This window comes from Salvelinus sp. IW2-2015, linkage group LG11, assembly GCF_002910315.2.
Source record: "Salvelinus sp. IW2-2015 linkage group LG11, ASM291031v2, whole genome shotgun sequence".
In the NCBI taxonomy this organism is placed as follows: Eukaryota; Metazoa; Chordata; class Actinopteri; order Salmoniformes; family Salmonidae; genus Salvelinus; species Salvelinus sp. IW2-2015.
The window spans coordinates 15,957,565-16,029,653 of record NC_036851.1 but is presented as its reverse complement, the minus strand read 5'-3'; the positions used below and the strand labels follow the sequence as shown (position 1 = coordinate 16,029,653).

Below are 72,089 nucleotides of genomic sequence, written 5' to 3'. Positions count from 1 at the left end.
CGATAGAACCAGTAGCCCAGTCGATCAGAGGATTGTGCTTCTGGCTGTGAATATCCCAAAACCGGGGTGGTATGGAGAGGGGTACGAGTAATGGGAGATTGGAAAATCCCCCAAAATGCTCACCAGAGTACTCGTACCTACACGTGAGCCTGGTCTTTTTAATGGACAGGTAGAAATAAAATGTTGTGTAGTCCCGCAATACAGACAGCTCCTAGTGCTCAACCTGTGTAAACGTTCATCCGGAGACAATCTAGCCCTTCCCAGTAGCTTGGGTTCTGGAGGAGGCGAGTCGACCACCCTCTGTGATTCCTGTGGGCACTCGGGTGACCTCGGATTCTCTCGGGAAGGTAGACATCAGGAACTTCCGGGATTCCTTGATATGTGAGGGGTGAGCAGTGAACGAGCGAGTGTGACCGGGAACAGACCTCCTCTCCCTCCTACGTTCCCGTAGCCGCCCATCGATCCATACGGTCAAGGCGATGAGGGAGTCAAGGTCCATGGGAAGCTCCCGGGCTGCGAGCTCATCGAATCCGTGAAGGAACGTGTTGAAAGCGGCTTCTGGGTGTCTGGCACTCTCAGCCGCCAACGTGCGAAAATCCACTGCTTAGTCTGCCACACTACGGGAGTCTTGACATAGTTGGAGCAGCTTACGAGCAGCCTCTCTCCCGGACAAAGGAGAATCGAACACTTTTCGTACCTCTGCCACTAACTCCTCGAGACTGAGGCAAACGGTGGACTGTTGCTCCCACAGCACCGTATCCCAGGCATGTGCCCTCCCGGACATCAGCATTATGCGGTACGCTATCTTCGAGTGGTATGAGGGGAATGAAGAAGGCTGCATCTCGAAGATGAGGGAGCACTGGGAGAGAAACGCCCGGCAGGTTCCAGAATCTCCAGCGTAGCTCTCCGGAGGAGGTAAGCGAGGTTCTTGGGACACCGGGGTAGGCTGGGAAGAAGCGCCGCTTGTTTGGCGGGGTGGCTGAGAGTCTGGGGGATTACTGTTGTGGCTTGCTGCCTAGTAGGGAATCCACGGGAATTGCTCAAGCAATGTATTGAATGCATGGTCATGGCGTTCTGCCAGGGTATGGAGTCCCTCCCTAAGGCTTTGCAGTAATTCCTCGTCTTCCAATGATGGCTCCTTGGGAGGAGACAGCGTTGTGGAGCTGGTCCAAGTCTGCTGAGCCAGTTCGTACTATCAAGTCTCAGGCTAAGACCCAGATGCAGACACAGGAGGCGGAAAGTACGAGGCTCAGAGTTTATTAAAGTACAAGGGGCAGGCAAAAGGTAAGTCAAGCCACGCAAAGAGTCATCGTTTTTTCTTAAGTCCGCAATCTGGATCCCTGCACATTGAAGATCTTGATCACTTTTCTAGCCTCTTTGTACTAAAACCTAATTATGACAAATATACCATATTACGTATTGGATCGTTAAAAAACACAGTGTTTACACTACCTTGTAGTTTACCAATAAAATGGGCGGATGGTGAAGTAGACATACTTCCAAATCAAATCAGACTTTATTTGTCACATGTGCAGAATACAACAAGTGTAGACCTTACCTTGAAATACTTACTTGCAAGCCCTTAACCAACAGTGCAGTTCAAGAAGAGTTAATAAAATATTTACCAAATAAACTAAAGTAAAAAATAATAAGAAGTAACACAATAAAATAACAATAACAAGGCTATATACAGGGGGTACCGGTACCGAGTCAGTGTGCGGGGTACAGGTTAGTTAAGGTAATTTGTACATGTAGGTAGGGGTGAAGTGACTACGCATAGATAATAAACAGCGAGTAGCAGCAGTGCACAAAACAAATGGAGGGGGGTGTAAATGTAAATAGGTGGCCATTTGATTAATTGTTCAGCAGTCTTATGGCTTGGGGGTAGAAGCTGTTAAGGAGCCTTTTGGTCCTAGACTTGGCGCTCCGGTACCATTTGCCGTGCGGTAGCAGAAAAAACAGTCTATGACTTGGGTGACTGGAGTCTCTGACAGTTTTATGGGCTTTCCTCTGTCACCGCCTATTATATAGGTCCTGGAAGGCAGGAAGCTTGGTCCCAGTGATGTACTGGGCTGTACGCACTATCCTCTGTAGCACCTTACGGTCAGATGCCGAGCAGTTGCTATACCAGGCGGTGATGCAACCGGTTAGGATGCTCTCGATGGTGCAGCTGTATAACTTTTTGAGGATCTGGGGACCCTTGCCAAATCTTTTCAGTCTCCTGAGGGGGAAAAGGTTTTGTCGTGCTCTCTTTACGAATGTCTTGGTTGGTGTGTTTGGACCATGATAGTTCGTTGGTGATGTAGACACCAAGGAACTTTAAACTCTCGACCCGCTCCACTACAGCCCTGTCGATGTTAATGAGGGCTTGTTCGGCCCGCAGTTTCCTGTAGTCCACGATCAGCTCCTTTGTCTTGCTCACATTGAGGGAGAGGTTGTTGTCCTGGCACCACACTGCCAGTTCTCTGACCTCCTTGTAGGCTGTCTTGTCGTTGTTGGTGATCAGTCCTACCACTGTTGTGTCGTCAGCAATCTTAATGATGGTGTTGGAGTCGTGTTTGGCCATGCAGTCGTGGGTGAACAGGGAGTACAGGAGGGGACTAAGTACACACCCCTGAGGGGCCAATGCTTGGTATTCACATCTCAAAAAATATAAATGAACTTACCACAATCAATTTCAAAAGAAAGTTAGCAAAAATAGATAAGATACTGCAACCATGGAGAGGTAAATACTTGTCTATTTATGGAAGAATCGCATTGATTAACTATTTGATCCTATTACAGTTTATTTACTTTCTAATGGCACTGCCTACTCAAGACGACTCGTTTTTTAAATCATATGAGCAAAAAATATATATGGAATGCTAAGCCAGACAAAATTAAACGTGTCTATTTATATAATGAATATGAGTTTGGGGGGTAAAAATGATTAAATATTAAAGCTTTAAACCTCTCACTAAAAGCTTCACTCATACATAAAGTATACTTAAACCCGAAATGGCTCTCCAGTAGATTATTAATAAAGGCTCATCCTTTGTTAAAAAATTGCCTTTTTGCCTTTATACGGGGTCGTGTCTTTGGCATCATTAAAACTGAAGACTTATCTTTATCAAAAATTCACTGTAATTATTATTACGTGATTAAACTAACTTAATCATGTAACTGTAATTAACTAGGAAGTCGGGGCACCAAGGAAAATATTCAGATTACAAAGTTATAATTTTCCTAATATAACTTTCAGATATTTTAATATCTGATCACTTAGTCTTCTGATTAATGAATTATTATTTACCTCACTTTAGTCTCATTCCAAAACGTCGTAAATTGTTGGTTATCTGCACGAACCCAGTCTTCACTATGAGTCATCCATACATCAATTGTCTTAAAATCATTTKTTTACTAACTAAGTAATTCACAGAAATGCATCACACAAACAAACAAAATAGATATGTTTACAAAGAAATGATAGGGGGATGTGCCCTAGTGGGCTAAACCGGTATGGCGGCTTGATAATTATAAACCGGTATGGCGGAGTGATAATTATAACAATTGAAATGCTAATCCTTTGCACATGAACGCTCACTCATTCGGGAACAATTGCAATCAATATATATATTTACGCTCAGTGTGTCGTCGGGATCTCTGTTGAAAAGTTCATTTCTGTTGGAGAGTCTGTCCTCCCTCTCTCTCTCTCTCTCTGTCGTGGTTAGAATGGATAGTTCAGAGTGACATTCATTCATGTCGTTATAGAATAGATGTTTCGGCAGTTGTCGGTCTTCGCGTTCAATGATACCGAATTCCTAGCTGCAGACTAGTAATTAATATCAAAGACTTGTTCTTATTCTGTCGGTATCGATAGTCTAAGTTTAACCACGTGGTATGGTTAAAAGATTCAGCCATCTCCGTAATTGAGGTAAGCTCGGTCTTCTCTCAAACCTTGGCCCTCTCGTTATCGAGGTAAGCTGGTCTGGTGATAGAAAACCCGGGTGGGGGTTTTATTCGGAAGAGCAGAAAATGGCCTGTCCCATGGCGCCAGACCATAACTGTGCTCATGGGCGGTCCTCTGATTTAGTTAAACTCCAAAGGGAATTGGAGTTTCCTTCATTAAACAGTCCAAAATCACATTACACAATTTCACAAACAGTATCATCCTCACTCATTCATCTTATACAACAATTAGATGTAAGTCTCATAGCTTAGGCTATTGTATAAACAGCGTTATGGTAATGTGGCCTTATTGTTTCTAATGAGTTTCACAAAATTGTACCAAACGGACCCGTTCGGAGCTGGATTCTTCACCGATCTTTTATACATTCTCCAGAACATAAATATTGTTCGGACCTCAAGTTCTGTGAAGTGGAAGAAATTCCTTTGTTCTCTCTATGAAAACTCACTCTCTCTATATACTGTGGCCATGAGGAGATAATCTCCTCCASGAATTTATAACCTCTCTGACCACAGCAGCAAGGGTGTAGGAGACAGGGAGGTAGGGGGATGGTGCATAGAAAAGGGCTGGTGCAGAGGGAGGGGGAGTAGTGCTCGCTGTATCCAAAGAGGGCAACGTCATGACAACAGATTACGACTTCTCATTTCCGACCAATTGAAAAATAAATGTTGTTTAACCTCTTGGCGCACGGATCCCTTTCGCGGGATAATTTTCATCAACAACCGCTGAATTGCAGAGCGCCAAATTCAAAGAAATTGCAAAAAATATTTATATTCATAAAATCACAAGTGCAATATAGKAAAACACAGCTTAGCTTGTTGTTAATCCACCTGTCGTGTCAGATTTTGAAAATATGCTTTACAGCGAAAGCAATCCAAACGTTTGTGTGAGTTTATCGATCACTAGACAAAACATTACGAACAGCTAGCAGCAATGTAGATTGGTCACGAAAGTCAGAAAAGCAATAAAATGAATCGCTTACCTTTGATGATCTTCGGATGTTTGCACTCACGAGACTCCCAGTTACACAATAAATGTTCCTTTTGTTCGATAAAGATGATTTTTATATRCAAAAACCTCCATTTGGTTTGCGCGTTATGTTCAGTAATCCACAGGCTCGTGCCGGTCATGAAGGGCAGATGAAAATTCCAAATAGTATCCGTAAAGTTCGTAGGAACATGTCAAAGTTTTTTATAATCAATCCTCAGGTTGTTTTTAACATAAATAATCGATAATATTTCAACCGGAGGGTAAACTATGCAATACAAGACAGAAATAAAATGTTGAGCTACCACTTTCGCGCGCAAMAACTAATCAAGGACACTGACGCGATTTGATAAATCTCGCTCATTTTTCAGAATAAAAGCTTGAAACTATGTCTAAAGACTGTTCACAKCCTGAGGAAGCCATWGAAAAAGGAAGCTGGTTGATATCCCTTTAAATGAAGGAAAGGTAGGCAATGGAACAGGGATTTTTCAAAATAAGAGGCACTTCAGGGTTGGATTTCCTCAGGTTTTGTCCTGCAAAATCAGTTCTGTTATTCTCACAGACAATATTTTGACKGTTTTGGAAACTTTAGAGTGTTTTCTATCCTAATCTGTCAATTATATGCGTATTCTAGCATATAATTGGGTGGGACGCTAACGTCCCACCAYGCCAACATCCGSTGAAACTGCAGAGAGCTAACATTCTAAATACACCATTCGTTATATTAAACATTCTTGTAAATACATGTATCTTACATCATTTAAAAAARGAACGTCTTATTAATCCAGCCGCTGTGTCAGATTTCAAAAAGGCTTTACTGCGAAAGCAAACCATGCGATTTTCTGAGGACGGCGCCTCGCAAACACAAGTATTACTAGAATTTTCCAACCAAGCATTAGCGTCATGAAAGTCAGAAATAACAATAAAATAAATCGCTTACCTTTGAAGATCTTCCTCTGGTGGCAATGCCAAGTGTCCTACCTACACAGTGAATGTTCGTTTTGTTTGATAAAATACATTTTATAGCCTAACACGAAACATTTGTAAACCACTTGCGTCGTGATTTCCGTCTCATTCAACTTTGGACGAAGCGTTCGTGGTAATTACACACACTAAACAAARGTTTATCCAGTCATGGTTAGTTTCATTGCAATCCTCTGGTTGTTACTAACACAACCATACTTGATGGTTCTTTTCCCGGGACGTATTGACCWAAACAAACCGATTTGAAGACACCAATCAATGACCTCATTGCGCACCAATGGTAGGACCGGTCTATCGTTGATTGACTGTATTTTGGCCCAATGACCACTGATCATCTTGAAATCTATCTTGGAAGATAGCCAATGAGCTGAGGTAAACGGCAATATGTAATGGGTATACGTTCGAAGACCAGCCTTTGTCGTAAACTCTGGCGTAAAAGAGGTTCATTCGCCATTGCAAATCCTACTTGACGGAGCCACGAGTGTTATGCATAGCAGTACATAGTCAATAGCATTTTCAACAAGTATATATTTAAATGATGGTGAATAAATCAGGAAAAGCTAAAACAAAGTCTAGGTATACAGATTTAACCCAAATTATAGAGGAAATTGATAGAGACAGCGAGACCGAGTTGCTTCAGGAAGATTAATCTTTCAGCGAAGCTAGTTTTGACTCCCAGGCGGAAGACATGTTTCTGCACGGCGAGGATGCCATGCTGGATTGGTGAGTTCTAATGCTAATGTCATTGTTTGAAATAAATAATATCAAATATTATTCATTTGAGATTTTTGTTGTTGATTTTCTTATTTTATTTGCAATATATAAAAATATAATCTGTAATGAAATGTGTAAAGTACACATTGGTCTATATCGTGTGTGTGTGTGTGTGTGTGTGTGTGTGTGGTGTGTGTGTGTGTGTGTGTGTGTGTGTGTGTGTGTGTGGTGTTGTTGTGTGTGGTGTGGGTGTGTGTGTGTGTGTGTGTGTGTGGTGTGTGTGTGTGTGTGTGTGTGTGTGATATATTTTTTTAATTTATTTTACATAAACTGGAATGGAACAGCACTTCACCATAGTGATTATGTTCCCTTTACTCTATATATATGTTTATTTACGTGTTGATACAGGGCTCATACGTGAAAGTATTGGCCCTGTATCACTGTAAAAGATTTTTAAAATCTTTCACAGTGGCAGTGATTCTGATTATGAGCCGCCATGTCTAGGTGTCCATCTCCCTCTGAAGCTGGTTCATCCAGCGGACCCCGCTGTCTCCGGCTCCACACCTACCCGGCCATCTAGAGGTGTGAAGTCAGTGACAAAGAAGCGGAGGTGGGAAAGAGAGAAACCTGCAGACAGAGGGCCAGAGGGTCGTTGGCACTCTGTGTTAGAAGATGATGTGGAACCAAATCCACCAGTTTTTAGCCAAAAGGCAGCCAGGACCTCAACTAGACATGACTGCAAAGTACAGCCCCTTCAACTTTTTCAACTGTTTTTCACCTCGTCAGTTGTTGATTCCCTGGTGTCGAACACCAATAAGTACGGGCTAAGAAGCAGGCAGAAAGAAAGAGGCATGGAAGACCATTTCCATGTCAGACCTTTTCTGCTACTTTTCAATGGTCATTTACATGGGGCTGGTAAGTTGAAAACTCTAAGGGACTACTGGAAATCGTCAGCTCTCTATCAACTGCCTTTCCCCATGACTGTCATGTCTTGTAAAATGTTTGACTATCTCACGGGCGCTTCACATCAGTGACCCAGAAGTTGATGGGGAGAATGACAAGAAGAGAGGCACACCAAGGTTTGATAGGCTCTGCAAAATCAAACCTCTCTACTCCAACATCGTTGAGGCCTGCAATACCTATTTTCAGCCTGCCAGAACCTGTCCATCGATGAGAGGATGGTAGCCTCAAAGGCCAGAATCAGCCTCAAACAATACATGCGTAACAAACCAACCAAATGGGGTTACAAAGTGTTTGTTTTGGCTGATTCTGTGTGTGCCTACACTTGCAATTTTTTTGTTTATGAGGGGAAAAACAGTTTTGCTACCGGTAATGGACTGAGTTATGATTCCATTATGGAGTTATTGGATTTTCAACTGCTGGGGAAGGGTACAAACTGTTTGTGGACAACTTCTACACAAGCACTAGCCTGTTTGCAGACCGTAGGAAGCGGGATGTGTGGGCTTGTGGCACCATTCGGACCAACAGAGTGGGCTTTCCAAAAACAAAGGTGAACGACAAGCCTAAGCGGGCTGAGCAGGTACATGCGATGGATTCGTGAAGATGGCCTGCTTTTGTAAAGTGGATGGATACCAGAGAGTGGTCATGTGCACAACTATCCCCAAGTCCTTCAGTGCCGATCACGTCGTCAGGCGTGTGAAGGACGGGCCGGGGCATGGACCACAAAACATTTCGCCATTCAGCTGCCTGTGAAGGACTACAACAAGGGATGGGAGGTGTGGACCTGTCAGATGCGCTGATAGGATACTACAATGTTCTCCACAAGACCAGAAATGGTACAAGACATTTTTCTATCATTTCATTGACATTGCTGTGGTGAATTCCTTCATCCTCCAGAAGGAAATGGCCAAGAGCTGTGGACAGCCCCCCATCTCACAGCTAGCCTTCAGGGAGCTGCTCATCCAGGAGCTTGCTAGCTACAGCAAGTCCACTGCATCACCTTCTGTCCTTCTGCTCCAACCAGTGGTTTTCACTTGTAATTATCATTGGGTAACATTTGTGTGGGACACTGGTGACTTCATGCTCAATGTCATGTAGCTCGCTCATTTTTTAAGTTATCTGTCTAAAACTTTGCTCAGCTTTTGTTGCCATCTCATGTTCTTCATTCAAATCATCCACAGCATCCTATCTGTATGTGTCACGCCCTGGCCTTAGTTATCTTTGTTTTTCTTATTATTTTAGTTAGGTCAGGGGTGACATGGGGGATGTTTGTGTGTTTTTGTCTAGTCAAGGGTGTTTGTATTGTCTAGGTGGTTTTGGTAGAGTTGATGGGGTTGTGTTCAGTGTAGGTGTTTAGGTATGTCTATGGTTGCCTGAGTGGTTCTCAATCAGAGACAGCTGTCTATCGTTGTCTCTGATTGGGAGCCATATTTAAGGCAGCCATAGGCATTAGGCAGGTTTGTGGGTAATTGTCTACGTCTAAACGTTAGTAGCTTGTGTCTGCACTTTCGTTTGTAGCTTCACGGTCGTTTGTTGTTTTTGTTAGTTTGTAAAAGTGTTTCGTTTCGTGTTTTCATCTTCTCACAATAAAAAGGAAGATGTATTCGTATCACGCTGCGCCTTGGTCCTCTCTTCCACATAAAGACGATCGTGACAGAATTACCCAACACAAAAAGGACCAAGCAGCGTGTTAAGCAGCAGCAGGAGCAACATACACAGGATTCATGGACTTGGGAGGAAATACTGGACGGTAAGGGACCTTGGGCACAACCGGGAGAATATCGCCTCCCTCGTGAAGAGCTGGGGCAGCTAAAGCCCGAGAGGAGGCGATATGAGGAGGAAGCACGGAAGCGAGACTGGAAGCCTGAGAGTCAAACCCAAACATTTCTTGGGGGAGGTACAAGGGAGTGTGGCGAAGTCAGGTAGGAGACCTGCGCCAACTCCCCGTGCTTACCGTGGGAAGCGAGAGTACGGGCAGACACCGTGTTATGCGGTAGAGCGCACGTGTCTCCGTACGTGTGCATAGCCGGGTGCGGTACATTCCAGCTCCTCGTATCGGCCGGGCTAGATTGGGCATTGAGCCAGGTGCCATGAAGCCGGCTCAACGCGTCTGGTTCCAGTACGTCTCCTCGGGCCGGCATGCATGCACCAGCCTTACGCATGGTGTCCCCGGTTCGCCAACACAGCCCAGTGCGGGTTATTCCACCCTTCCCGCACTGGTCGCGGCTACGCCGGGGAGCATTCACCAGGTAAGGTTGGGCAAGCTCGGTCCAAGGGAGCCAGTACGCCTGGCACGGTCCGGTATATCCGGCGCCACCTCCCCACCCCAGCCCAGTACACCAGTGCCTACACCACGCACCAGGCTTTCAGTGCGTCTCCAGAGCCCTGTTCCTCCTCCACGCACTCGCCCTATGGTGCGTGTCTCCAGCCCAGGTACCACCAGTTCCGGCACCACGCACCAAGCCTCCTGTGCGTCTCCAGAGCCCTGTGCGTCCTGTTGCTGCTCCCCGCACTAGCCTTGAGGTACGTGTCTTAGGCCCGTACCACCAGTTCCGGCACCACGCACCAGGCCTACTGTGCGCCTCAGCCGCCAGAGTCTGCCGTCTGCGCTGTCCGTCTGCCCAGCGTCGCCTGCACGCCCGTCTGCCCAACGCCGTCTGAGCCGTCGTCTGCCAAGCGCCGCCTGAGCCGCCCGTCTGTCCTGAGCCGTCATAGCCGCCCGTCTCCTGAGCCGTCAAAGCCGCCGTCTGTCCTGAGCCTTCAAAGCCGCCCGTCGTCCTGAGCCTTCAGAGCCGTCCGTCAGTCAGGAGCCGCTAGAGCCGTCCGCCAGTCAGGAGCAGCCAGAAGCCGTCCGCCAGTCAGGAGCAGCGCAGAGCCCGCCCGCCAGTCAGGAGCAGCCAGAGCGCCCGCCAGTCAGGAGCAGCCAGAGCCGCCCGCCAGTCAGGAGCAGCCAGAGCCGCCCGCCAGTCAGGAGGCAGCCAAGAGCCGCCCGCCAGTCAGAGCAGCCAGAGCCGCCGCCAGTCAGGAGCAGCCAGAGCCGCCCGCAGCCAGGAGCAGCAGAGCCGCGCCGCCAGCCAGGATCTGCCAGAGCCGCCCGCCAGCCCGGATCTGCCAGAGCCGCCCGCCTGCCAGGATCTGCCAGAGCCGCCCGCCAGCCAGGATCTCCCAGAGCCGCCCGCAGCCAGGATCTGCCAGAGCCGCCCGCCAGTCATGAGCTGCCCTCAGTCCGGAGCTTGCCCCTCAGTCCGGAGCTGCCCCTCAGGCCGGAGCTGCCCTCCGTCCAGTGGCGCCCTCTGGGAGGTATCAGTCCAGGACTCGCTGAAAGGGTCGCCGCTCCAGAGGCGCCACCAAAGCGGGTAGTGACTATGGTGAAGTGGGGTCACGTCCCGCACCCGAGCCGCCGCCATAAGAAGGCCCACCGGACCCTCCCTTCTGTGTCAGGTTTGCCGGCTGAGTCCGCACCTTTTGGGGGGGGGTACTGTCACGCCCTGGCCTTAGTTATCTTTGTTTTTCTTTATTATTTTAGTTAGTCAGGTGTGACATGGGGAATGTTTGTGTTGTTTTTGTCTAGCAAGGGTGTTTTTATTGTTCGGGGTTTTGATAGAGTTGATGGGGTTGTGTTCAGGGTAGGTTTAGTATGTCTTATGGTTGCCTGAGTGGTTCTCAATCAGAGACAGCTGTCTATCGTTGTTCTGATTGGGAGCCATATTTAAGGCAGCTATAGGCATTAGGCAGGTTGTGGGTAATTGTCTACGTTCTAAACGTTAGTAGCTTGTGTCTGCACTTTCGTTTTGTAGCTTCAACGGTCGTTTTTTTGTTAGTTTGTAAAAAGTGTTTCGTTTCGTGTTCATCTCTCACATAAAAAGGAAGATGTATTCGTATCACGCTGCGCCTTGGTCCTCTCTTCCACATAAGACGATCGTGACAGTATGTTTGGCTGTCTTGGTCTTTGAAAGATGAATGCCAGCAACAATAAAAAACAGAAAAACGTATGTTTATTTCCTTGTATTTTCTTCTACCAGATCTATTGTGTTATATTCTCCGACATTCATTCACAATTTCCACAAATTCAGAGTGTTTCCTTTCACATGATACTAAGAATATGCATATCCTTGCTTCTGAGCGACAGGTAATTAGATTAGGGTATGTCTTTAGACGGAAGTTGAGAAGAAGGGGGGTACCCCAAAGAAGTTTTAAACAAGCCATACAAAACTGGATACAATTACAGTTTATCCTCCAGAAAAGATAGAACAAATATTACAACAATGTTATGTTTAAACTCAAATATACTGATTAATAAAAAAACATCTTTATGTATAAAAAAAAGGTATTATATGTATAATGATAATATGAATAGAAACGGATTTGCAACTATCGAAAATATGTCAATTATGTGCTCAATCCAAACTTACAACCAACTGATTGCAGCATAACCACAAAATTGGAGAGGCAAGCGGAAAAGGGAGAAATAGGGAACATGTTTTCCTGCCACATATTAAAGATACAATTGGCTGCAAAAGGAATTGCAAATATACCAGTTTCATTTGAGGACAAAAATGTTGACAGCTGCGCTGGGAAGAGATTTTCGAATGTACGATTCCCATGCACCCATGGTTTATGAACTGTTAAAAAACAACACTTGATTCAATACATATAGTTTTTCTATTTAAATTATTGTATACAATTCTTGCCACCAACAGAATGCTATATATATGGGGCATACAACCAATTCAGCTCTGTAGATTTTGCTGCGGAGACAGAATCAACAGATCATTTATTCTGGTATTGCCCCTATGTAGCTTGTTTCTAGTCACAGGTTCAGGAAAGGTTAAAAAAAATCACAACATACGCTTAAAATTAACCTTACAAATAGCAATATTGGGCGATTTGGAAAGCCATAGTCAGTCAATAAATAATATAATACTGGTAGGAAAGGTTTTCATCTTTAATCAAATCAAATTGAAATCAAATTTTATTGGTCACATACACATGGTTAACAGATGTTAATGCGAGTGTAGCGAAATGCTTGTGCTTCTAGTCCGCAGTAATATCTAACAAGTAATCTAACAAATTCACAACGACTACCTTATACACACAATGTAAGGGGATGGAATAAGAATTTGTACATATAAATATATGGATGCGTAGGAAAGATGCATAGGAAAGATGCAATAGATGGTATAAAATACAGTATATACATATGAGATGAGTAATGTAGGATGTGTAAACATTTTTAAAGTGGCATTATTTAAAGTGACTAGTGATACCATTATTAAATCCATTAATTAAAGTGGCCAGTGATTTGAGTCTGTATGTTGTCAGCAGCCTCTCTATGTTAGTGATTGCTGTTTAACAGTCTGATGGCATTGAGAAAGAAGCTGTTTTTCAGTCTCTCAGTCCCAGCTTTGATGCACCTGTACTGACCTCGCCTTCTGGATGATAGCGGGGTGAACAGGCAGTGGCTCGGGTGGTTGTTGTCCTTGATGATCTTTTTGGCCTTCCTGTGACATCGAGTGCTTGTGTCCTGGAGGGCAGGTAGTTTGCCCCCGGTGATACGTTGTGCAGACCGCACTACCCTCTGGTTGAGGGCGGTGCAGTTGCCGTACCAGGCGGTGATACAGCCCGACAGGATGCTCTCGATTGTGCATCTGTAGAAGTTTGTGAGGGTTTTGGTGACAAGCCGAATTTCTTCAGCCTCCTGAGGTTGAGTAGGCACTGTTGTGCCTTCTTCACCACGCTGTCTGTGTGGTTGGACCATTTCAGTTTGTCCATGATGTGTACGCCGAGGAACTTAAAACTTTCCACCTTCTCCTCTACTGTCCCGTCAATGTGGATAGGAGGGTGCTCCCTCTGCTATTTCCTGAAGTCCACGACCATCTCCTTTGTTTTGTTGATGTTGAGTGAGAGGTTATTTTCCTGACACCACACTCCGAGGGCCCTCACCTCCTCCCTGTAGGCTGTTTCGTTGTTGTTGGTAATCAAGCCTACCACTGTAGTGTTGTCTGCAAACTTGATGATTGAGTTTGGGTGAACAGGGAGTACAGGAGAGGGCTGAGAATGCACCCTTGTGGGGCCCCAGTGTTGAGGATCAGCAGGTGGGGATGTTGTTTTCTACCTTCACCACCTGGGGGTGGCCCGTCAGAAAGTCCAGGACCCAGTTGCACAGGGCGGGGTCGAGACCCAGGGTCTCAAGCTTAATGACGAGTTTGAAGGGTACTATGGTGTTGAATGCTGTAGTCAATGAACAGCATTCTTACATAGGGATTCCTCTTATCCAGTTGGGATAGGGCAGTGTGCAGTGTGATGGCAATTGCATCGTCTGTGGACCTATTGGGCCGGTAAGCAAATTGGAGTGGTCTTTGACTAGTCTCTCAAAGCACTTCATGATGACAGAAGTGAGTGCTACGGGGCGATAGTCATTTAGTTCAGTTACCTTAGCTTTCTTGGAAACAGGAACAATGGTGGCCATCTTGAAGCATGTGGGGACAGCAGACTGGGATAGGAATTGATTGAATATGTCCGTAAACACACCAGCCAGCTGGTAAGCGCATGCTCTGAGGACGCGGCCAGGGATGCCGTCTGGGCCGGTAGCCTTGCGAGGGTATAAATTGTCTTTGAGCGAGACTTCGATGTTCGCGACAGGGCTGGTTTTCTTTTTGTAATCTGTGATTGTCTGTAGACCCTGCCACATACGTCTCGTGTTTGAGCCGTTGAATTTGACTCCTAATTTGTCTCTCTATACTGACGCTTTGCTTGTTTGATTGCCTTGCGGAGGGAAATAGCTCACTTTTTGTATCCGGTCATGTTTCAGTCGCCTTGCCATGATTAATGCCGTGTGTTCGCGCTTCAGTTCTTGCACGAGTGCTGCCATCAATCCACGGTTTCTGGTTAGGGAAGGTTTTTAATAGTACAGCTGGGTTGCAACATCTCCAATGCACTTCCTAATAAACTCACTCACCGAGTCAATGTATACGTCCGATGTTTTAGTCTGAGGCTACCCGGAAAACATATCCCAGCCACGTGACGAGCAATCTTGAAGCATGGAATCGATTGGTCAGACCAGCATTGGATTAACCTAAGCAGGGTTTTGTTTCTGCCTATAGAAGGGGAGCAACAAGATGGAGTCATGGTCAGATTTGCGAAGGAGAGGCGGGGAGAGCCTTGTATTGCATTAGCGGAAGTGGAGTAGCAGTGGTCCAATGTTTCGGCTCGAGCGGGTGCAACAATCAATGTACTGGTAGAATTTGGGTAACCTTGTTCTCAAATTAGTCATGTATCTGCTTGGGGGGAATATACACGGCTTGTGACTATAAACGAAGAGAATTACAACTACAAGATCCATTCCGAATACCTCTTTCTCCGCCGCGGTGGTTGTATCAGCCTCTGGAATCAATTCAATTGCCCGGTACGAACGCAAAGGATCCAATTCCGAAAGTCGTATTCCCGGTCGTAATGCTTGGTGAGTTACCACAGCTCTGATATCCAAAACTTATTTCCGGCTGTACGTAATAACACAAAAAATCCTGGCAATAATGTAAGAAATAACACACACAAAAAAAAATACTACAAAGTTGCTTAGGAGCTAGAACGCAGAGCTGCCCTATCTGTCCAGCCCATCGTTGTCTGTGCAACAGTTGGGGAAGGCCATTTCCTGTTTCAGTTTGAGAATCCCACCGTGCACAAAGCACAAGGTCCATACAGAAATGGTTTGTTGAGGTTGTGTGGAATAACTTGACAGAGCCCTGACTCAACCCAACGAAACACCTCTCGGGATGAATTGGAACGCCACTGCGAGCCAGGCCTAATTGCCTAACATCAGTGCGCCTGACCTAACTAATTCCTCAGTGTCTGAAATGGAATCAGTCCCCGAAGCAATGTTCCAACATCTATTGGAAGCCCGTCCCAGAAGAGTAGGGTTGTATAGCACCAAAGGGGACCAACTCCATATTCAATACCCAGATTTTGGAATGAGATGTTCGACGAACAGAGGTGTCCACATTCCTCATATACTGGCCATATATTACTTACTAATTAAATTGGTCTTAATTTAAGGTTAGAGTTAGTCATAATGTTAGCAGTGTGGTTAGTTTAGGGATAAGTTTAGGTTCTTCACAATAAAAATGTAGGAGTAACTTTCAATGAAGAAAAAAGTTCATTTAAAAACAAAAAATGTTTTAAGATTAGTCTATAGTGAAACACGTCATTCTGGTCTTAATTTGACAGTTCGTTGCAAAAGTGATATAACTGAGTGTACAAAACATTAGGAACACCTTCCTAATATTGAGTTGCACCCCTTTTGCCTTAAGAACACCTACCATTTGTCGTGGGGATGGACTCACTTCAAGGTGTCAAACAACGCTTCCACAGGGATGCTGGCCATGTTGACTCAAAGCTTCTCACAGTTGTGTCAAGCTTGGGCCTGGATGTACCTTTGGGCTGGTGGACCATTCTGCATCAACACCGGGACTAACTGCTCTGAGGTCTTGCAATTCACCTTCTGATGGCACACATACACAATTAATGTCTCAAATGTCTCAAGGCTAAAAAATCCTTCTTAAACCTGTTCCTTTCCTCCAAAACCAGTGGTTCCAAACTTTTATAGTCCGTACCCCTTCAAACATTCAACCTCCAGCTGTGTTAACCCTCTACCACCAGGGTCCAGTGCACTTTCAAATTTGTGTTTTTTGCCCCCATTGTAAGCCTGCCACATACACACATATACAATACATTTATTGAACATAAGAATGAGTGTGAGTTTTATTTTTATTATTTTATTATTTTAAAATTGATCCCCTTTCTCCCCAATTTCGTCGGTATCAATCGCTAGTAATTACTATCATTAGTCTCATCGTACAACTCCCGTAAGGGCTCGGGACGATGACGAAGGTTCGAAAGCCATGCGGTCCTTCCGAAAGCCACAACCAACCAAGCCGCAACTGCTTTCTTAACACAGCGGCGCTCCAACCGGAAGCGCAGCCCGCACAATGTGTCGGAGAAAACATACCGTGCACCCCGCTCCCCCGTTTAGCGCGCACTGCGCCGGCCCGCCACAGGAGTCGACTGGAGCGCGATGAGACAAGGATATCCCTTCACCGGCCAACCCTCCCAACCCGCGACGACCTATGCCACTTGTGGCCGTCGCCCCCAACGGACCTCCCCGTAACCACCCGGGAGCGTCCCCATGAGTGTGACCGTTTCTTCTCACACACCGCGGCTCGTGGGAACGTGACAAAGAGCTCTCGTATAGGCGACCAGGGCACAAATAATAATATAATAATAATCAATAATTTTGCTCTTTATTTAACCATCTTACATATAAAACCTTATTTGTTCATCAAAAATGGTGAATATCTCACCGCAGGTTAATGAGAAGGGTGTGCTTGAAAGTATGCACATACCTCTGCAATGTTGGATTGTATTGGAGAGAGTCTCAGTCTTAAATCATTTTCKACACACAGTCTGTGCCTGCATTTAGTTTTCATGCTAGTGAGGGCCGAGAATCCACTCTCACATAAGAACATGGTTGCAAAGGGCATCAGTGTCTTAACAGCGTGATTTGCCAATGCAGGATACTCTGAGCGCAGCCCAATCCAGAAATCTGGCAATGGCTTCTGATTAAATTKAATTTTCACAGAAGCGCTTGTTYCAATTTTGATGAGGCTCTCTTGTTCAGATATCGGTAAGTGGARTMGAGGCAGGGCATGAAAGGTATAATGAATCCAGTTGTTCGTGTCATCCGTTTCGGAAAGTACTTGTGTAATTGCGCACCCAACTCACTCAGGTGCTTCGCTATATCATATTTGACATTGTCCATAAGCTTGAGTTAATTTGCACACAAACAATCATACACTGAWGGAAAGACCTGTGTGTTGTCCTTGTTAATGCAGACAGAGAAGTGCTTCAACTTCTTAATCATAGCCTCAATTTTGTCCCACACATTGAATATAGTTACGGAGAGTCCCTGTAATCCTAGATTCAGGTCATTCAGGCAAGGAAAAACATCACCCAGGTAGGTCAGTCGTGTGAGAAACTCGTCATCATGCAAGCGGTCAGACAAGTGAAAATTATAGTCAGTAAAGAACACTTTAAGCTCGTCTTTCAATTTAAAAAAACSTGTCAATACTTTGCCCCTTGATAACCAGRGCTTCTGTATGTTGTAAAAGCGTTACATGGTCTCTGCCCATATCATTGCATAGTGCAGAAAATACACGAGAGTTCAGGGACCTTGCTTTAACAAAGTAACCATTTTCACTGTAGTGTCCAAAACGTCTTTCAAGCTGTCAGGCATTCCCTTGGCAGCAAGAGCCTCTCGGTGGATGCTGCAGTGTACCAAGTGGCGACGGGAGCAACTGCTTGCACGCTACATTACCACTCCACTATGTCTCTCTGTCATGGCTTTTGCGCCATCAGTACAGATACCAACATGAGCAGCAGCTACGTTTGGCTCCATACGGACTGCCAGTGGTATTCCCGTGAGAGAGTAACGGTTAATGTGATTGGATGTTAATTATTTGACTAGGTTACCTGTATTTGACATTGTGTTGTTATTTCGCTGAATACTAGATTAATTATAGACAGTGAAACGAGGCTACTCAGACGAGAAAAAAACCTCACCCAAATGTATAGCCCCATTGGAAATAGAAATGGACTGTTTGAAAATGTGAAGAAAAGTACATTTGGCGTACCCCCGACGGCATTGCGTGTARCCCTGGGGGAACGCGTACCCGTTTGGGAATACCTGCTCTACACTGATTGAAGTGGATTTAACAGGTGACATCAATAAGGGATCATAGCTTTCACCTGGGTAGTTTATGTATGTCATGGAAAGAGCAGGTGTTCTCAGTGTATTTTGGTCTTTTAGTAGTAAATCTAGCTCTTTTTGCCCCTAGCGGTTCAACACTACCATTGAAAAGGTGCCTCTATGTCACCTCAAGGGAGGGGTTCGGTATTACCTTCTAGATGTGCTAAGCGGTAACACCACAATGCCTTATCACAGAGTTTCTAAACCCAGAGGCGCAACATCACAAGACTTCTGGGAATATTTGTGACACAGACCAGACCGGGGTTTGGGGTTTGAGAAGTCAATGGGAGAAGTGAAAAATGCATCCCTAAATGTTKATTTTCTCGAAATCTAAAGGCACAACCTAGATTTGAAGCGAACGTCTTAAGTAGTTGAACATGTTATTACTCCAATCTCGTGAAAGTGACAAACTGACACATTTTCATTTAACTAAAAAACAACTTTGCAGTGSATTCGGAAAGTATTCAGACCCGTTWAATTTTTCCACATTTTGTTACGTTACAGCCGTATTCTAAAATTGATTAAATAGATTTTTTTCCTCATCAATCTACACACAATTTCCCATAATGACTAAGCAAAAACAGGTTGCAAGAAACAGTTAGTAGAATTTTTTGCTAATTTATAAAATAAAAAAAAATATCACATTTACTTAAGTATTCAGACCCTTACTCAAGACTTTGTTGAAACTCCTTTGACAGCGATACAGCCTCAAGCTTCTTGGGTATGACGCTACAAGCTTGGCATACCTGTATTTGGGGAGTTTTCTCCCATTCTTCTCCGCAGATCCTTTCAAGCTCTGTCAGGTTGGATGGGGAGCGTCGCTGCACAGCTATTTTTCAGGTCTCTCCATAGATGTTCGATCGAGTTCAAGTCAAGGCTCTGGCTGGGCCACTCAAGGACATTCAGAGATTTGTCCCGAAGCCACTGCTGTGTTGTCCTGGCTGTGTGCTTAGTGTCTTTGTCCTGTTTGGAAGGTGAACCTTCGCCCCAGTCTGAGGTCCTGAGCACTCTGGAGCAGGTTTTCATCAAGGATCTCTTACTTTGCTCCGTTCATCTTTCCTCGATCCTGACTAGTCTCTCAGTCCCAGCCTCTGAAAAACATCCCACAGCATGATGCGGCCACCACCATGCTTCACCGCAGGGATGGTGCCAAGTTTCCCCAGAAGTGACGCTTGGCATTCAGGCCAAAGAGTTAAATCTTGGTTTCATCAGACCAAGAATCTTGCTTCTCGTGGTCTGAGAGTCTTTAGGTGCCTTTTGGCAAACTCCAAGCGGGCTGTATGTGCCTTTTACTGAGGAGTGGCTTCCGTCTGGCCACTCTACCATAAAGGCCTGATTAGTGCTGCAAAGATGGTTGTCCTTCTGGAAAGTTCTCCCATCTCCACAGAGGAACTCTGGAGTTCTGTCAGAGTGACCATGGTTCTTGGTCACCTCCCTGACCAAGGCCTTCTCCCCCAACTGCTCAGTTTGGCCGGGCGGCCAGCTCTAGGAAGAGTCTTGGCGGTTCCAAACTTCTTCCATTTAAGAATGATGGAGGCCACTGTGTTCTTGGGGACCTTCAATGCTGCAGACATTTTTTGGTACCCTACTCCAGAATCTTGTGCCTTGGCACAATCCTGACTTGGAGCTCTACAGACAATTCCTTCTACCTCATGCCCTGGTTTTTGCTCTGACAATCACTTTCAACTGTGGACCTTATATAGACAGGTGTATGCCTTTCAAATCATGTCCAATCAATTGAATTTACCACAGGTGGACTCCAATCAAGTTGTAGAAACATTTCAAGGATGATCAATGGAAACAGAATGCACCTGAGTTTAATTTCAAGTCTCATAGCCAATGGTCTGAATACTTATGTAAATAAGTTTTTTTTTATTTTATATATATTAAATGTGTAAACATTTCTAAAACCAGTTTCACTTGTTCATTATGAGGCATTGTGTTTATTTGATGAGGGGGAAAGTATTTAATCCATTTTAGAATAAGGCTGTAACATAACAAAATGTGGAAAAGGTCAAGCGGTCTGAATACTTTCCGAATGCACTGTATATCAAAGGAGTGCCTTTGATTTGACGGCCTGTATTTGCGCAGTTCGGCTCAAGACGACCATTAGACCTGATGACGTGTTCCTACGCATGACATTTCTATTGGAGTAGSAGTTTTAGCCTATCTTCATACTGTACTGTCTTTGGCCTTACCTGAGATAGAACAATGAGACAGATATTTCAGCGGATTTATAAATGTGAAGCATCCCGTTGGCGATGATGGTGATGAGAGGAAGCCCAGTGGCTGGCAAGTGGGAGAAGATGGAGTGAGATGGATTTTGGCCAACATTCTGCACATTTTCTCATCAATGGAACAATTGATCTCCATACAGTTTTCTGTTTCCAAAACTAAAAATTTCTAAGAAACAGAGTGGACTGCGTTTTGTAGACTTCACCCMTTGCCAAATTTTCWAAAAATMGTGTGTTTAGAGGAGTGAAAGTGTGAATTGAGTTATTGCACAGCGCACTTTACAGAGTAGGTGTTCCCTAACGGAAATATGCTAATAAATGCTAGAACGCGCCAATAGGATCTCACTTGCTTGTGCTTGGCTCTGCCCACCTTCCTGCTTGTTCTGCCTACTATGAATAATTTGCTCCATTTGGAAAGACATGATCTGGTCTATCTTGGGTTAGTTATAAAAATCTTTGTCCTTTCTATCCACCTAATTTTCTAACGTTGCTATAGGAACAGCCAAACAACAGAAGTGATGGATTCTACTTCCGCTTTATTTCTATACATGCCATGACTTGTTCAACTACAAATATTTGTTTTTTGAGGATACCAGAAAGACCTTTTTTAATTTTTTACTATAACACATTTTGATTATGTAATAATTAATTTTAACAACAAATTCCAAATGCAAGCTTCATAAGTAAATTATCAATTTCAAGCAATTTTTACACCAAAAGACCAGTACTAGGACTATGCAAGTAATTGTTGATTGAAGCGCCATTGCTGGTGAGTTTGAAAAGTTATCAGTTAATAMTCTTGATCACCAACATTTTTGGGGAGCTAGATATTTATTTATGGCAATCCTCTCTCCCTGCAATTTGACMATTGCCCTGCACCCGATGCTATAGATGTACAGCAAATRTGCAATCTGTTCGCAAGTGCTTTCTGGTCACAAATCTTTCAATACGCGCGTTGGCCTTTGCGCGCAAATGCTGWTGACTGGTCATTGGTCAACAATCAAGACAATCAACTTTTTGGATCTGAAGCACAGATGAGATGTTTTTGAGACAAAGGTATATAGATAAAATACAAATGGTAGGCTATATGTAGCCTATTAAAATATCTAAGAAAAACATTCATTTTCACACATGCGACCCCACAAAAGAACCACTACGCTAGCTCACCTGACCTGGGTTGATTGACAGTTTACTGGTCCAATCAGAGGGCCAAGTGTGCGTTTCACTAGCCAATCMGTTGCACGTTTTTTTGCAAGTCGATTCTGCAGCTAGTGTCTGGCTGCGTGGAGAGTAATCATGGAGACTGTTCCACAAAATGAGTGACAATGTTACAAAACCTAGCCAGATCATTTAAAGTCATCAGTCGTAAGTTAAAGTCGAGTCWCAAGTTTTGAGGCTCCAATTTCAAGTCAAGTCTCAAGTTATTTAATTTTCTATCAAGTTAAGTCTTCATGAATATGCATAGCCATCTTTTTTTATTTAACTAGGCAAGTCAGTTAAGAACGAATTCTTATTTACAATGACGGCCTATCCTGGCCAAAAACCTRGAGACAACTCCTATATTAAAAGTGTTTTTTCTCAAAGTTACCTGGATAGACAGTATATCCGTACACGAATAACAACTGAGGCATTACGAAACTTCTATTTGATCAATAACCCATTTTTTGGTTGACCACTCTCATTGACCTCCATACAAAAAGTCCTTCCTTTGCAAAACAAGGAAAAAACGTCACCTGCTGGAAGGAGACAGATTTRCCGCTGAGTTGGGCTTCTCTCTTCCTCTTTGTCCACACRTCTGCCATTCAGTGCTTTCAGAGTGTTCATTGTCATAGTGACAACTGCAAATAATACTTAAATGTAGGCTACATGTAGGCCTCATGAAAAATAATATAATAACTAATATTTAAAGGTAGCAATTAAACAYCAAACGCTGTTTAGTCTGTGCATCTATTACAACATGTCATTGTCTKCTTGCTCAAGTGGTTTACAAGTGATTTCCATTTTTTTAATGGTTGTCAATTCCTATGGGTATTTGTTTTCACTGTGCTCATCTTTCTGTCTGTCCTGTGCAACTATTTGCAATGCATCAGTGCAATAATGTGATCATAACCGGCCAAAAGTGATAACACCAATGCACTTTTTCTCCACAACATTACCYGACATGCATTTTCTATGCTTCTTTCCTCGAATAGGCTATTAGGCCTAGTCTAAAAAAAATGGTTGCCTGTTGTGCACGTGAAAAACCGGGAAGAGAGAGGCTAGTGATGTGTAGCAGAAMTAAGAAGCTAAATATTAGCGCGATATTACGCCATTCATTAGCTAAATATTATCGCTGTAGGCTAAATATTTACCTGTCAACGTTTATAGATTATGTAGTTCGTTCCTCCAGGGTGCGCTTTGTGATCCCCGGGCACGCAAAGCTCCACTATTGATTAGGCCTACATTTTTAGACAAGAAAATMATTATCCCTCAGCTACAACAACGCAGTGCAATGAGGAATGTATTATTGTTATCAAGTGAGGTCACCATTATTGTTCATAGGCTGTAAACTGTAGTGATGTAGGYTAATTTGAACAGGGGTGCAACTTTCTATTTATTTTTTGTCCTCCCCTCCCCAGTTTTATCATTGTACTGTGATACAAAATGTGGTATCCGGGGGCGAGGGGTTCGTGCTGATTGTACGGAGATTGTGCAGCAGTGTGGAAGAGGGAGGTTACTAGGTGTGAGAAGTGTGCAGAAGGGCATGAGACAAAATAATGTGTAGCATTGGGGAAAGAAGTGGTATGTGTTAATTGTAGGGGTGCTCATGGGGCTGGGGATCGGAAATGTTCTATAAGAGAGAGGCAGGTTGAGGTTTCCAGGGTTAGAGTAGTGCAGAAGTTGTCATATGCTGAGACAGTGAAGAAAGTAGAGGAAGATGGGTCAAGGGGGAGGGATCCTGAGAGGAATGGTGTGAGTAGTAGATCTGTACCAGTACAGAGATAAACCAGCAAGTGATATATGTTTCAGTAAGATTAGACGTACTGCAGGGAAGGAACATAAGTCGCAAAAATGTTTGATTGTGATGGCAGCTGCAGAGAGGTATTTGGGTGTGTGAGACTMTACGTCAGAAGAGTAGCAGGGTGTGTTAAGTGGTGGTGTCCCATCCTTTCAAGTTGTTGGCCTGAGGTAGTACTGAATAGATGTAAATAGTGGAGTAGGGTGATGTTTATTTATTATTATATATATATTTTGTGAGTGTAGTGTTAAATGGTAGGGTATTTGTTTATTTATTTTTCAAGCAAAGTATAAGGGAGCTATACTCCAGTCTAGTAGGTGGCGGTAATGCAAAATGTATTGGATGCCTATAGCCGTTAAACCTCATCGAATACGAATATTTAGAARCGGTGTGTTTTAGGACCATGCGGACACCTCAGAGCCYTCGGGTAGGCTGTTTGGTYGTTTCAGCTGGCTGGATACAGGGCACTCGGAATCATGAGCCCCACTGTCTGCACASACTTGAAACATGGACAAATATTTTACATTTCTTACAGTGGTTTGCGGACAAACGAACTTAAAGTGTATCTTACATAACCAAGTTTCACATGCGTAGGTAGTTTCTCTAAAACAAAAAACAACAGGACAGACTTATTTTTCTCCATTCACCCAGCGGGTCAGACACCAGGAATTGTCTTCAGGTAGGCTACTCAACCTGAACATCCGTCTTCACCTTTGAGATGACTCCTTTTACGGGTGCTCTACTCCTAAATGCAAAGCACGAAACTTCAGACTACACTTTTCCCAGCTCATCGGCAACTTCACAATTTGACAACTCAAATGGGTCTCCTACATATGCATGCTTACTCAACCAACGCATCCCAACACAAAACAATTATCATCACGTATCCTCCACTCCAGTTTTCGACAGCTTTCTTTTTGATCCAGTTTTCGACACTACTGTTATCCATTCAGGACATTCATCTAAACCAACTTTGCTCGACGCACTGCTTAATTCGAACTCATCATCTACTTCCACCATCTCTCCCCCGGAAAATGTTGCTATTGCTGCGTACAAAACAAACTGGGAACTCGGAAAGATACAAGGTCAAATCATGACGTCAGCGATCTTCAGGTCGGAGCTCTAGAAAGAGGCCCGATTCAGTTAAGAACAAACTCGTATTTACAATGACGGCCAAAACCTGACGACGCTGAGCCAATTGTGCGCCGCCCTATGGGACTCAATCATGGCCGGATGTGATACCGCCTGGATCCGATCCAGGGACTGCAGTTACGCCTCTTGCACTGAAATTAAGTGCCTTAGACCGCCCGGGAGTTTCCCATTCACCTCGTTTTATTTCGAGTTCCAAATTGTTTGTACTTCTGTACTTCTGAGGATGAGTCTGAGTCGGTTAGTTTTACACAACTAATTGTACATTTTTAGTTATAAAACGAAGAAAAATATATTGATGATGGGTGTACGGTTCCTTCAAGCGTGTGCTTGCTGTGACTCACGCTGATATTGGCTATTAGATAGCTACTTCCCACGCCATTGCTGGACAGTTGTCACAGATTAACATATTGTAATGACCTGACTAGATCATAAAGGAGCAATRGTCCAGACAGYGYATTGAGTTTACGAATTAACGGTTTATTAACCCAACTTTACACAGGCTACTGATTGGCCTTAGCCCATGCCAAATACATGAAAGATAACCCAAAAGCCAACCGTGACCTTCTCTTGTGAAGGCCAGACATCCCACTTCTGACACCAATGTAATGAAACAGCAGGTCTCGAACCCTCGACCTTCTAGCCCTAGGTCCGGCGCACTATCGACTGTGCCGCAAAAGAATGCTCGAACGGCAGAGTCGATCCGCGCTTATAAACCCATGGTCGTTACAATATTTTGGTATTACTTGTCAAGCGGGGAGCTAAGGGCACATTGTCCTCGTTGTTGCCGTTCATGCCCTCCCCATTGAGTGGTAGACTGTATGTATGTATCGATGTGTAGGCTGCTATCCTACTTGAAATAAAGTAATGTGAGGGAAAAAATMGCCACGTAACTACAATCGCCGACACGACCATGATATACAGTACGAAGCACTTCAAGTCYGCAGGCACAACAACAGAGGTAATGGTCGTTTACTATCGACCAATAGTGAAGCCCAATCAGTCAAGCGAAACGGTCTTGAGTGGCAAGAAACATACCCAATTAGCTGATTCACTTTACATACACCCATTCTTTTCGACACACCCACTCGCCATTGGGCTGCAGTTACCCATACTTGAACTAGCGCGAGCCAACCAACACTAAATGAAAATGGAGGACTGAACGTGGACCGTGCAAGAACCTAACATATCGTCGAGGTTTACAAGTGGGTCGAATTGTACGTTATTTATCGAAACGATACTTGGTTAGCATTCTTTGTAAATTACTAGCTATGTTTCAATAATGTTTGTTTGAAAGTATTGGATAGCTAACTAGTTGAAAGCTAGCGTCAGCTAGCTAGGCGAAGCGCATGGTTGTGGCCTAGCTTGTTCGCTAATGTTACGCGTTTTGCAATGACGTCAGTTACGGGTGATACAACACGCTAATTAGTTAACTATATGTTCGTAAATGATTTAGCTTTAAACGAGGCATTGTTTGTGTGTGCATTAATAACGCATGTTGTCTTGTGGCACGAGTTAATGTTGAGGTCACTGGTGATAGTTAGCTAATCCTAGCAAATGTCTAAGGGTAACGTTAGGTTAATTTACGGTGTGATTCTGACTAGTTGCTCTATCCAACACGAGTCTCGTCGTTAACTAACATGGTAGCATGCCGTTTGATTTACCCACCGTGACCTAGCTATAGTAGTTCGCAATCTATCGTGTCGGAGTTCTCAGTGSACGCAGACTCCTTGCGACGTATTGGCGTTTCTTCCGTGTGGCAGCCACATTACGACTGTCAGGATTCTGTGCGGCCTGAAGAACTATCCGGCATCTAGTTAGCACAGTCGGTGTGAAATGACGTTAGGTATTTGTTTCAATATCAATTCCCTACGCTTTGGAATAACATTGTAGCTAACCTAACGTTAACTAACTAACCATGTTGRATTGACCACCCCTCCCCCACACGACAACTGGGGTGGTTCTGGGAGTGTTTCCCCCCCTTTCTCACGTGGCTGTGTGCGGTGYCCATAGTCAGGGAACAATCCGTGGTGAACCTCTCATTCTCTCATCCCAGCATCGTACTTCTTAAATAGTTTATGTTGACTCTTCAAATTCACACATTTAAAATTCCATCTATTCTGTGTGTTATTTTTTATGACGATGTTTCCAAATGATATGGWGGGTAGGAATTATATATAGGCCTGAAGTTACCACTCTGCCTTTTGTTTGCGCTCCATCTATTGGTGAGTTGTAATAATGTGGTGGGTCAGTTTGCATTGCGTTTGCAAACCATCAATGTGGTGCTTTGGAGCACAAGATATCGTTTCTATTCAGAGATGAGCAGTGAATAGGAAAACGATCAGACCAATGAATGGGTTATTGAATGTTTGGTGAAAGTAAATGTCAATGTTTCCCTGGATGTGTGTTTGTCTGTCATTGAAACATGAATCAGGGTACCCATTTAAAACTGAAGAACTGTTGTGTATTAGGCTACTTCTATAGAACCAAAGCCATCCCAAGAGCTGTACTAATGTAATCAAGTGGATTTTGACTTGATGTTTTTGGTGTGAAGTGTTTATTTGGTGTGAACAGAGTTCAGTAGGATTTTACAATRTAGTTCACGGTGTCATTGTGCACATTATGGTGCAATGTGTCTTAATGTACTAATTCACAAAATAAAAAATATGACCTACTTGTATTCCAAACAACCCCAACAAAAYCTGCAGAAATGGTCTCCATTTCTTGCTATATTTGTATATCCCCAATCTCCCTTTTTCATTGATATTATCATGCTGCATTGATTTATGTCACTCTTGCTGTAGAAGGATAGTACCCATGTTTTGGGCATGGATTTTTACAAACATGCTCTTCTCACCACAATTCTACAATTACAACATAGTTGGTTCTATTTATTCTCAGACATGTTTTCAAGTTTGTGGTGTTGTCAGTGGAATTCAGGCCAGACTGCTCTTCTGAAAGTTGTACATGTATAGCGGGCTGCTTTTGATCGTGGGCAACATGTTCRACTTTGTTGATCGAATAGGTAAAAAAAAAATGTTCTGGCAAGTTACTTTAGATGCACTACTAGGAATGTTTTATTGAMCTGTGGATTGTCACTTTAGCTCATTGTTTATCATGCTACAGAGGTATTGCTCAGGTGCTCAAAATAATAATTGAAATGCTACTGTTAGCTGTTTTCAGTTCAACTGCTCTGATTTTTAGGCAGGCCAGAATTATATTATTTTTGGGCAACATTTGTCACAAATACTGCATTCTGTTACTCAGGYGAAAGAGCAGGCCTTGTTTGTAACATGTAGGTCTACTTGTTGTGTTTTGTGTGATTTGATAGTGTAAACTACAACATGGGATTTAGGTTAGTTGGGATTGGAACACATTTTTTGTTACTCTGAATTAAGTTAGGTGGGGCTGATAATGATTACCTAGCCTCTTGAGTACTCCCAAAATCTTTTCTGACAAGTTGACCTTACATTGAACATAATTTACAGTTGCAACTATTATTTTGCAACCCTTTTATTTAAATTTATCTGATTTGAAGTGAACTATCATGAGACTAAAGGCAGTCAATCTGATAAAGGCAAATTGTCATTGATGACATACTGTTTCGGCAGCTTCTTGAATTTGTAATCGGTGACCTATGATCTGAAGTCCCAGACATTGAACAAAGTTAAGAGTTGTCTGGGTGCCAATATGTCGTGATGTATTGTGCTTTTCAAGGCTGCATACTGTTGCAATTTCCATAKCCTCAAATACTTAACAGTTTTATTCTGATTTATCTACAGGTCCAAGATCCCACTATCAGGCCTGTGATGATTACTGATCAGAACCTGCTGTGTGCGGAATCTGAAATCATCAGATAAGCCCTCGATCAGTCCCACCACTACAGATCAGCAGGTTGGCTCATTTTTTATTCTGTGAAAGGACAAATGCCATGTACTCATTTGACTTTTGTAAACAGTATTTGTAGTGTAGAGGTTTCAACAGACTTTTCCAAGTAGTGGTGTTCTATTTTGTTCTTGTAAGAATTTTATGACATTGGAGTATTTTGCCTAATTAGMGAACTTCCTCAGATTTTCTGAGCTTCCAATATCATTTCCAATAGTAAATATTTTGTTAGTGAGTTAAGATGTATCAATGAGCAGCAAAGTGCCAAAATATGGCTTTGCAAAACCTGTGCATTTACAAATATTGTTCTGTGGAGGGGTTTTAGAATATTCATAACTTTGTTACATGAAAATGCTCCTGCTGTGGTTTGGTCATCTGGGGTGGGCAAACTACGGGCCATATCCTGTCCACCAGCTGATTTGAAATGTGTCCTGCGAGGGATTTTTATTTTATTTTTTAAATAGAAATTGTAATGGACCCATTTCTAAAGAACTGCCCCGCAAATTGATTTTGACGAACAAATCGATAAAAAAAAATCTAAATGTAAAAAATCTTACTGTCAAAATCCAGATGTGGCCCTCGAGCCAAAATGTATTGCCCACCCTGATCTAGCCTAACAACTGTAGTGTTATCATAACTACAGCATCCAMCCTGCCTGCTGTAGCTAGTTTGTGGAAAGGAAGAAAATTGGTATGAAAGGACTGCACTCGCTGACACAAACAAATCAGGGACTTTTTGGGGAAAGGGTTGTCTATGGATATAAAGAAAGRAGTTGAACATGACAGTGGTGCTCCAACCCCCCTCCCCAAAACAACCACGCACTTCAGTTAAATGGAGTTGAAGAGTAGCTGTCTCACAGTTCGTCTTTTGTGCTCTTCTCTTAATTGTAGATATTCTGTTTGAAAGTAGTGAGTGACTCCATCTATGGAGGAGAATGTGAGTCCTGAGCTCTCTCTAGCTCCTGAGCCAGAGCAGAGCCAGGACCCTATGGATAGCAGCTCTCAAGGTACCTTGGACTAGCTTCTTTTCCCCTTTTCAGTGAGGGGGGGGGCATCATGATTGTCTCACTTTAATAGACACAGCACTGCTGGATCCTCTGCAAATCTTTTGTAGGTTAATTAGGGTATAGGGTCAGGGTTGCTAGAAGGGATTTCACTATTCACTATTTCACTATCAGCACAAGGGATTTCACTATTCCCTTATACGCTTTGAATACCTAATTAGCTTTCTAGTCTTTTGATTGGCGAAATCTGCTACTTGACGTAAATGTATTGTCCCTTAATGTGTKATTTACATCAACAGCTATTCTAGAGGACTATAAAGCCGTGAAGGAGGACGGAGAAGATAAAGACCAAGAGCATGGTAACAATGATACTGAGGAAAAGCTAGAGAACACAGAGCAATCTGCTAAGACCACAAACGAGTTCAAGAAAARCTGGGGATTCCGACGGACCACCATAGCCAAGAGAGAAATGCCCGGAGACACTGCTGCTGAGAGCCAGGATGGCCAKGTAGGGCCTGTGCGTCGCAGTGGGAGGCAGGCAAAYCGCACTGACAAGCTGGAAGAGTTCCTGCTCACCACCAAGAGAGCGCGCACAGTAGGGAGGAGGAGTGCACCTGGCAGCATAGAGGCTGGGGATCCTCCCTCCCAGACCCCTACAGATGCAGAGACGGCCTCCGAGGCCAGTTTTGACGGCAACGCAGAGGCCAAGTCTGTGGACGATAAGCCAGATTCTCCAGTGAGGAAGACGAGGAGCAGGAAGAAGACAACTCGGAAGGCTAAAGGCCGTGGCAGAAGTAGAGTTGGCTCTGTCAGTGATGATGGAAGCTCTGACAATGAGAAGTGTAGTGGCGATGCACTCAAAGAGCTCCAGGAGGAGGAGAAGGGTAGTGGAGATGCACCCAAAGAGCTCCAGGAAGAGGAAGGTAGCGGAAATGCACCCAAAGAGCTCCAGGAAGAGGAAGGTAGCGGAAATGCACCCAAAGAGCTCCACGAAGAGGAGGGTCAGAAGGAAATGCACCCAAAGAGCTCCACGAGAGGAGGGTAGCGAAATGCACCCAAAGAGCTCCACGAAGAGGAGGGTAAGCGGAAATGCACCCAAAGAGCTCCACGAAGAGGAGGAGGGCGGAGATGCACCCAAAGAGCTCCAGGAAGAGGAGGAGGGCGGAGATGCACCCAAAGAGCTCCAGGAAGAGGAGGAGGGCGGAGATGCACCCAAAGAGCTCCACGAAGAGGAGGGTAGCGGAGATGCACCCAAAGAGCTCCATGAAGAGGAGGGTAGCGGAGATGCACCCAAAGAGCCACAGCCAGAGGAGAAGGAGCAGCAGGACAAGAAGACAACCAGCCCTGAGGAGGAAGAGAAGGATGACACAGTGCAGCCAGAGCAGGACTCTGTGAAGAATGAAAAAGAGGAGGAAGAGCAGGAYGAGAAAGAAAAAAGGGGGAGCGTGGAGAAGCCCAGGTCCAGGAGTCCTGCTAAGGCAGCTAGTAGGGGAACCACCCCCAACAAGAGAGACACTAAGTCCAGAGGAGGGATAAAGCCCTGCAATGACCAGGAGGAAGATGAATCCCCATCGTCATCCTCATCATCCAGTGACTCCGGCGATGATGAAGGATACGACCCTAATGCACTGTATTGCATCTGTCGACAGAAACACAACAAACGGTATGCATTTGGATGTCATTCAATTGGAAATCCAGTGCATCTAGTTCTTACAAATGCTCTGTCTGATCCTTCATGGATTACAGAATGTGGTCAAATTAACCTCTGTTGCCCACCTACAAGGGGATGAGTGGTTAGTGATTACTTGGCCAGAGTGATGTGCTTGACTTGTATTCTATGCTTTAGCAGCGACTTTGTTCCACATTGTTAACCCACTTTCTCTGACTACTTGTTTTTGCATATCTGTCTCTGTGCTCTGCTAAGTGTTCTGTGTGCACCCAGGTTCATGATCTGCTGCGACCGCTGTGAGGAGTGGTTCCATGGAGACTGTGTGGGCATCACTGAGGCTCGTGGACGTCTGATGGAGAGGAACGGGGAGGACTACGTCTGCCCCAACTGCACCACCAAGAAGAGCCGACGGCCAAGCCAATGGCAAACCAAAGCAGCTGCCCCCGGTGCCCTCAAGGCCGAGCAGAGCCCCTCTGTGGCGTCTCCCTACCTACAGCCTCAGCTGGGACGGAAGAAAAGGGGACGACTTGGGGATCAAAGGGAGGATAGAGAAGACCACCAACCCCAGTGGGAAAAAGAAGATCAAGATCTTTCAGGCGGTAGGTTTCTGTTACTTTTCTCACAACCCCAGTGGATGAACTCAACAAATGACCTATTCCGGTTTATAATTTGTCCATAAAAGCTTACTTAAAGATGTCTGAGAGCACCATATTAGGGATGGGCGTGAGTACTCGATTCAAGTTCTGGATTTGATTACTAATAATTGAGTACAAGCACTCAAAATGTATACGCAGATGTAGAGAATGTCAAGTGTAGTGAAAATAGGTTGTTTCGTTTTTACTTGTGTATCAGAACAACCAGTAATTGGAACAACCAATGGCGTACCGCAAACTGTATTTCCTCAGCCCCTTAACCTGTCTAGGTTAGCGGAACCCCTCGCCAACAGCCAATGAAATTGCAGGGCGCCAAATACAATCAACAGAAATCTCCTAAATCAAATTTCTCAAACATACAGATTAGGCACCATTTTAAAGATAATTCTCGTTAATCCAGCCAAAGTGTCTGATTTCAAAAATGCTTTACAGCGAAAGCTCCACAAACGATTATGTTAGTCACCACCAAGTCACAGAAAACCCAGCCATTTTTCCCGCAAAGAGGAGTCACAAAAAGCACAAATAGAGAATAAAATTAATCACTAACCTTTGATCTTCATCAGTTGACACTCATAGGACTTCATGTTACACAATACATGTGGTTTTGTTCGGTAAAGTTCATATTTATATCCAAAAATCTAATTTTACATTGGCGTGTTACAATCAGTAGTTCCAAAACATGCAGTGAATTTGCATTGAGCCACATGAATTTACAGAAATACTCATTATAAATGTTGATGAAAATACACGTGTTAAACATGGAAATATAGATACACTTCTCCTTAATGCAACCCCTGTGTTAGATTAAAAAAAAAAAAAAAATACAGAAAAAGCATAATCTGAGTACGGCGCTCAGAGCCCAAAACAGCCAAAATAAATATCCACCATGTTGCGCCATCAACATTAGTCTGAAATAGCATTATAAATATTCACTTACCTTTGATGATCTTCATCAGAATGCACTCCCAGGAATCACAGTTCGACAAATGTTTGATTTGGTCCATCAATTATGTCCAAAGGGCTTCTTTTGTTAGGGCGTTTGGTAAACAAATCCAAATGCGTGTTCAGGTCCAGTCGGACGAAAAGTTCAAAAAGTTATATTACAGGTCGTAGAAACTTGTCAAACTAAGGATAGAATCAATCTTTAGGATGTTTTCATCATAAATGTTCAATAATGTTCCAACCTGAGAATTCCATTGTCTGTAGAAAAGCAATGGAACGAGAGCTACCTCATGTGAAATGCGTGTGACTGAGAACGAGGCTGCTGGCAGACCCCTTAGTCAAACAGCTCCCATCCGGCCCCCCTTCACTCTAGAAGCCTGAAACAACGTTCTAAAGACGGTTGACATCTAGTGGAAGCCCTAGGAAGTGCAACATAACCCATATCCCACTGTGAATTCGATAGGGACTGAGTTAAAAACTACAACCCTCAGATTTCCCACTTCCTGTTTGGATTTTTTCTCTGGTTTTTGCCTGCCATATGAGTTCTGTTATACTCAGACATCATTCAAACAGTTTTAGAAACTTCAGTGTTTTCTATCCAATACGAATAATAATATGCATATATTAGCATCTGGGACTGAGTAGGAGGCAGTTCACTCTGGGCACGCTATTCATCCAAAAGTGAAAATGCTGCCCCCTATCCCAAAGAAGTTAAATAATGAAGTATACGAACAGACTTTCTTTGAAATGACCATCCCTACTCCTTATGACAATTTGTATATTGTAATCCCTGACACTTTTGCCTGTACAGGAATCCGTCTGTGGCATTGTCTGTGTTACACTGTGCACCTGTGTGACCTGTTTGAATTTCAACAGGCGGCGGAGGAGTCTAAGCTGCCCAAATGCATCGGGCCAGGCTGTGAGAAGACCGCTCTGAAGGACTCTGTCTACTGCGGCAGCGAGTGCATCCTGAGACACGCCGCCGCAGCCATGGCAGCRAAGTCAATTTCTGAACCCAAGCAGAAAGAGCAAGACAAGGCTAAGGGACAGAAAAAAACACCTGGTGCCAGGGCAACGACCAAGGTAAACAAAGGGTTCATAAGATAACAAAGATGTTTATATTTTCACCTCTTGTTCTGGAGAGTTGAGAAACCTTTCACTGAGCTTATTGGAACCAGTGCTCTGGTTATTAATACAATGAGTGGAGCATAAATTAAGCGCAATATGTATTCCAATGTTTTGAAATAAGTTTTCTAAATCTGCCCCAAAATTGTACACCAATTTCTTATATGAAATTCTTATTTCTTTCTGTGAAATTGTGACTCATTACCAATGACTAACAAGGCCATACACCATACACTATAATTTTTCCCCTGCTTTCTGGGGAAGGGTATAAAACAATTTCTAGATTGTTGAACGTTTCCAAGAGTAGTGGTCTCCATCGTTGGGAAATGGGAAAAATCTGGAACTACCCAGACTCTGCCTAGAGTTGGCTGTCCGACCAAACTGTGCAACCAGGCAAGAAGGACCTTGGTCAAGGAGGTGACCAAGAACCCAATGAACACTGACATGGAGTGCCTTGGCTGAGATGGGATAACCTGGCAGAAGGACAACAGTCTCTGGTGAAGTGCTGCAATCTGGGCTCTATGGGTTAGTGGCCAGACGGAAGCCACTCCTGAGAAATAGGCACATGACTACATGCCTGGAGTTTGGAAAAAGGCATGAGAAAGACTTGTAACGTAAGGCAAACGAGTCTGGTGTGATGAGACACATTTTACTCTGAATGCAAAGGGCTATATCTGGAGAGGYGCAGGCACAGCTCATCACCTGTCTAACACAATCCCTACTGTGAAGTATGGTGGTGGCAGTTTAGTTACAGTTCATATAAGGAAATCGGTCAATTCAAATAAACTCARTAGGCCCTAATCTATGGATTTCACATGACCTGGGAATACGGATATGCATTGGTTGGTCACATGCAGTGCATTTGGAAAGTATTCAGACCCCTTGACTTTATCCACATTTTGTTACTTTACAGTTTTATTCTAAAATGGATAAAATKGTTTTTTCCCCCATCGATTTACACACAATAKCCCCACAATGACGAAGCAGGTATTAGAAATTTTAGCAAATGTATTACAAATAAACTGCTCACATTTACACCGGTATTCAGACCCTTTACTCAGTACTTTGTTGAAGAACCGTTGACAGCAATTACACCCTCGTGTCTTCGTTACAAGCTTGGCACACCTGTATTTGGGGAGTTTCTCCCATTCTCTGCAGATCATCTCAAGCTCTGTCAGGTTGGATGGGGAGCGTCGGTTCCCAGCTATTTTCAGGTCTCTCCAGAGATGTTCGATCGGGTTCAAGTCTGGGTTCTGGCTGGGCCACTCAAGGACATTCAGAGACTTGTCCCGAAGCCACTCCTGCTCCGTTCATCTTTGCKTCGGTCCTGACTAGTCTCCCAGTCCTTGCTGCTGAAAAACAGGKCTTTCATCTTGCCACTCAACCKTAAAGGCCCTGACCAAGGCCCTTCTCCCCCGATTGCGCCGRTTGGATGGGCGGCCAGCTCTAGGAAMGGTCTTGGCGGTTCCAAATGATAGAGGCCGCGGTGTTCTTGGGGACCTTCAATGCTGCAGAAATGTTTTGGTACCCTTCCCTAGATCTGTGCATCATCGACACAATCCTGTCTCGGAGCTCTACGGACAGTTCATTCGACCTCYTGGCTTGGTTTTAGCTCTGACATGCACTGTCAACTGTGGGACCTTTATTTAGACAGGTGTGTGCCTTTCCAAATGATGTCCCATCATTTGAATTTACCGCAGGTGGARTCCAATCAAGGATAATCAATGGAAACAGGATGCACCTGAGCTCAATTTTGAGTATAATAGCAAAGGGTCTGAATACTTATGTAAATAAGTTCTGTTAATTCATTTCTGTTTAAATTTTGTTTATAAATGTGCAAACATTTCTAAACATGGTTTCGCTTTGTCATGATGGGCTAGTGTTTGTGGATTGAGGAAACATTTATTTAATCCAGTTAAGTATAAGGCTGTAATGTAACAATGTGGATAGGTCTAGGAGTCCAAATACTTTCTGAATGCACTGTGCCTTAAGAAAAAGGGCCGTGGATCAGAACCTGTCAGTATCTGGTGTGACCACCATTTTTGTCATGTAACCCGACACATCTCCTTTGCATAGAGTTGATCAGGCTGCTGATTGTGTTCTGTGGAATGTTTTCCCACTCTTCAATGGCTGTGCGAAGTTGCTGGTAATTGGTGTCAACTTGAACACGCTGTRGTACATGTCAATCCAGAGCATCCCAAACATGCTCAATGGGTGACATCTCTAGTGCGTATGCAGGCCATGGAAGAACTGGGACATTTTCAGCTTCCAGGAATTGTGTACAGATCCTTGGGGACTGTGCATTATCATGCTGTGAGGTGATGGCAGCAGAGGAATGGCATGACAATGGGTCTCAGGATCTCGTCACGGTATCTTGCATTCAAATTGCCARCGATAAAATGCAATTGTTCGTTGTCTGTAGCTTATGCCTGCCCATACCATAAACCCACCGCCACCATGGGGCACTCTTTACGGGGTCTTCCATCATCCCGGTAAAGTTGAAACCGGYATTCGTCCTTGAAGAGCACACTTCTCCAGCATACCGGTGAGAATTTGCACTCTGAAGTCAGATCAAAACCCTGGTGAGGACGACGAGCACACAYATGAGCTTCCCTGAGATGATTTCTGGCAGATATTCTTCGTTTGTGCAAACCTATAGTTTCATCAGCTRTCCGGCTGGCTAGTCTCTGACCATCCCGCAGGTGAAGAAGCCGGATGTGGAGGTCCTGGGCTGGCATGGTTACACGTGGTCTGCTGTTGTGAGGCCGGTTGGARGTACTACCAAAGTCTAAACACAATAACGTTTGAGGCGGCTTATGGTAGAGAAATTGCATTTAAATTCTCTGCCAACAGCTCTGGTGGACATTCCTGCAGTCAGCATGCCAATTGCACGCTCCCTCAACTTGAGACATCTGTGGCGTTGTGTTCTGTGACAGAACTGCACATTTAGGCGTGGCCTTTTTTGTCTCCAGTACAAGGTGCACCTATGTAACAATCATGCTGATATGCCACACCTGTCAGGTGGATGGATTATCTTGGCAAAGGAGATATTTTCACTAATAGGGATGTAAACAAATTTGTCCACAATTTGAGAGAAGTAAAAAATAAAAATTGTGCGAATGGGACATTTCTAGGATCTTTTSTTTTAGCTGATGGGACCAACAGTTTAGATATTTTTGTTCAGTATACATCCTGCATTACACAACACGTTTTGCTATGGAACCTTTCCTGTGCCCTGTTATTGATTGTTGATTGAATGTCTGTTCATGCAGAAGAGTTCCACCTCCGGAAGGAAMACCAGCAAGAAGTCCACAGAGGAGGAGGAGTCTGACAGTGAGGATGACAAGAAGGATGGTGATGAAGAGCAGAATGCAGAGCATCAGCCACCACCACCCACCATGTCGTCCTGGTCCAGCGACCATAATTACAATGCAGTAACGCCAGAAAAGACTACACCCATAGCACCACCAACAGTGTTAAACAAAACGTGTATGTATCTCTTTGAAGGTCTTAATAATCCACTTTTAAACATTTTGTTGTCTCACACTATAGGGGTTGTCAAGTGAGCCATCTGAATGTATTTGCATCGCTCTATTACGGGTTCTTAGAAACAAAACCACATTATTTCCCCATTGATAAATGTAGTTGCTYTCATGGCAACGTAATGCCTAAGATCAGTGGTGTCACATTTATTTCATGGAGGGCCTAGCTTTAGTTCATCAATCAAGTACAAGGGAGGAGCGAAAACCCGCAGACACCKGGCCTCCGTGGAATGAGATTGACACACGTGCCTTAGATTAATGACCCAGATCTTTGGGGAAAGCACTAATGAGAATGGGTCCCCAAATGTATGTGGAGTTTGAAAGTGTGTTACACGGTCATGGTTACTTAGTCAGGTATACAGAGTTGCTGAGTGGGTAAGTACACATTGCTATGAATGGATACAAACATGACTATTTTTAGGATTTATTTCTAAAGCCGTGTTTTTAAAAACGGTAACCATGAACAAAGCCATGATTGGGGATAATTTATGATAAATGAATCAACGGTTACTTACTGTATGCAGTGCGAATGTGTGTTGGCACCCGTGTGTGTGTTGGCACCCGTGTGTGTGTTGGCACCCGTGTGTGTGTTGGCACTCGTGTGGTGCGTGTGAAAATCTCCATGTGCTCCTCCAAACTGCTGTTCATCTAGAGACAGTCCCTCTCGAGCAGGTAGGTCTCAGCGTTTGTTTTTTTATTCCTGGATTTATACAGGGAACTATACAGAAATACAGCTCACACTGCTGATGAATTGAGCTATAAGTATTCGGTGCAACCAAGGAAGTATTCACGATTAGCTTTGTGAATGGTGTGCTGTTTCTTTATTGAATGTCATGCATCCAAACTCCTTCTGGGGCACTGGCGATAAAATAAAAGGTGTTAAGACAGATTTTTTTGGATGCCTTGATTGATTATATGAGGGGTCTCGGATTACTTAGGATGTCCTGACCAGTTGCTCTCGGACAGCATGTGCCACAGATCTACACGCCACGAGAGGAAGTGAAAGTCTGAAGCGGATTGACTCGGACAGCTGGAACAGGAAATCTATTACTTCTACTGAGACAAGACCTGCTGAAGACACTGCACAGAAGTCTTCAGCACAGAAGTKTTAGATGACTAGGAGAAGTGGAACACCAGAGTCGTCATCAACTAAACATAAAGAGSAGGGTGGCAGACCATTATTACCTAAGTTCTACCACACTTCTGTTTTACTGATATGAAATTACTGAGACATTTAGGGACAATTTAGTATTTTTTGCTATGAACTCTGCTTTGTTTCAAAGCTTTACCCAGGTTTCTAGTTTTATGGGGAGTAATTAGACAGGTTGGGATGCAAGTATTTTAGATGTGTGTATTGCATTGGTAGTTCGTGACTTCAGGAATCCGCTTAGCCATGTAATTACAGCTGCCTGTTCTTCAGATGTATGGGGGGGGATGCCGTATGTTATTCACTCATGACCTGCTTGCATGTCTATATACTCAGATCTCCAATATATTATTTTGTGCACATACATTCTGATTGATAGTTTGCCAAGTGTTTTTGGGAGCAAATCAGTCACATTGAAATTCCTATTGCTGCCCGTTTGAAATCTGTATATGAACATATTGGTGATTTTAAAAGAATGCAAGTAATAATTGTTGTACAGGTAAGAACAGGTTTAGTAGTTAGGGCTGGAGGTGAATGYTGTGTGCCTTTGGCTCAATGAGCAATTGTGTAATTGGATATGGCAGTAGCATTTTCTGCTGATGGCACTCACATGCATTTGCCGTTTTTAATGTACAGACATATTTCTCATACTTTGGTAATGAGCAACACCGARGTGGCAAAATATCTGCTTTAACAAAGCTATGACTAATATCGATATCCACATTTTTACATATCAAGTCATACAAAAGCAATTGGTACTAGTATACTTGTCACGCACAACCAGTGCCTCTGGGGAAAGATGTTGCATTGATCTTGAATTGTTCAGCTTAATATTCCTTGACAAATATTTTGTCTTTATTGAACGCTCATTAGATGTGTGTACAGCTGAAGGTAGACGGTATTGTTAGAAGAACCCTGTGCTGGCCTCACAGCAATATGAATTCAGTGGTGAAAATATCAGATTTGGTGTGGGATGTATGAAGATATGTAGAAGGAGGTGAACGTTCAGACATTCTTTGCCCAAACATGGTAAGTTCCAAGTTAAGTTGAACTATTGGTTGTTTTCTGGCCATTTGATACAGTGGGTCAACTAGTGGGATCTTCAAAGACCAGACAAAGGGAGATTCACATCRTAATAGAATCTAATTGTAGTTTTGTGGAGATCCCTGTACCCAGTGACTTTCCAGACATTTATTTTTTTAGGGCTTAATATCTGATGGGTTGTTGATTGGGGTCTAGTTCTGTAGCTCAGGAACAGATGTAAAATGGTATGCAGGAACTATTCATACTGTGTTGCTTTTTTTTGTTGCTCATTTAGTACACAGTCAGGCCTAGGAGCTTTTAGTACGTCGGTCTCTTCTGATAACACTGAAGTGGTGTCTCGCCTACATTCTTCATGAAGAGGATCACCACCATTTGAACTAATGTTGAGAAGATTGGAATTGCAGCACCCCAAAAATGGGTCCRTTTATACAAATTCATTTTACATCATTTTTAGCCAGAGAATAAAAGAGATTTCCAAATTCTGTTATATTTATTTAACCCATTTTATGTGCATGCTTTTATGGTTGGCTTTCGCCGTGTGTGGGAAGATGTATTTTAAACAGGTTTATTTTGTGTTTGTCAAGGTATTTATCATTAGATCCAACAAAGGGAGGAGGACCCATCTTCAATATTTTGTGTTCTTTGTATGCATTCTGGTCATGTCTGGTAGTCTGTCATTAAGTGAATCTAAGATCACATTACATATGCCATCATTGTAAATAAGAATGTGTTCTTAACTGATTTGCTATTTAAATGTTTTACCTTTTCCCCCCTGAATTCAATTTACCTGTCATATGTTTTCATGATGGGTCATAAACTGTTTCTACTTGTGTTTAATGCAAATTGTTTTACGCTCCACAGCTCCTGTAGAGAAGGAGAGTGAAGAGGACCAGAGTGAGAAGGAATCAACCCCTTCTGAGAAGAAGTCACCTGCTTCTACAGCGCCGCTCAAAGGAAGAAAGAAGTCCCCCGGACCCAAATTATTAAAGACATACACCAGACGCAATAAACCAGCAACTCCAGGCAGCCGTGCTAAGGCACCAAAGAAACAACCACCACCCCCTCCTAACAAAACCAAATCCAAGAAACCACCTCCACCGCCTGCTGTCTTGACCCCTTCTGCCCCTGGTTCTTTAGATGCACCACGACATCACGTCACAGGAGCCCTGAGGGTTGGCAAGTCCAGCTTTACCATCCCTAAGAAGCAGGCCCAGCCCCAGCAAAGGGACTCCTCGGGTCGTAGTCCGTCCAGAGTCGCATCCTCAGCCCCTTCCACCCGACACCATGAGCCAGGCGCTTCTGCACCTTCCATGATGTGCCCGACAGCTCCGCCCAACAACCAGATGAGACAGAACATACGCCGCTCACTCACAGACATCCTCTACAAGAGGTGAGTATCCCAGAAGTTAGACCTAGACTTATCCACGTTTCTAGAGAATGGCTTACATTGTCTCTTYAACTTCATGCAAGGTCATTCATCTGATTTATGGTTTTAATGTAGATTATTTTTGAGAATACTAATAAGTTGTTGTAGGCCAATGGAAAATACAGTTGAAGTTGGAAGTTTACATACACTTAGGTTGGAGTCATTAAAACACATTTTTCAACCACTCCACAAATTTCTTGTTAATTAACAAACTATAGTTTTGGCAAGTCGGTTGGGACATCTACTTGGTGCGTGACACAAGTAATTTTRCCAACAATTGTTTACAGACAGATTGTTTCACTTATTCACTGTATCACAATTCCAGTGGGTCAAAAGTTTACATCACTAAGTTGACTGCCTTTAAATAGCTTGGAAAATTCCAGAAAATGATGGCATGGCTTTAGAAGCTTCTGATCGGCTAATTGACATCATTTGAGTCAATTGGAGGTGTACCTGTGGATGTATTTAATGGCCTACTTTCAAACTCAGTGCATCTTTGCTTGACATCATGGAAAAGTCTAAAGAAATCAGCCAAGACCTCAGAAAAACAATTGTAGACCTCCACCAGTCTGGTTCATCCTTGGGAGAAATTTCCAAACGCCTGAAGGTACCACATTCATTTGTACAAACAATAGTACGCAAGTATAAACACCATGGGACCACGCAGCCGTCATACCGCTCAGGAAGGAGACGTGTTCTGTCTCCTAGAGATGAARGTACTTTGGTGCGAAAAGTGCAAATCAATCCRAGAACAGCAGCAAAGGACCTTGTGAAGATGCTGGAGGAAACGGGCACAAAGGTATCTATATCCACAGTAAAACGAGTCCTATATCGACATAACCTGAAAGGCCGCTCAGCAAGGAAGAAGCCACTGCTCCAAAACCGCCATAAAAAAGCCAGACTACGATTTGCAACTGCACATGGGGACAAAGGTTGTACTTTTTGGAGGAATGTCCTCTGGTCTGATGAAACAAAAAAAGAACTGTTTGGTCATAATGACCATCGTTATGTTTGGAGGGAAAAGGGGGAGGCTTGCAAGCCGAAAAACACCATCCCAACCGTGAAGCACGGGGGTGGCAGCATCATGTTGTGGTGGGTGCTTTGCTGCAGGAGGGACTGGTGCACTTCACAAAATAGATAGCATCATGAGGTAGGAAAATTTGGTGGATATATTGAAGCAACATCTCAAGACATCAGTCAGAAAGTTAAAGCTTTGTCACAAATGGGTCTTCCAAATGGACAATGACCCTATGCATACTTCCAAAGTTGTGGCAAAATGGCTAAAGGACAACAAAGTCAAGGTATTGGGAGTGGCCATCACAAAGCCCTGACCTCAATCCTATTGAAAATGTGTGGGCAGAACTGAAAAAGCGTGTGCGAGCAAGAAGGCCTACAAACCTTACTCAGTTACACCAGCTCTGTCAGGAGGAATGGGCAAAAATTCACCCAACTTATTGTGGAAAGCTTGTGGAAGGATACCTGAAACGTTTGACCCAAGTTAAACAATTTAAAGGCAATGCTACCCAATACTAATTGAGTGTATGTAAACTTCTGACCCACTGGGAATGTGATGAAAGAAATAAAAGCTGAAATAAATCACTCTACTATTCTGACATTTCACGTTCTTAAAATTAAAGTGGTGATCCTAACTGACCTAAGACAGGGAATTTTTAGTTGGATTAAATGTCAGGAATTGTGAAACTGAGTGTAAATGTATTTGGCTAATGTGTATGTAAACTTCTTACTTCAACTGCACATGTTCCCCACATCTTTACAACTACGTTGTCTAGAATGTATAGCTCTAAAATGTGTATGTGACCAATGCGATTTGATTTATTGTCCGACCAGGGTGAGTGACAGTGATGATTTGAACATGTCTGAGAACGAGGTGGGAAAACTGGCGGTCAGCATTGAGAAGGAGATGTTCAACCTGTGCCTTTGCACGGACAGCAAGTACAAGAACAAGTACAGATCKCTCATGTTTAACCTGAAAGACCCCAAAAACAAGGTGAGTCCACAGGTGTCTGCAGAAGTGACTAGTCAAGCGATAAGTTGTGTAGGCTAAACCAAATATGGTAAATGTTGGAAAGCCATGTACATGTAAATGCCAAAACAACGTAAATACCAACATAAAGTCTCTTAATAGGGCGTTGGGCCACCGTGAGCCAGAACAGCTTCAATGTGCATAGATTCTACAAGCATCTGGAACTCTATTGGTGGGATGCGWAAATTCCTTTTGGTGTTTTGTTGTTGTTGGTGGAGAACGCTSTCTCAGGCACCACTCCAGAGTCTCCTATAAGTGTTCAATTGGGTTGAGATCTGGTAATTGAGATGGCATATGGTTTACATCGTTTTCATGCTCATCAAACCATTGTGATCACTCGTGCCCTGTGGATGGGGGCATTGTCATCCTGTGGTGGTGTAACCATGGTAGCCAAAATAACTGGGCCTGCCCAACATTTATACATGACTCTAAGCATGATGGGACATTTAATTGCTTAGGAATTGCTCAGGAACCATAACTGTGGAAGCACCTGCTTTCAATATATCCCTCAATCACTCAATTGTTTCCTTTTATTTTGGCAGTAACCTGTACATTTGAATTAGTATTTCTATATTATAGTATTGCGTTGTTGGTATGTGGGTGAATTGATCGTGAGTCATGAATTCAATTTAAATGATATTACTGAAATGTTTTATGTTCACAAGCCATATGTGCCAGGTGAGTAAATGGTATGTTGTGCTTGTCTCAGGGCCTGTTCTACCGCGTGGTCTGGGGAGAGGTCAGTCCCTTCAGGCTGGTGAGGCTGAGTGCAGATGAGCTGCTCTCCAAAGAGATCTCAGAGTGGAGGAAGCCTGACACCACTGAGGTAAGAAGGAACTCCTCTGTTGACCTATTAGAGATCATGATAATGAAACCAATAATTCTATAGACAGAGCAGTACTAGGAATGGTATTTATTGTGCAACTAAATATCACTACTAAAGAGACCATATAATTAGCCTAATTTTCGTATATTGCTAGACACTATATATGTTCAATAAGGCCTACATCCAAGTTGATGACCTCTGTTGTATCTCATAGGCTCCCAGTGCTAGATCCCAGACAGGGCAGTCCAAATCGGGCCGTAGGCTTGATTCTGGCCCCCTTGATGTGGACATGGAGGACGCTCCTCCAATGTCTGATGGAGATGTATGTAACTCTGGCACCTCTCCATCTCCTCGCATGGCTTTTTCTGCAGTAAGTGGTGGCTTTCTCACCCTTTCTTTCACTTCCGCTTGTCTTTCATCTTCATTTTCCTTGCATAAGACAAGAACCATGTTGTCCTGGGTGTTAACATGTGGGTAACATATTGTGGTTTTACAGTTTAATTCTCTTGCCAACCTGTCCCATACCTCTTTAAACTGTCCCTTTGTCCTACTGAAGCTCACTGCCACCCGCCCCGTGCATCACTCAAATCACGTTTCACACCCACTGTGCATCAATGTAGCTATCGTTTTAGAGATGATCTAATGATTKATGTGATCAGAATATTTCCTCCATTCAGGACCTCATCAGATTTGGCTATGGTTTGATGTGCTATTTGAGATTCCATTGTCAGTTTGTAGTGTTGACTGTCTTTCTGTTTTCGTTTTACAATGTGTTCAGGAACTAGAGGAAGCTAGCTCCGCTCCCTCTTCTGGCTCTGTTCAGGTGGGGGTGAAAAGTGGCAGTTCCCTGCCAGACATCTTCAGCATGATGCGGGACACCACAGCCGAACACAGGGCCCACCTCTTTGACCTCAACTGCAAAATCTGCACAGGTAAAAAATAAATGATGCAAGAAACGGTGGCATAAAAACTTTGAGCGTACTTGGAATTCCCCTCACATATGTCCCTCATATCTTCATTCTTATTGCTCCATGCTTAACTTTGATTAGTGGATTTGATGGTTTAGGAGGTTTAAGTAACATCTGTCTCCCCTCTTCCAGGCCAGAAGTCTGCAGATGATGAACCAGCAGCCAAGAAGGCCAAACTCTCCAAGAAGCCTGAAATGAGGCAAGAGGTGAGGCGCTTGTCCAGGTCCTCCTCAGGTGAAGGTGCCCCGGTCTCTTATCCTGGCAGTGAGACGCCAGTCCCTGAGCCCCTGCCCTACCAGGAGGACACAAGCATCCATTTTCCTCCGCCCCAGACCCCTGTCARRGCARCAGCCGTCTCCTCTGTCAGCATCACCCGCAGAGATCCCCGCATGGCAAGACACAGCTCTGGAGTGACGGTCACCCACTCTGCCCCAGACACATCCATGGTAGCACCCATCTCAACAGATACCTATTCAAGACCCATTCCAACAGAGTCCTATTCAAGACCTTTCCCAGCAGATACTTATTCAAGACCAGCCGTTTCAGTAGAGCCCGCTCCGGTTGCAGTGATGGAGGTGGTGCCCAAGGGGCCTCTGCCCATGCCCCCGGCTCCTCCACCTTCCATCCCCAGGCCCATCATGCAGAAAGCTGCCTCGTCAGAGCCTCCTCCAGAGGGCGAGACCGCCATCTTCCTCCATGGCCAGGAGATGATGTGGAAAGGATTAGTCAACATGCACACCGTGGCCAAGTTTGTCACTAAGGCATACCTGGTCTCAGGATCCTTTGAGCACCTGAAAGAGGTTGGTTATTAATTTGTTAGAAAAGATTACATCACTGGTAGTTGCAGTTTTTTTTAACGTGAGCTAAGAAAAACCACAACGAAGACAACATAACTGCTAAGATAACTGTTATATTTGATCATAGTGAAAGTCTCACTACATTTTTGCCCAGAATACATGTATTACTTACAGTGTTCAGAAAGTATTCACACCCTTGACTTTTCAACATTTTGTTGTTACAGCCTCAATTTAAAATGGATTAAATTGAGATTTGGTGTCACTGGCCTACACACAGTACCCCATAATGTCATAGTGGAATTATGTTTTTAGACATTTTTACAAATTAATTAAAAATGAAGAGCTGAAATGTTTTGAGTAAGTATTCAACCCCTTTGTTATTTGAAGTCTAAGTTCAGGAGTCACATAAATTGCATGGACTCACTCTGTATGCAATAATAGTGTTTAACTAGATTTTTGAATGACTACTTCATCTCTGTATCACACACATACAATTACCTCATCTCTGTATCACACACATACAATTATCTGTAAGGTCCCTCAGTGGAGCAGTGGAATTTCAACCACATAGACCAGGGAGGTTTTCCAATGCCTCGCAAAGAAGGGCACCTATTGGTAGATGGGTCAATTTTTTATAAAAAGCTGACATTGAATACCCCCTTTTGAACATGGGTGAAGTTACTAATTACACTTAATACACCCAGTCACTACAAAGATACAGGCATCCTTCCTAACTCAGTTGCCGGAGAGGAAGGAAACCGCTCAGGGATTTCACCGTGAGGCCAATGGTGACTTTAATGGCTGTGGTAGGAGAAAKCTGAAAATGGATTAAAAAAATATTTAACTTGGCAAGTCAGTTAAGAACAAATTKTTATTTACAATGACGGCCTAGGAACAGTGGGTTAACTGCCTTGTTCAGGGGCAGAATGACAGATTTTTACCTTGTCAGCTCGGGGATTTTATCTAGCAAKCTTTCGGTTACTGGCCCAACGCTCTAACCACTAGGCTACCTGCCGCCCCAATAAGGCACTGAAGTAAAACTGCAAGAAATGTGACAAAGAAATTCACTTTATTTCCTGAATACAACGCATTATGGTTGGGGCAAGTCCAACACATCACTGAGTACCACCCTTCATATTTTCAACCATGGTGGTGGCAGCATCATGTTATGGGTATGCTTGTCATTGTCAAGGACTAGGGAGTTTTTTTAGAATAAAAAGAAACAGAATGGCGCTAAGCACAGGCAAATCCTAGAGGAAAACCTGGTTCAGTTTGCTTTCCAACAGACACTAGGTGACAAATTCACCTTTCAGCAGGACAGTAACTTTGAACACAAGGCCAAATATACACTGTTGCTTACCAAGATGTCATTGAATGTTCCTGAGTGGCCTAGTTACAGTTTTGTCTTAAATCGTCTTAAATCTATGGCAAGACTTGAAAATGGCTGTCTAGCAATGATCAACAATCAACTTGACAGCTTGATGAATTTTGCAAAGAATTATTAGCTCATATTGTACAATCCAGGTGTGCAAAGCTCATAGACTTATTTTCAATAAATTAGCTACAATTTCTACGCATGTTTTCACTTTGGCATATGGGGTATTGTGTGTAGATGAAAATAAAGATTTAATKAATTTTGAATTCAGGCTGTAATAACAAAATGTGGAATAKGTCTAGGGTTATGAATACTTTCCGAAGGCACTGTACTTGTTTGAATTGTTTGTGAATATATGGTAATGTCATCCGAYTTTAACACAAAGGTGACATTGTTAATCCTGTACAGGATCTGCCTGACACCATCCACATTGGAGGCCGAATCTCTCCCAGCACTGTGTGGGACTATGTTGGAAAACTGAAGACATCTCTGTCCAAGGTAAAGCTTCCACCACAATCTAATAATGTGAGGTATTTATACACKACCTACTTCCTGGTTGAGGATCCTAAAGTCACACCCCTCTCTTTGTTTTTGCCTCATCTCCAGGAGCTGTGTCTAATCCGGTTCCATCCAGCCACAGAGGAAGAAGAGGTTGCCTACGTCTCTCTCTTCTCTTATTTCAGCAGTAGGAAGCGTTTTGGAGTGGTCGCCAACAACAACCGCCGCATCAAAGACCTGTACCTCATCCCCCTGAGCTCCAAGGACCCCCTGCCCTCCAAACTGTTACCTTTTGATGGGCCAGGTAAGCATCTGCAGGGAGACGCACAGAGGCCTCCGATAACCCTAACACCCAAACACTGGATTGAATATGATGTGCCAAAGTCTCAATACCTCAAGACAATTAAGTTAGGCATAATGTCAGTCAATAGTTTTGTTCAGGATTTTGTTCATTTACTTAGTTTTCCTCTGTGTGAAAGGAGAGCTTGTTTCATGAAGTTGGTTTATGATATACATTGTAGGGGGCGAGCATGTATTTCTGCTGTTGCCTTCCTCCATAAACATCCCTCTGTACTTGTTCTATGCCCCCAGTGTGTACTCTGTGTGTATATTACCTTGTATCACACGTCTGTCTTAAATAAAGGATGRTGTGCATCACAGGTTGGTGCGGCCTTAGACGTCAGTCTCAGCCTGTTGTTTTTAAGGCTCAGCTTTTATTCTGTAGATACTCGTGTGAAATGTTTGGGTAATGATGGTGTTTCTGAAAATGACAACTGCCACAATGTTACATTTAAATTACTCCTCACTGCAACTTGGTGTACTGTGTTAGTGGATCTACCTGCATCTCCAGTACCCACACATCATAACTGAATGYGCAGCACCTGACCTACACCTAGTCCATCCCATACCACCAACAATGCCTGGAAAGCCATGGTAAGTTATTATGAGAGGTCCAGCTTGGAGAGCCTTGGACAGATGGTTCTACTCATGTTGGGGTTTTAAAGAAGATGGACAAGAGAAGAATCTATGGATCTCAAACACTCACTGAATTGAAGAAACAAACACTTAACCATCCATATAATTAGTTGTCAGCAGAGGTTGGATAAGTAGTGTCATAATTAAAAACGTTGCATATAAGTTCAGTGGAATGCACTGTACAACACATATTGTCTGTTTTTATATAGAATAGTAAAGAATATGGAAATGTCCACTAATATTGACATGTCATTAGCATGCATTCTCATGAYGTCACAATCTAGCAAGATGAGAAGCTTTGTGAAAGTGGCGAATGTTGCGTTTTTCTGTACCTGCAAAGTGTGATGTTAGATCAACAGAAACATGCAGTCTAATGCAGTGCACAGACAGTCACAGTTCTCAAAGTATCATGGGGAGTTTAAGACTGCTCAGCAGTGTGACTAAGCACTCTTAAAGGTTGTCTGTAGCTTACAATTCTTGTTTGTATTCTTTTGACACATGAATATTTTAATTTAATTGTATACTTGAAGCTGATTATACAGGTGGCTTTTTGTTCTCATATTTTTTGTTGTTGGAACAATTCGAAATGGAAAGTGAAGACCGTGGCTTTAAATCAACAGACCTTTTTGTGATCAGTTTTGGTTTGTTGTGATCTGTGTGATTCCCGGTCTCTGTGAAATCCTCTTGTCTGTTGTCGTCCATAGCTTCGGGCGTTTGAAACAAGCTCTCATTTCAGTTTCACTTCAAATAAATTGTATCTCTGGAAATTTTAGTCATTTAGCAGATGAATCTATCGGCGATATACAGTATACAAGTATGTAAGTGSATAAAGGATATGTTCTAGAATGCTTTTTATTCAATTATCACTAATTGTTTTAACTTTGTCTTGTAGGACTTGAACCAGCGCGTCCTAACCTCCTGCTTGGGTTGGTGATTTGCCAGAAGGACAAGAAGCGTGCTGGAGCCTRTTTGGAGACTGAGGAGAAGCGTTCCAAGATCCAAATCAGAGACCTAGATGATACTGGCCTTCCAAAACCAACCACCACCATCAAAGCTGAAGTCAAAGCCGAGAAAGCCTTGCGGTACACCCAGGATCTTCCCTTCAGCACAACCCCCCCAGGTACACCTCCCCCTCTCAGCTCCTCAGAGACCTCCACGTCCATGGCAGCCTTATCAGTGCTGTCCTTCCTGTCCTCTGTCAAAGCCCCTGCTACAGACAAAGAGTCACCTGCCTCAAGCTCTGCTGCATCATCTGCTGCCAATGCCACTCCCCTTCAGACCATCTTGAAGACCTTGTTTGGGAACAAGAGGCAAGACTCTGAGGCCTCCATGTCTCCCTCAGAGCATGGTGRTGTTGACGTCTCAGCCGTGCCTGCTACTCTGCTAGATCCCATTGTTCAGCAATTTGGACAGATTTCTAAGGAGAAGCAGGTGGAGGAAGATGAGGATGACAGACCATACGACCCAGAGGAGGAATATGACCCAGGCATGGGCTATGGAGCACCCCAGAAGTCGGTTAAAGAACCTGAGGTCATCAAGCAGCCAGAGGCTACGGATGTGGATGATGTGGCTTATGACCCGGAGGATGACACCATCTTTGAGGAGGTCAAGACTGAGSTCCCTGGTCAAGCCAAGGCCACCGGGGATCTGACCAAACAGCAGAAAATGGTGGAGGATCTCAACAAACAGATTGAGGAGCAGAAACAGCAGCTGGAGGAGCAGGAGGAATCCATCCACGAAAAAAAGTCAACCACAGGGACATCAGCTGCCTCGTTCTCAYTCACAGACAGTTTGATCTCACAGCCATCRCTACTGGCCAACAGTCGGCTCCTGCAGCTGGGCAAAAAAGTTGAAGAGTTAGTGAAGTCTTCTGCTGCTGCTCCTTTGATTAACCAGAGAAGGGACCCAAGGCAGAGTAGGGATCCCAGGAGGCTAACCTCAGACTCAATAGAAAAAGTGGAGATACCTCCTGCCATAGACACCACGCCACCACCACAGACTGATGTCCAAGAACCAGAAACACCKCTGCCCCAAGAAGAGGTTATAACAGATTCTCTTCCCTTTCTGGAATCAGACGCAACAGAGGTTTCCATTCCCCTGTTAGGTGAGCATGTAGAACCTGCTACGGAGGTCAATTACATGGAGGAACAAACTGTTGAATCTGAGGAAGTCGACCCAACCAAGAGTGACTTGGACAAATACAGTATTTGGCCAAATGCAGACAGCATTTTAAAAACAGGGGAGATCTCTAGTTTTGAGAAGAACCGTCAAGAGCCTACCTCCTCTGGCTACTTCAACATGTCCACAAACAACAACTCCTTAGCTTCACCTACAATTAATGTACTGTCTCAGAATGTCACCCAGGATAGCTCCACCCTGGTGGACACTCAATCCTCCCACATGTCACATATGGAAACATCAAGCTACATGGACTATGGAGCTCCTGACATTCTCCCAACAACCACCTTCCCACCCCAGCTTGTACCACCACCAATGCAGGGTCCYCCCCCAATGCTCGGGCCACCACCCATGTCAGTTCCCCCACCCATGCAGAGTATTCCTTCCTTGTCAGGTCCTCTACCTATGCAGAGACCWCCTCCACCCATTCAAGTTCCTCCACCCATGCAAGTGGAGAGCAACCAGTCTCCGTACTCCCAATATGGGCCGCCTCCTGCTGCTTATCCTCCCTATCAGAACCAATGGGGAGGCTCTCAGCAGCAGTATGAGGCCCCCCCTGGTCCTCCACCCCAGACCATGATGCCACCCAGGGGACCCCCTCCATTCCAGCCGATGGGCCCGAGAGCCCCACCTCCCCAGATGTTCAATGCCCCCATGGGCTCCATGCCTCCCCAGCACATGGGGCAGCAAGGCCTCCCTCCAGGCCAGTTCATGGAGGGCCATGGCCTGCCCAGACCTAATTTTGACGGGCAAAACGGTTTAGCTCCACCAAGGAACAGTGGACCCCCTCCTCCATTCAACTTCCCTGGACCCAGAGCACCCCATCCACCATTCACAGGGCCTCCCCCAGGCCACTTTGACAACAGAGGACCTCCTCCATCCCACTTCCCTGGGCCCAGAGGTCCACCTTCTCATTTTGGGGATCATGGGTCCCAAGCCCACATGATTGACCCACCAAGAGGCCCTGTAGATCAGTACAACAATGTCAGTGTTGGGTCCTACCAGCAGGGCATGGACCATCACCAGGGTCAGACCCCTCCACACATGTACAAAGACAACCAGGCTCCCCCACAAGGCCCCTCTTACAGAGGACCTCCACACAACCAGTATGAGGGGCGGAGAGGCCCGCCTCCCAGTGGAGATATGGGTGGACAGCGCTTCCATCCACCTAACCAGTTTCGGGGCTCTATAGCACCCTCCCCACCACCACACAGGGGGTCTTATGATGACCAGAGACCCCCTCAGGACCACCGTGGGGCCCCACCACAGCATTTTGGAGGACCTGACCAGTATCACCTTGACAGTCCAGGGGACTTAAGGCCAGTTCGCCACAGTGGGCCTCTGCTCCCGACCCCACCAGAGGGCCCCATACCTCTACCAAACCGCATGGGGGGTCACAGCCCAGAGTCCCACAGGGATGACCACTGGCGACGACACTCGCCTGATATGAGAAGGAGCAGCTCCACCAGAGAGGGCTCAGAACCTAGCGGTGGAGACAGGCCCAGTCGGTTTGAGGGGGGCCACAGAGACCGGGAGCCAATCCCTGGCTCCTCTCGGTTGTCTGAGGAAAGGCAAAGGGACCTGTCTGAGGACCGCAGGAGGGAGCGGGACAGAGAGGGGCCCCATGGAGCCAGACCATGGGACAGGGGCCAGGGCAAGCCCTGGAGCCGGGAGAGAGAGTGGGACAGAGGCAGGGAGAGAGACAGGGGAGAGAGAGAACGAAGCCGGGAGAGGGAGCGCAGCAGAGGGAGGGAGGGAGAGCGACATGGGGAACCAGAGGGTGACAAACGCAGGGCGCCGGAGGGTGACAAACGCAGGGCGCCGGAGGGTGACAAACGCAGGGCGCCGGAGGGTGACAAACGCAGGGCGCCGGAGGGTGACAGACGCAGGGCGCCGGAGGGTGACAGACGCAGGGCGCCGGAGGGTGACAGACACAGGGCGCCGGAGGGGGACAGACACAGGGCGCCGGAGGGGGACAGACACAGGGCGCCGGAGGGGGACAGACACAGAGCGCCGGAGGGGGACAAGAGAAGGGACAGGGAGAGAGACCGAGACAGGGGCAGGGAGAAAGAGCCTGACAGGAGAGACTACGACCGAGACAGACCCAGGATCAGAGACCGGGAGAGAGACCGCGACAGGAGAAGGTCCAGGAGCAGAGACCGGGACAGAGGCAAGGAAAGAGAGCCTGACAGGAGAGACAACGACCGAGACAGAGCACGAGACCGAGATAGAGAGAGGGATAAAGACCGGGACCGGCGCGACAGGAGCAAGAGCAAAGAAAAGAGAGAAGACAAAAAAGAAACAAACAAATCTGATGTCCCAAAGGAGAGCGATAAACCTGCAGAGGTTGAAACTGCTAAAAACACATTGTAATGTCTTACTTTTGAGGACTTTTCACTGTAGTAAATCAATCACCCTGTAACTTTTACTTTCAGCACCATAACTAAATGTAAATAGACATTGGGAATGTGTTTCTACATGGCAAATGATTTCATGGTACAATACTCTTGTAGTTCAAAAGGTCTGATTTTTTTCCCCCACTTCATATTTTATGAATGTTATCACATTTGAAACTAATATTGAGGTCATTTAAGTTCATCTGACTATGATACCATGTCATTTACATACAAGTACCMTTCTCCTGTCAAAGTARCTTTTCTAAGAAACACATGAAAGCAACTGATTAACTCCCTGAKCTTTAATGTAAATATGAATGTATTTGTGTATATACCGGTATGTTTTTAATCACATTTTTCTAAGTAGAGAAATTATAAGCCATATATCTGGAATGGATAATGTAAGAATTTAGGAAACCTTGATTGCTATAGTCTGAAGTCATTGGACAGTATGTGCTTGTATGTTCAGCAGTTACCACTGAATGGATGTARCTATAGTATTGCTAATTACAGTTGACATTAATTTTGTTTAAACTTGGCCAATTAAACCTTCMTTATGGCAATCTTTGTCATTAATGGGTTCTGTCTTTCCATTACTTCTCAGACTTAAAAAATGTCATGTTCAAAGACTGTAATAAACACCACATAGACTCTGTTTATCTATTATTTTATTAAAATCAAATGTATACAAATCATTAGGCACCCCTGGTGCTACATGGTTAGGCACTAAAGATATTTTCAATATTTTAAGCAGTAGAAAGTATTTTGAAATGCCTTCTGAGGCAAGCATAGTCATTCAAAGCTGAACATTTACCCAAAACTCCATATAACAAATTCCCAAAACTAAAAATATGCTATTACAAAATAAACCACTAATATAATCATTGCTGGTTTGAAAACAGTAATCAATAGTATAACATTGGTATTGTTTTGAAAAATGTGGATAACAACCCACTGATATATTATACATGTAATCAGAAGTAATAAATTGATTCACTAACATTTGTTCATATAAATGGAAATGATTAGAATAGATGGCATACATAATGTTCCTTTATTAGTGCATGACATGGTTGAATACTCTAATCAATCGTCACCATTACGTCAAACACTGAATATTTCCTTTTGGTATCAATTAACTCACGGGATGTGCTAATATTGCCCTCAAACGTCAGGGCATGGTTCGCTCTCAATGCTTACTTGCAGCTCCCTTATTCTCCCCAGCACCATCACCTTTGCTGTCTGTGGTTCCCTCAAAATCTCCACTGTCTCTCTCTGGTTGCTCATCTGTACTCTCATGACCATTGGTGTTAGTCATTCCCTCTGAAACATCATTGCTTGGTTCACTATCTGCTCCCTTATTTTTTCTTTCATCATGATCAACATTAGTCATTCCCTCTGAAACGTTGATACGTTTGGGAAGTTCATGCTCTGTTGGCTTATCTGCAGCTCTCTTTCTCCAATTATTAGTATTTCCCTCTGGATGTTCACTGCTAGGTTGATAATCTGATTGCTTCGGAGAATCGATGGTGGGGTGTTGACTAGGGTTGGGGGTAGTTATAGAGCTACCTCTATCAGAAGCTCCATAACTGGATTGCGCAGTATCGTTTTGCCGATAACTGGCKGTGTTGTCAATGTTAACCTGTTTAAGATCAATTGAGTTTTTATAATCTGGGAATGTCTCTTCCCTAAATATACTCTGGATTGTCTTGGGGCACCACACAAACTCATGTTTGGGCTCATAGTGCGCGTAGGCATACTTAACTAAATTCCTGCGCTCTTGCTTATCAATGACAGCAAAGATGAAGTAGTTGAGGGCACTTTCCTTCACATTGTACAGCTTGTCTTTGACAAGAGTCTGCTCTAGGAAGAAGTGGACCAGTGGGGCCTGGTAGTGGCGGAACCCCAGAGTGCCCAGGCACTTCAGAATGCGGGTGATGCGCAGGTTGTTGTGTGTGTTTCTGCCATGAACAAAAATACAAGGGTACTGTTAACCTCAAAAGCACTGTTATTCTCAGAAGTTTAATTTGAAAACTGAAATCTTAGCTATTATGTATTGCAATCACTGTAAGATAAAAAGTTAAATATCACTATAAAATAACCAAATGAAGAAATTTCTAACCTTTCCAAGTTGTCAAATCTCTCACGCCAGTTATTCGCAAGTTTCACTTCCCCTGTTATGTCATTTGACAGCTCTATGCCGTAGAAGTCCAGCATGAGCTTGTAGGATGCGACCAGCCTCTGCTTTGCTGTGCCATCTTTAAGGAAAGCCTGAGGAGGAAACGGATTGTCATTCAGAACGATTATGAACACATATTTTCATATGTTTCTATGCCCCCAGTCAATAGATAATGTATGACATATGTAAATGCAGTATGCAGAGAACACTTTCCTTGCTCAAAGAAACTACTAGAAGTACCTCAATTTCCTTCTTGGTGAGTTCCTTGGCTTGATAATTCATTCCTGGTTCTTGAAGTGGGAACAACCTAAACAAAATGTTTGTGTATTAAACAAATATTTTAAACAATTTAACTTAGAAATGTAAAGGAAACTGACCATTGGATGTATGAGTGAACTTGTTCCAGTTTTGAATATTTCCTGTGCCATTTATTGTGAAAGTCCTCAATGAAGACACCTAATCAGAACAAAGTTTACAGTTAAACATGTCCATGTCTTGTCAAATTGAAACTGCGCTGAAAGAAACAGTAAAGAGATTACCATCAGGGGAGGAGGGTATTTGTCCACGGTAGAACTGTAAATTAGGCATTTCATCCTGGGGGGGAAAGTAATGCAAATTCAGAAATGAGGATATTTCAGAGAGCTGTATTAAAACAGTACAATAATCTCAGAGGAATTGGCCAGTAAAATTATGACTAAAATCATCCCGCTTTTCCATGTACTACATAAAGAGATGAGGACTTGCTTACTTGTTGCCCGCCAAAGTACAACTTTGATCCTTGCCCCTGTGGAAACAAGAACAAAGGTCTAAAGACTATGTACAAACTATTGACTGATTGATAGTCAGCAGCAGTAACATACTATGATTGAGGTGGATATATTTTATAGCAGAAAGTGTGTAAGATTGTGTGAAGAGAATAATGACTTACTGGATAATCATGCCTGTACTTCTGCATATCCCTTGCTGCACTTCTGAATCTGTTAAACTTGTTTGACTGAAAACACATTCACTCCATGAGWTCACAAAATGGCAGATACTGGAAACACCTGATACAATACTGATACGCCCACGTGTCTGAGCTATATAAAGTAAAACAAACTTGGAGGGAAACTTTTACTAGCTGCAAAGGCCGGCTTGTATTCTACTTGGCTACTGACGGGCCTAGCAGACTTTATTAGTCATATCCATTTTATGTATCTGGAAGTTATTAGATCACATAYACAGACGTAATAAAAACATCAGAAGTCTTAAACCCTTGACTAAAGCTTTGCATGGTGGACAGACGCCTCACAAGTCCTCAACTGGCATTAAATAGTACCCACAAAACCACAGTCTCAACGTCAACAGTGAATCCGGGATGCTGGCCTTCTAGGCAGAGTTGCAAAGAAAAAGCCATATCTCAGAATGGCCAATAAAAAGAAAAGATTAAGATGGGCAAAAAAACACAGACCCTGGACAGAGGAACTSTGCCTAGAAGGCTAGCATCCCGGAGTCACTTCTTCACTGTTGACGTTGCGACTGGCGTGTACTATTTAATGAAGCTGCCAGTTGAGGACTTGTGAGGCGTCTGTTTCTCAAACTAGACAATCTAATGTACTTGTCCTCTTGCTCAGTTGTGCACCAGGGCCTCCCACTCCTCTTTCTATTCTGGTTAGAGCCAGTTTGCGCTGTTCTGTGAAGGTAGTAGTGCACAGCGTTGTATGGGATATTCAGTTTCTTGGCAATTTCTCGCATGGAATAGCCTTCATTTCTCAGAACAAGAATAGACYTGCGTTTCAGAAGAAAGTTCTTTGTTTCTGGKCATTTTGAGCCTGTAATRGAACCCACAAATGCTGATGCTCCAGATACTCAACTAGTCTAAAGAAGGCCCAATTTATTGCTTCTTCAATCAGAGCAACAGCTTTCAGGTGTGCTAACATAATTGCAAAAGGGTTTTCTAATGATCACTTAGCCTTCCAAAATGATCAACTTGGATTAGCAAACACAACGTGCCATTGGAATACAGATGGTTGCGGATAATGGGCCTCTGTACACCTATGTAGATATTCCATWAAAAATCTATCTGCCGTTTCCAGCTACAATAGTCATTTACAACATTAACAATGTCTACACTGTATTTCTGATAAATTTTATGTTATTTTAATGGACAAAAAAATTGCTTTTCTTTGAAAAACAAGGACTTTTCTTAGTGACCCCAAAAATGTGCACATTATTCTTGAAAAAAAATATTCAAGCAAATACGAAGAGTGGTACTCAGTGATGTGTTGTGTTGGATTTGCCCCAAACATAAAGCTTTGTATTCTGAACTTAAAGTTTATTTCTCTGGCACATTTTTTTTCTCCAGTTTTCTTTAGTCCTTTATTGCAAACAGGATGCATATTTTGTAATATTTTTTATGTACAAGCTTCTTTCTTTTCACTCTGTAATTTACTTTKATTTTTTGGAGTAACTACAATGTTGTTGATCCACCCTCAGTTTTCTCCTATCACAGCCATTAAACTCTAACTGTTTTAAAGTCACCATTGGCCTCAGTGTAAGATGCCTGAGCAGTTTCCTTCCTCTCCGGAAACTGAGTTAGGAATGACGCCTGTGTCTTTGTAGTGGCTGGGTGTATTGATACACCATCCAAAGTGTAATTAATAACTTCACCATGCTCAAAGCACTATTCAATGTCTGCTCCTTTTTTTGTTTACCCATCTACCAATATGTGCCTCTCTTTGAAAGGCACTGGAAAACCTCCCTGGTTGTTGTGATCCAATCTGTGTTTGAAATCCACTGCTCGACTGAGGGACATTACAGATAATTGTATGTGTGGGGTACAGAGATTAACTTGTCATTAAAAAATCATGTTAAACACTATTATTGCACYCATAATGAGTCCATGCAACTTATGTGACTTGTTAAGCAAATGTTGACTCCTGAACTTATTTAGGCTTGGTATAACAAAGGGATTAAATACTTATTGACACAAGAGATTTCAGCTRTTCATTTTTAATTAATTTCTAAACATTTCTAAAAACATAATTCCACTTTGACATTAAGGGGTATTGTGTGTAGGCCAGTGACACAATCTAAATGTAATCTATTTTAACTTCAGGCTGTAACGCAACAAAATGTGGAAAAAGTTAAGGGGCGTGAATACTTTCTGAAGGCACTGTATGAGAGAGCAAATGTATGAGCCATTGAAGCAAGCATTTTATATAATACATATCTATCTGAAAATTCTGAAAGATTATGTTATAGATTGGGGAATTTTGTTTTAAATTGAAATGTTTTGGGGGGAAATGAAATATGCCCGTTGTATTTTATGGTGCCAATAAGAGACYTTTGATGATGAGCTACAGTATTCTGAAACTCATCTGTTGAGAGACCTCACCAAAAACGTTATCAGGGCCCAAGGGCCTGCATAGTGCATACGTACATGTTTGGTCCTTCTTTTACTTGTTTCTTCGTTTGGATGATCCTCCCATGTCGAGTCGTACATGCAGGAGTATTCATCGGTGTCTTCAATATCAAATGACCTGAGAACCGGAACCTCCACTTCTCCACTGGGAATGGATTCAGGCTCCACTACTACACTTACTAGAGACTTTTGACTCTCCACTTCATCTCTGGGAAGGGAATCAGAAGGCTCCACTACTACACTTACTAGAGACTTTTGACTCTCCACTTCATCTCTGGGAAGGGAATCAGAAGGCTCCAATACTACACTTACTTGAGACTCTTGACTCTCCACTTCATCTCTGGGAAGGGAATTCGGACTAGGATAAATTGGCATGATAAATCTCCAGATGCGTTCCAGCCAAGGCCAACAATTTGGTATGAACGACTTCCAGCGCAGGCCCATGTAGGCGAGAACTGGAACCAGTAATAAAGTGCGTTTGTGCCTAAACCGTTCAATCCCGGGAAACATCCTAGACATGTGTCGTCTCAATTTAGCAKTTTTAGCGCTGCTCGCAGACCTGTTCCTATTATCATTAGAAGCCCACTAACTCCGGAYCGGCGCACAAGATAATGATGTAGGACTACGCCGTAGTCTATACAAAATGTTCCAAGGTAACAAATATTAATTTTATGATTAACTAAATGACGAGAGCCACCACGATATCTTGCATTCGGATTCGAATAATATGTTCACATTTTCACTTTCGTTTCTTCCTGTCACTGGTTTCTATACTCACCGTAAATCGAAACACTGGCGCAACATCGCGAGACTTCCGGGAACGCTTGCGAAACAGACCAAGCAGACCGGGATTTGAATGAGAAGTCAATGAGAGACTCGAAAAATTCTTCCTTAGTTGTTAATTTTCTCGAAATCTAAAGGCCTAACCTAGATTTGAGGTAATGGGTCCGTATAATTTTTGTCCAATTAATATTTCCTACCAGATGACAAGATAAAAAACTAGTAAAAAAATGTAATTCCTCGTTTATTTGATTTGAATCAGAAATCAAACAACGCATAAACGGTTATGTTTTTGGTTTTTATTGTCTAAAGGAAATATTAAATAACGAGAAATTGAATAATTATTTGATTATTCAAATGTTGTGTTTTTAATTAACGGTTTTGATTCGACCCCTGCACCATTCGTTTTGGTCAATGAATAGTCGTGGTTTCTTGACAACACAGAAAATGATAAATGGGTCTTCATGTTTTTGATCTGCATATGCAATCGAATAAACAATTAAACGTTATTTAGATATTTTTTTAATGTATCATTCCAATGATTTGATGATTGACAGTSCACTGTAGTGGATCATGTGACATGTCCTGAGTCCCCCAAAAATCTCACTTTTTTAAATTGTTACGCTCTAATGAGGGACTGATTTAGACTTGSGACACCAGGTGTGTGCAATCAATTATCAGGTAGAACAGAAAACCAGCAGGCCCCGGACCTCGTAGGGTAAMAGTTAAGTACCCCGCTCTATAACATGCCACCGATCACTACAAGATTCAGTGCCTATGAGAATAGACGACATAACCACATGGGCAGTCAGTCCGATGAAATGTGCCCGTCATGACCAATGGAAAACAGTTTTTAGTTTGGTCTATGTCAGGATCTGGCCATTTGTGATGAGCCTATAAGGTACATCAATAACAAGGTATTATATATTTTTTAAAGAGCTCTGTCAATTGACCTATAGCATATGACACATAATTTGAAACTCGCTGATGCACAACCATGGGTAAAGACCAAGGCCCTGTTTCCCAAAATCATTTTGGTTCATCGTTGGAACCATATGATCCGATSGTTCTTACGATGAACTTAGCCTTAAGATGCTTTTGGAAAAWCGAGCCCTAGGCCTCATTTCCCAGYMCCTTCATATAGTGTAAAAATCACCGTTAGAACCATTTTACGATGTATCTTTAGTAGTCGAGGTGTTTCCCATAGTCTTCGTTACTAATGTAGCTCTGAAACCCTTGTAGATCTATGACTGATCCAGACCACTCATAGAGCAGCCAAAGTGCACCATTAGGCTTATTTTCTGCCTTAACTCACAATATATAATTCTAAAACCATTTATAAGAGTTTTGTGTAAATGGGCATGATCATACAATGATACATGTTTTATTTGGGTAATATATTGGATCAAATGTAATATTAAAAAAATTTAGTTGTAACATCCCAAGCTGAATCTTATCCGGTTCAAATTGGGAACACTGGAAACGCCAAACCATTGCCAGATGTCAGCGGAACAACAATAATACAACATATGGCTGTTATTCAGCAGATTGTTGCTCTGCGTTTACGCAGTTGGGAGTTTTCGCCAAATCCTTGGATGGATACATCCTCAGATTTTTTTTAATGGAAAAAAACAARGTGTGCAGTAGAGGTTCAGTTAGGCTACTGTATATAGCTGTGGGCTAAAACCAAACTATCTGAGAGGAGATATTTATTTTATTATTAATTTATTTGTCCGAAACACTGCGCAACAGAAACCAAGGCTAAGTCTCAGATGACTGAGAAAACATGTGTCGCAACAGATTTAGCTAATAGCTCATTTCCATGTGTAATCCCTAAAACATCAAGACACGGGGTGACATCTAGACATGGAAACATTATATACAAAACAGAAACACATCAGAAACACATCATACAGTTAAACAAAACAACAAAAAACAGATCAGGACGTAACACAGAAGTCTAAACATTGTGATGCAGTGTGCAAATCAAATCAACATTACATGACGAAAATGGTTTGTTTGGAGATTATGGTGTTATTTTCATTCATAAAAACGAGTCTGCGAAATATATAGGCCTAGACTACGTTTCACGTGAAATGTGGGCTATTAAAGGCTCTGCAGRGGCAGAGCTGTTGCAAAGGAAGTTTTCAAGGAAGTGAGATTGTGTTTATACTGGATCTTCCGCCCTTACCTACCGTCAAACAAATCATGMCAATGGGGAGCTATATGGAGCCCCCGCATTGTTACAAAATGTGGGCGGCGCACAATGATGCGGTACAGAGCTCAATTTGGCCTCTGCATGCCTCCAGAGGCTCCGCGATTGCGTCACGCCATCCATACGACGCATCTGACCACATTTTCAGATCAAGCATAAAATTACTTTTAGTGGTGTTTGATTATGACGCAGGCTGCATCGATATCAACACCAGGGAACTGGACAGCTCCCCCAAAMAATCGTGAAAAAGCAAACATTGTCCTAACAACAACGCTCTTAGCTGARGCTCTTACAGGTTAACTCAACGTGCTTGCTTGGGAAACTATTAAAAAGTTGAATTGTAAATAACGCATATTCTACGACCATGAAATGCTTAATGCGGCAATCAGCAGTATAGCAACAATAACAAAGCGGACTCCTCACCCTTGGTTTGGTAAAAAGCCGAGTGATGGGTCTGGAAAAATGATACCACTCTCAAATTCTTAGACATAGCTATGGATGCCAGGACCATCCATGATATAAAAATGATGGTTTTAACCATGTTTTGAGACTATATATGTTTGTTAATTTTTTTCGTTTTCTAACATTGGAGTAAAACAAGCATATATTTTGGTTTCTGATGGGGTATGACAGTTGAACTAAGCTCATGGTGATTTATAAGTTATATTRTTCAAGAATCAATGTGTACATATCTTTAATTTATAAGTCCAAAAACTGTATGTACAACTACTGATTGCCCCTTGAAGTTACATCGCAACTGCGATGATCCGTCGGTCTCTCTTGGACTGTCACCTTCAGGACTTGTTTTACTGTGGATATAGATACTTTTGTACCTGTTTCCTCCGGTCCCATGGTGTTTATACTTGCGTACTATTGTTTGTACAGATGAACGTGGTACCTTCAGGCGTTTAGAAATTGCTCCCAAGGATGAACCAGACTTGTGGAGGTTTACAATTGTTTTTCTGAGGTCTTGGCTGATTTCTTTTGATTTTCCCATGATGTTTGAAGGTAGGCCTTGAAATACATCCACAGGTATACCTCCAATTGACTCAAATTATGTCAGAAGCTTCTAAAGCCATGACATAATTTTGGGGAATTTTTCAAGCTGTTTAAAGGCAGTCAACTTAGTGCATGTAAACTTCCGACCCACTGGAATTGTGATTAGTTAAAAAATCTGTAACAATTGTTGGAAAAATTACTTGTGTCATGCACAAAGTAGATGTCCTAATCGACTTGCCAAAACTATAGTTTGTTAACAAGAAATGTGTGAAGTGGTTGAAAAACGAGTTTTAATGACTTCAACCTAAGTGTATGTAAACTTCCAACTTCAACTGTGCATGTTTCTGTTCATCATGACTGGGGAAGGCATAGAAGATCCTACATCCATCTTATTAGATCAGAACAGTATGGATCAACAGTGATTCATATTTCTGGTTTACACCCCAAAATATATTTGGATCATTGTCCTCTCTAGGTTTCTTCCTAGGTTTCAGCATTTCTAGGGAGTTTTTCCTAGCCACCGTGCTTCTACCATCTGCATTGCTTGCTGTTTGGGGTTTTAGTCTGAGTTTCTGTATAGCACTTTGTGACATCTGCTGATGTGAAAAGGGCTTTATAAATACATTGGATTGATTATAAATACATTTGATTAGGGAGTCACATGATGACATGATAACCTATGAATAAACCTGCTATTCAACATGTTTGACTTACAGTATTCTTGGCTTGGAGTCTTGCATTGGCAGTCTGGCTGCTGTGGTAATGGCAGTAATACTGGAGGAGGTCCTTGGTAAGGATATAGTGTTAATATGTTGTCAGGCCTTATCTACTCAGATTCYCCAATGTCCCCCATTCTGAGAATATTGAGACACCAACAAAAAGTGAGGTTGAACCTCACAAAGCAATTGGTCTATGAAGGAACAATATCTTTTTCTCATGCTATTTTGTTATGAGGGATTCAACAGTCTTAGTCAAGGGTTTAATAAAATTGGTTTTATTTAATCAGGTACTTTTTCATACAGTATATCAACTGTTCTCACACACACATTACGCACGCACACACACATACTTGTTTATATGGTTTATGAGGTCAATCAGTTTATAACATGGTTTTTGGGGACCCACCTTTCCCATGGTCCTATCAATGTAATGTGATTTTATATGTAGAAGACATCTCTGACTTCAGATTTGTTGATAGGATCATATTGAAATAACATGCCTGTAAACCCATACACACACCAGTGGAGACTGCTCACGGGAGGACAGCTCATAATAATGGCTGGAACAGAGCGAATGGAAAGGCATCAAACAAATGGAAACCAGGTGTTAGATGTACTTGATACCATTCCACTGATTCCGCTCCAGTCATTACCAAGAGCCCGTCCTCCCCAAATAAGGTGCCGCCAACCTCCTGTGGCACACACACACTTGATTTGATATCATTCTCCTCACTCCTACTCTTGAGGAGGGCTGGATGGAGGCCAACTTCAACCTGAAAAACACACATTGTCCACATACTTTCTCAGGTTGTACAATGCATTTAACAGATTTGTCTGGCAGAAAATATTTACACAACTGTTGTGTCAAATGCTTTGTATATCAGTTGTACAACCTGAGCGTGTACGGGGACATTAAGGGYAAAAAAGACACTGAGTATTCAAGCTGTAATTTCAATAAGCTGGAGATTTGTAAAGTCATGTATTGGTTGGTGGTGAGATATGACTTACTTCTCTTTTAGCTCCTAGTGGAGCATAGGGCCTCAGCAGCATTTACGGTTCAGCCAACAGGGTCATGGAGACACGTGATGCATGCTGCCCTACCACCACTGCGGACAGTCAGGTCCAAATATTGGCACCCTTGATAAAGATGTGCTCAACAGCATCATGAACTTTACCAAGGACTAGGACATTTTAGCCAAAAACCTGGTTGCCTCTGCCAGGAGGCTGACACTTGGCCGCAAGTGGATCTTCCAGCAAGAAAATAACCCTACATCAAAATCCACAAAGAAATTTAATTGACCACAAAATCAACATTTTGCAATGGCCATCTCAGTCTTTGGACATGAACCCCATTGAAAACCTGTGGTTTGAAGTGAAGAGGGCAGTCCATAAGTGCAAACGAAGGGCATCAAGGATCTGTAAAGATTCTGTATGGATGAATGGTCTAAGATCCCTCCCAATTTGTTCTCCAATGTCATAAAACATTTTAGGAAAAGTCTCAGTTCCGTTATTTTCGCAAAGTGATGTATTGAAAACAGGGGTGCCTTGTTAAACAAAATATTTTTCTCTAAGCAATTGTATTAATATAAAATAATATCATTTTTCCCATACTTTGGAGKATACAATATACTATTTGTATTATTTATTTTATACAATATTTTTTGCTCATCTTTATCATTCATTTTGAACCTGACTGCAACTCCAGCTCCAGCAGGATTACATTTGTTTTGTGCCTGGGGTGTGGATAAACTTTATAGAGATTGTTGAGCTTGGATGAGGCAGTCATAGCAGATAAGCACAGTCTTTTCTGGTTGCAGAACACCCTTATCAGGTCGCTCTTCCTCTTGCAAGTCCAGAAATATTGCAAGCATTCTGTACCTGGTGAGATGGTTTGGGGTAGAAAGCAAAATCATAACATTTTGCAAAAAAGGTTGTGGAATGAGAACAACTCAACAAGCCCAGGGACATCAAAAATAAATGTTGTCGTATTTTGTCCATTATTACACCATAAACCCCCAACAATGATCATGCCTTAATTTGGAGAAAAAAATGAAATGTGTGAATGCTATTCCTTTCTATATGACCAAAAAGGGTCACATTTTTACTTCAAAGACCCTGTTTATCATGAACAATGTCTGGATTAACAAAATAACATGAACAGATAGAACATTGTAYTAAGAACAACTGCAAAACAGTCATTTCACATAGAAAGAAAATACATTTATTACAGGAAATATTTGGTTTAAAAGTATGCTATTTGGGCAAAGTATTACTACGTTATGTAGACTTGATTGTTATTGAAATACCTGCATGCCTCCATGTGGATTCAATCCCTTTTGTAGAGAAATGAAGCTAAGTGGCATTCACAAGAGGTGAATGGCCATACCTCTCCTCACTCTCCATACACCATGCAGTTATCTAGGTAACACACAGTACGTGGCACTGCTCAGTGAACCACATGATATCCTGTCCTTTTATTGATATGATCTAAATACACTGATCTAATCATCCCCAGCTTACAATTGGCTCATTCATCCCCCCTCCTCTCCCCTGTAACTATTCCCCAGGTTGTTGCTGTACATGAGAATGTGTTCTCAGTCAACTTACCTGGTAAAATGAGGATAAAATAAAAATAAATACATATAAAGTCACAAATATAGGCTATATTCTATTTGAACACACTACATTGCCAAAAGTATGTGGACACAAGCTTGTTGAACATCTCATTCCAAAATCATGGGCATTGATAAGGAGTTGGTCCCCCTGTTGCTGTTATAACAGCCTCCACTCTTCTGGGAAGGCTTTCCACTAGATGTTGGAACATTACTGCAGGGACTTGCTTCCATTCAGCCACAAGAGCATTAGTGAGGTCTGGCACTGATATTGGGCGATTAGACTGGAACCTCCTGCGATATTGGGCGATTAGACTGGAACGGTCCGGAACCTCCTGCGACGGTTCACGGTCCGGAACCTCCTGCGACGGTCCACGGTCCGGAACCTCCTGCGACGGTCCACGGTCTGGAACCTCCTGCGACGGTCCACGGTCTGGGACCTCCTGCGACGGTCCACGGTCCGGAGCTTCCAGGCAAGGCGTCCAGTCCAGCTCGAGGGCAGGAGCCTTCCTCTGCGCCGGTGTCCAGACCAGGCATGGTGTCCAGTCCCGCTCCAAGGCCGGAGCCTTTTCTCTTTTCGGGGCGAGCCGCCACCAACGCTAGATGCCCACCCAGACCCTCACCATAGAGTCAGGTTTTGCGGCCGGAGTCCGCACCTTTGGGGGGGGGGGGGGTACTGTCACGCCCTGACCATAGAGACCCTTTTTATTCTCTATGTTGGTTAGGTCAGTGGTGTGACTAGGGTAGGTAATCTATAGTTTTTTTCTATGTTGGCCTGGTATGGTTCCCAATCAGAGGCAGCTGTTTATCGTTGTCTCTGATTGGGGATCATATTTAGGCAGCCATTTCCCCACTGTTTTGTGGGATCTTGTTTTTGTGTTGTTGCCTGTGAGCACTCCAGAGCTTCACGTATCGTTTGCTGTTTTTTTTTAATTGTTTTGTGCGTTTCACGAATAAATAGATGTGGAACCCATATCACGCTGCGCCTTGGTCTGAATGTTATTTCGACAACCGTGACAGTTGGAAAGGTGGCATCATATGATGGTGCTACATTGAAAGTCACTGAGCTCTTCAGTAAGGCCATTCTACTGCCAATGTTTGTCTATGGAGATTGCATGGTGGTGTGCTAGATTTTATACACCTGTCAGCAACGGGTGTGGCTGAAAMAGCGGATTCCGAATAGTTATGAATATAGTGTATGTTCCTTTTTATTTAATTTTTTTCATGCATATCAGAGTTCAATTGTCTTCTGCCATGTGAATTAATTTGTACTGAAAAATAAGGACAAAGCACTCGTCATGTCTAATAGATATGTCACTGTGTAATTTTATCCATGAATTTGCCACAAGCCACAGCATCCCGATAAGTTTTGTAGATTGCTTGTCATCCGCACGCCGTATGTGGCTGACAAGGCTCCTTTGCTATAACAATATGACAGGGTAAACAACATTAGCAGAATGGCCTTTATCTTCTCCCAATGTATTTACAGCTATCGTACACACAGAAGGAAGGGATAGAAGGAAGAGGCTCAAGACTATACAATCAGCTTGTGAAATTGCCCAGTGTGAAGGCTACTTACTATAAGGCAAGGTTGTGCTTTGAATTTGAAGTGGAGATCTAATTGTATTGTGTGATATTTTGCCACCATTTCAGATTGGTGAAATTGTACTTAACATGCATCTTTCTCTCCATGGCCCTCCTCTCCATGCGCATCCTCTCTCCTTGGCTCCTGAACTAGAGAGAGAAATATGAATAGATACATGCGTAATTGATCAGATACATCATGAAACATATTTACAAAAACATTTCAGGTTTTAATAGTTATTAACTCTAACACACACTGAGGAAATATTCTTAACTTACGATGGTGCAGATATTGCCATCCCCTTAAAGCCAAGGCCCTGTGAMAGACTAGCATCCTGTGCAGGGGGTGTACTTGTACATCAAGKTGCCTCACACTARAGAAACCGGAAATAGGCTCCTGCTCCTATGAGTCGTTCCAGCTCGCACAAGCCAAGGCTACTTTACTTTAAAGCCAAGGTAACGTATGACCTGCCCTGTGGGTGCTAAGTGATCATCATCCAACCCTGCCGATAATAAGTAGTCCTAGTCAACTTACCATGCCCACTCTTATACCTGTAGCTTTGTTGTAGAGTAATTATATAGCTTGKCTACCTGCAACAGGACATTAGACACTAATCAACCATGTGGAGCTGTGGGGTAAGCAGTGGAGTCAAGCCCAACACTTACAAACCCTCCAGTGTATTAGTCCTCATACTGTTAGCTGGGACAGAAGCCTGCACACCCCGTGGAGTTCCAGGAACAGGGTTGGTGACCAATGCCCTACATGCCATGCCCGGAAAGCCTGATCCCTACTAACCCTTGTATAGGCAGCCCTACTATACCTAATAGCACCGATAGTCTCTTGTTATTGTGGTGTTGGCCATCAGACCACATGAATGCAGTGTTGATCTGGGTCTGGACTCAGAGCCCAGGGTCTTGGTCCATTGGTATTAATCCCTGGAACACAAATAAACCCATAGCCCTTAGAAACTTGTTGTGTAGATCTGGAKGTATTGGATATGTGTAAGCAATTTGCTGGTAGCTCCATCTTGACCTCTAATAGGCCAGGTGGGAGTAAGGAAATGACCAAGGTTGGATTAAGGAAATGTCCTGTTGTGGTGTGTTGTCTTTGTATTTAATATATATATATATATATATATATATATATATATTACAGAAGCTAGTTAGTAAGTTCTCAAAACGAGCTTGCTGGAGCTCTGATCTTGACACTGCTTATATCTGCAATATAGTTACAGGCAGGTAGCTAGGAATACGTGCAGGTGAATGTAATATTAAACCACTTCTAACACTCTTTGCCCAGTTTATTAACACCCTAAATATGCATCKCCCATCTAGCTAGCTACAGCTGCTAGCTATTTGCAGCTAAACAATCTAAACAAAGCTGATCATTTTGTGAATATAACTGGTGTGCATCACATTCAGGTTTACTTTGTTATAAAAAATAAAAACGTGAAATATTTTTGTTGCTAAGTAGCTACATTATCTAGCTWTCTATCTGTCTGTACTCATTACTGATGATCCATTAACCTCATCCTTGTGTCTTCTGTTAAGGTCCAAACACTTAAAAGACACACCCTATCCCCTTAGCCCTCAAATTAAGTGGACACTTCTGATGACGTTTCATGACGTTTGACGAAAATACACTTGCAGGGCAAGAGGCAAGGGAGGAAGGAATCATTTTTTAAATGGGCCACCCTTGGCCGGAAATTCGTCACACGATAATTATGTTTTRAGCCACGAGTAGCTTGTGGGTGRTTMATATTRGCTACAGTCAATTATGAGTGCATGTCTACTTATTATATTAAATATATAATTGTTAATATACGCCTATTGTATGATAGCTAGCAAATTAATTAGCTAACTAACGTTAGCCTGCCTAGCTGGAACATCTGAAGATGGATTTTTTTTTCTTTTCTACAATTTCCAAAAGATAACCAAACAAAAACATATTTACTTTTTACGAGACGTGTTTGTGCATTATGTTAGGGTTGCGTAAGTTCAACTGAGATAGGAACAATAGGACACCTGAACTTGATTAAAATAATTGTTTAATTCAAAAGTTAATAAATGGCAAATGCATTTTTCGTATATACGGGTCCACTGCCCCACCCCGCAGGGTGGAAACAGAGAAGACACTTGTTACTGACAAAGACATTATAATAAATACTCATGACAGAGATAGTTCCCACTTCCGAGCCGGCCTGTCAGAGTAGAGACTGGGCGTGGTTTAGACTRACCCAGCCTATCGTTGYTGTTGGCYCWTWAYSRKYMRCRWGSCCCRTTYSSSRKTSTGWTGTCCCGWCGCTGTTGCTGTGTAGATTACGCTRCTTCACCCCAAAGACTGYGGTCAGACAGCTCTGTAATATTGTCTGAGCTATTCACACCTGTTATACAATGTCCACTGTTCTCGCTCAAGGCTAACTACAGCTTCCCAGCTTCTTATCTGAGCTAACTGTTACTTCCAGCACACACACACAGACACCCAGGCGCCCAGACCAACAGTCAGCTAATATTCAATCACGTTTGTTGTAGTATTCAATCACATATAATACAGTTGCTAATATTCAATCATGTTTGTTATAGTATTCAATCACATATAATACAGTTGCTAATATTCAATCATGTTTGTTATAGTATTCAATCACATATAATACAGTTGCTAATATTCAATCATGTTTGTTATAGTATTGGGTTATAGTGCATGACCTGTCTCTTATACACATCTAGATGTGTATAAGAGACAGCCCTTATCCTAGTTTTGTGCAACAGGCCCCAGGAGTGGAAAGATTCTGATTCCAAAACAAACCACAGGGAAGCCAGGGTATTGCCATATGCCATATGTTGGTGAATATTTTTGTAGGCACACTGGTGATTCCAAATCAAAATTCCAGGTCACACAGCAACATATTTGAGGGCATATGCGACTGAAATGGTGGTACATTAGAGCCATGCACAGTTTTAGAACAACACASCTTATTTATTTACAGAATGTAAACAAACATGAAATACAACAGAGTTCCTTTAGTCTCTTCTCTATACCGGGACAGGGAGGAATGACTCCATTACAGTATGCTGTAGGAGAATAGTTTGAAAATCAAATGGGGTTTCCTGCAGATGAGTGAATAAATTGTAGTAGAGCGTTCAAACCTGACATACAAAGACGTGTTCAGTTCACCGTAGCCGATCATTTTCAACCAAATACATTTATGTTTTTGTATCATCATGTGGGAGACACATAGAAAATGCAAYGGCTTTCAAAAACTAGTGTTGTATTCTGTTCCCTCTCAGGGCCTGTGTTTGCCATAAATATGGTTTATTTCTCAGTGACAACAATACAAGATGAAAGAGTATGAACACAGAAATATGAATACAGGACAAATGTTGGTTGCATTATGATGAACATTAGTCCTAAGGGAGGAAAGAAAAACATTCTGAAATGGAAAAGCTTCATATAACTATCTCTGTACCATATCTWAATTCAACAGGCAGTCCATCGAACATTATCTCCTCAATAAAACTGTAGGCAACATTCCAGCATAAATAATGAATAAATTAACATACAAGATGGCGGTTGAAAATAATTTGTATCAACAATAATCTGAAGCAATGTTCCATTCTGGTCCATTCACATTACGTTTGGTCATCTGGGTGATCATTGACCAAACTGTCCAATTCTTTCACACAGTACCAAAACTTATTATGCACTCCCAATACAGTTTTATTAATATTACGTATAACAATAGATACACTTTCTGTACATCTGCCTCACACACCCAACCCTCAAATTTGGCCATGAAAAGCTGCTTCTCTATGAGCTTGCAAAGCGTGTGTAATGCAAGGTGACAGTGATTAAGAGAACAGGTGGCGCTCTCTAGTGGTTACTTGTCCCATAGTACTTTGGGCATAAAGTACATCTGGACTTGAGATGGAGAAGGATGATTATAGCGTTTGGGAAAGACGAAATTCTGGTCATTATCACTTAAAATAAAAAAGTATTTTGATACCTTCAGAGCAGCAGCTTGAAAAGACTAATGCTAACAAAACGTGTCCATGTACAGTAGCTAAGAAGGTGTCGGTATTTTATGTTACAGGTTCAAGTGTGATAACTCAATGCCAGGGCAGGGGCTCCGTGTTAGGACAGACTGACAGTGACATTGTCCTTGCTTTTCTCCATGTTAGAGTCTTTATCTGTGGGGGCAGATGCTGTCGTTTCTCTGGGAGAAGTTTGACCACTGTTGGACTGTCCTGAGGCTTTGTTTGGGCCGTCTGCCGTGGACCCTGACTCAGGCTCTTGCTGTGAGGCTGTCGCTACAAAATGAGAACAGGAATATA

General features: G+C 43.1%; 3 protein-coding genes across 10 annotated transcripts in view; 1 reads left to right on the top strand and 2 right to left on the bottom strand.

Annotated features, from left to right (window-relative positions):
• The first annotated feature begins 30,511 nt into the window (after nt 1-30,511).
• LOC111970570 (death-inducer obliterator 1-like) lies at nt 30,512-53,675 on the top strand. Its single transcript, XM_023997388.2, is given in 15 exon segments — nt 30,512-31,324; nt 31,604-31,815; nt 31,818-31,844; nt 31,847-31,929; nt 33,802-34,008; nt 37,323-37,539; nt 40,645-41,173; nt 43,058-43,217; nt 43,963-44,079; nt 44,294-44,449; nt 44,858-45,011; nt 45,180-45,847; nt 47,628-47,717; nt 47,826-48,021; nt 49,585-53,675. Coding segments are annotated over 15 exon segments (7,287 nt in total). The 5' UTR covers nt 30,512; the 3' UTR covers nt 53,244-53,675.
• A 241-nt stretch (nt 53,676-53,916) lies between these two features.
• Nucleotides 53,917-59,584, bottom strand: LOC111969896 (opioid growth factor receptor-like protein 1). The gene is made up of 8 exons (XM_023996274.2): nt 58,867-59,584; nt 56,374-56,439; nt 56,194-56,229; nt 55,985-56,039; nt 55,823-55,901; nt 55,686-55,752; nt 55,389-55,537; nt 53,917-55,227 (listed from the first exon to the last, which is right to left on the bottom strand). Exons 1-8 carry the CDS (start codon nt 59,365-59,367, stop codon nt 54,456-54,458), a joined length of 1,725 nt encoding a protein of 574 aa, XP_023852042.1. The 5' UTR covers nt 59,368-59,584; the 3' UTR covers nt 53,917-54,455.
• Nucleotides 59,585-71,324: 11,740 nt separating this feature from the next.
• Nucleotides 71,325-72,089, bottom strand: part of LOC111969894 (MYND-type zinc finger-containing chromatin reader ZMYND8) — a 23,180-nt gene continuing 22,415 nt past the window's right edge. For all 8 annotated transcript variants that reach the window (XM_023996267.2, XM_023996265.2, XM_023996268.2 and 5 more), the window contains one exon: nt 71,325-72,065. In XM_023996267.2, the coding sequence (XP_023852035.1) occupies nt 71,890-72,065 (176 nt within the window). In that variant the 3' untranslated portion in view covers nt 71,325-71,889. The remainder of the gene's footprint in view (nt 72,066-72,089) is intronic.